This window comes from Danio rerio, chromosome 15 (genome assembly GCF_049306965.1).
Source record: "Danio rerio strain Tuebingen ecotype United States chromosome 15, GRCz12tu, whole genome shotgun sequence".
NCBI lineage: Eukaryota > Metazoa > Chordata > Actinopteri > Cypriniformes > Danionidae > Danio > Danio rerio.
In genome coordinates this window covers 20,216,959-20,289,047 of record NC_133190.1, presented here as the reverse complement: position 1 = coordinate 20,289,047, position 72,089 = coordinate 20,216,959, and the positions used below count along the sequence as shown (strand labels likewise).

At 35.3% G+C, this 72,089-nt stretch overlaps 2 protein-coding genes and 2 long non-coding RNA genes across 23 annotated transcripts in view; 3 read left to right on the top strand and 1 right to left on the bottom strand.

The window, feature by feature from the left end:
• Nucleotides 1-991, bottom strand: part of zgc:113279 — an 8,273-nt gene extending 7,282 nt beyond the window's left edge. The window contains exon 1 of the mRNA NM_001020720.1: nt 692-991. Coding sequence (NP_001018556.1) covers nt 692-863 — 172 coding nt within the window. The 5' untranslated portion in view covers nt 864-991. The remainder of the gene's footprint in view (nt 1-691) is intronic.
• A 1,322-nt stretch (nt 992-2,313) lies between these two features.
• Nucleotides 2,314-6,125, top strand: LOC141377814 (uncharacterized). Its single transcript, XR_012390760.1, has 3 exons — nt 2,314-2,400; nt 4,523-5,811; nt 5,859-6,125. It is a non-coding gene; the product is annotated as an uncharacterized lncRNA (long non-coding RNA).
• Nucleotides 6,126-20,466: 14,341 nt separating this feature from the next.
• On the top strand, nt 20,467-24,094 carry LOC141377813 (uncharacterized). The gene is made up of 4 exons (XR_012390759.1): nt 20,467-20,529; nt 20,885-20,954; nt 21,250-21,365; nt 22,326-24,094. It is a non-coding gene; the product is annotated as an uncharacterized lncRNA (long non-coding RNA).
• A 14,432-nt stretch (nt 24,095-38,526) lies between these two features.
• Nucleotides 38,527-65,093, top strand: pou2af1 (POU class 2 homeobox associating factor 1). Of its 20 annotated transcripts, none has more exons than XR_012390745.1 (7): nt 38,608-38,651; nt 40,411-40,506; nt 51,601-51,710; nt 60,667-60,709; nt 60,786-61,057; nt 61,142-62,225; nt 62,379-65,093. XR_012390745.1 is itself a non-coding variant. In XM_073923522.1 (6 exons), exons 2-6 carry the CDS (start codon nt 40,497-40,499, stop codon nt 61,451-61,453), a joined length of 729 nt encoding a protein of 242 aa, XP_073779623.1. In that variant the 5' UTR covers nt 38,597-38,651; nt 40,411-40,496; the 3' UTR covers nt 61,454-65,093. The 20 variants fall into 20 exon arrangements, 6 of the variants coding, with proteins under 6 accessions (XP_073779624.1, XP_073779623.1, XP_073779625.1 ...); XR_012390748.1 differs by lacking the exon at nt 38,608-38,651 and having other exon boundaries at nt 40,097-40,506; nt 62,379-62,622; nt 63,458-65,093; XR_012390757.1 differs by lacking the exon at nt 40,411-40,506 and having other exon boundaries at nt 38,527-38,651; nt 61,142-62,175; nt 62,336-65,093.
• The last annotated feature ends 6,996 nt before the right edge of the window (nt 65,094-72,089 follow it).

Here is a 72,089-nt window from a genome sequence, read left to right as displayed (position 1 = left end):
CTACGCTATTTACTGTAGTAAAAACTATAAGTATACGACTGTATTTATTTGTTAAAACTGCAGTATGATGGAGCATTTATTAAAGTGTTGTAAAAACTGTAATATATACAGTATACTGCATTTTACTGTAGTATACCCGTGTCTCTGTGACACTTTTTTGTAAACATTTTTTATTCTTATTTATTCGTATGTTTAGGATATTCCAATGTGTAATCAAGAAGTTAAATTACTAGCCTATAAATAATCTTAAGAATAAAATATTCTGTGTTCTTGAAAGTGTAAACTTGATTTACTATACTGTTAAATCGTCATACTGTCTGGCATTATATAATGACTGGCATAAAATAGTCTGAAATTACAATAATATTGTTTATTACAATTAGATAGATAGATAGATAGATAGATAGATAGATAGATAGATAGATAGATAGATAGATAGATAGATAGATAGATAGATAGATAGATAGATAGATAGATAGACAGACAGACAGATAGACAGACAGACAGACAGACAGACATCACAGTAAATTACATAGGACTATACAGTAGTTTATACTATACAGTTTAAGCCAGCCAACTTTCTTTCTCACCAGCTAAGACCACCAACTTTTCCCCAAAGCAGGGAAATCATAATGAATATCTATTATTTTTACTTTTTATGGACAGTGTAATTCAGAAATGTTGTACTAACCTTTTCGGCTGCTGTTCCCTGACAGGTTATGGGTCTGCATGGTTAGATTCGGTCCGTTTGCACGTGTAGAAGGTTCTGTTGTCATCTGCGACCCGTCACACGAATATTCGCGGTGTTCACAGTTTTTAGGAATCAAATTCCACCCTGTACCCTCTGCCTGACTGCTCACCATCCTGTTGTCCTGTTATAAATCTGACTATAAAGTGCAAAGCGTTCAGACTTATGACAACAAACGCAAAATAGTTGTGTAATAAAGGGCTTAGGCTCAGTGCCTGCCAGTCTTCATGCAACAAGTGTGTCATGTGACGACAGCGGCGTGTGTTTTCAGTACCTGACTGGATGAGGCGTGACATGCTAAACACCTGGCGCTGCGTTCAAAACATCATGTAGCGCCCTATGAAGGGCACTTCTTAGTGAATGCAATAATCGTCGCCATATTGAAGTCTAGTTAAAAGAAGTGCTTAAAACAGGCCACTTCCAAGGGTCCTTTGGAATTAGGGATTTTGAAGGACTGGCGGACACTTCGGACCGGTCCTTTGAGCAGGAAATATGAATATGTTTGGTTTGGTGTCACTGCCTTCAGTACGGATAGACTCAACCCTAAACTCTAATCCCTTCAGAGGGACCCTCCGAAAAGATTAGGCAGGGATGAGACTTTCCGACTGGAACCAGCACCATCTCAACTTAACCAGTTTAGCATGTGAAAACAGTGGAGCAAAGCAGTTATGTCAAGAAAGAGCTCATATCCAGTACAATGCTCACTACGCTTGAGTTTCATGATAAATAAAAACTATATAGCCTAAATAAATAAATATTTAAAATATTTTTTTAAGTTCAAATCTTCTTTGAAACAATAAACCAGAGTAACTAACAGAGAAAATAACGCTGCAGGTGCTGATAAACTTGAGCAGACCAAAACGGGCGATTGTTTGTTTCATGCTCTCTCGTGCGCTGCATTGCTAAACTGAGATCATACACTGACATCTACCGGCGACACAAACACAGACACTGTACAAAACGACTCCCTCGATGTTTTATTAGCCTACCTCTGCGATACTATGACAAGTATGTAAAAGGAGCAGTAAAAAATGTAATTTTATGTGACGTAGTATACAGCTAAATTTTATTTTTTATTTGCACATAAATAATTGTTCTGTTTTGCAGCATCACTTCTTATGTTCATCATACTAATAAATAAATAAACAATTCAAGCAAATATATCATCCACATACATTTCACACTTTTTTTAGGCAGTAACTGTACTGGCCATGTGGCCAATCGCATCAAAACTAATATTGTTATTTAAATATGAGGTTATCAGATAATGTTAACAGACCAGATTGTCTTAACCTAAAACTCTGGTCTAATCTACAATTATGTTTTCATTTTTTTCATTAATTCATTCATTCATTCATTCATTCATTCATTCAAAATTTGTATTTTCAGCATCATTCAGCTTTCAGGACTTAAGAGCCACATGATTCTTCAGAAATTATTATAACAATGATTTGCTGCTCTATTATGATCAATTATAATTGGTGCTCAATCATTAACAAAAAGTTCTTATTATCATTTATTATTCATCCATTCATATTCGTTTCGACTAAGTCCCTTTTGTTAACCAGGGGTTGCCACAGCGGAATGAACTGCCAACTTATCCGGCATATGTTTTACACAGCGGATGCCCTTCCAGCCGCAAACCATCACTGGTAAACACCTATACACTCTTGCATACACACACATACGCTACAGCCAATTTAGCTTATTGGTATGCTTTTAAATGTAAGTTAATGTAACTTGGTTTCCACAAATATTATGCTTTACAACAATTTTTAGTCTTGGTAATACATTTTTCTTGAATTAGCCTATTTGAATTGGTTCTAAAGGAGTATATGGGGTGAAATGCAGACAGACAAGCACTTGAGTTTTAATGAAAAAAACCTGTGATATACTTATTTTAGTAAATAAATAGCAAATGGATTCTAGACTGAGATTTTGTTTAAGCTTATCTTAGTTTAACAACATATTTTAACAAAAAGAACTCGGCTCCAGTTCTCATGGTTACTTTTTTTAATATTTTAAATAAAATTGATTGGCCAACTTTAACACAATCGTTGGATTTGTTCATATTTACCTAAAATTGATCTGATTTTACCACTTTTAGAATCGTAACCATAGCTTCAGCATTACTGTTCCACTAGAAATGTATACATTCATTCATTCATTTTCTTTTCAACTTAGTCCCTTTATTAACCTCGAGTCACCACAGCAGACTGAACCACCAACTTATCCAACATATGTTTTACCCAGCAGATGCCCTTCCAGCTGCAACCCATCACTGGGAAACATCCATTAATACTCATTTACACTCATACACTATGAACAATTTAGCCTACCCAATTCACCTATACCTATACACCTATGTGGGGAAAACAGGAGCACCCGGAGGAAACCCACGCGAACGCGGGGAGAACATGCAAACTCCACACTGAATCGCCAACTGACTCAGCCCAGGCTCAAACAAGCAACCTTCTTGCTGTGAGGCGAACGTGCTACTCACTGTGCCACCATACAGCCCTGTTGGATTCATATTAAAGCTAATTTATGTTAGATTTTAAATAAACACAAACACAGTGTAAGCACAGTACATCCAAGCGCAATTTGATTAGTAGTATGCATTGCCAAGCAGTAGACAGCTTTAAAGGTGATATTCCAAGTATTTGTTTTAAATATATTTTTGAACCCCTCAGATTTTTGATTTTTAAATGGTTGCATCTCACCTAAAATTGCCTTATACTAACAGTGTCCTTCAACAGGAAGCTTATTTATTCAGATTTCATGTGATTTATGAATCTCAACTGATACACAAGACAATAAACTGACACTTATGACTGGATTGTAAAGAACCACACTTTGCAAATGGCACATGGCCTTAATAGTGTTATAAATAAAGTTATTTTTTGGCTTTTTTTATTTACTTTATTAATTTGTTCTTTTAAAGCTTTGCAGCATTGTGGTGGTCCATCACCGATATATACATATATATATATATATATATATATATATATATATATATATATATATATATATATATATATATATATATATATATATATATATATATATATATATATATATATATATGGGTCTATTTGAAATCTTAGAATCTCTATTTTCTACTTTACTTTGACATTTATGTTACTGTAGGAAACATATTTACAATTAAATGTATAGACAACCACACAAAAAATGGTATTACAGTAATTTAATTGCAATATCCCCTGCACACTACATGATACAGACTAAAATAAATGTGTCTGCTGACATCATCTATCAAACAAAACTGAGATATACTTAGAATATTCCGATTTGCTTATTAATGATTACAGATGAGAGATCAGCCTTGATCAATCATACCACATGCTCCTCTTAAAATTTCTTTGTGAAACTTCACCTAATTTGCTAGAGCACACAAAACAAAAAAAATATATAGCACCTATTATTTAGGTCAATTTTTTCCTGTTTGTTGACAAGCTGGAAACAAACACACATGACTGCAGGGTGCTGGAGCAAACAGGGCTTGAGTTAACATGTCCAACATTTTCATTTATGAAAATAATATAATCCTTAAAAAAGCAACTATTTTAGTTTTTCTTTTTTTTTTACCTCACAATTTCAAGCACTTTCAACACTTTTTTAAAGGTTTCCTGTAAAATGACTCTAAAATGTAGAGGAATTGAGGTGGAAAACCCCCAAAAGCTTGTCCAGCATTACATGATTATATCTGTGACAACAGAGAGTGTTTCGCAATCATTTCTGTGTCTCTTCCAGCAGAGAGTGCAAATCATTCTTCTGAGCCCTCACATGAGCTCAACACTGCCATTACTGCAGGACGCTGGTGAGCAATAATGGAGGTCTTAAACTCCATTGATGAGCAGCCTGAATATGATTTCTCTTCAGTTCTGTGAAGTAACGGATTAACCCATTCACTCGAGTGCTTCACTGAAGAACACAGAGCTGTAGAAACATTGAGCTCCTTTGTCTGCTGTGAGTTAATGGACCTCACCTAAACCCGGATCCGATCCCCAAAGGAAAAACCTGTTCCTGCTGACTCCCCTTTGGGACCACCTTCCTTTGCTTGCTGGGTCCCAAAAAAAGAAAAGCTCATCATCCCTGAGTAATGCAGCATGTGTACAAAGTTGCTATTGGGGATGCCTGTGCCTGCATTGCCCTCAAAAGTATGACCCATGCCAGCAAAGTCTCTAGAGAGATCTGCTGCACCTGTGCCAGAGGTAATGGGCTTTTCAAATGAAGCACCCATGCCTGGATCCAACCAGATATAATTTTATTGCCCATTCTCAATTAGAAAGCCAAGCAACATCTCTCTGCAATATTGATGCTTTACAACCATATATGCCAACAAAGAACTTTTTAAGAGTGTATCTGCAGTAGAGTCTAAAGTGATTAAAAGCTTTTCAGCATGTCAAAAAGACACATATAACCGTATTGAGCAGTTGGTTACCAACATCGAATAGTTCAGACTGCTGAGCGAATCACTGGTATTACTCTCCTCTCCAAGAACTGTACTCATCCAGAGCAAGCAGAAGGGCTGCCAAAATCACTCGGGACCCCTCACACCCAGCATTCCTCCTCTTTGAACTTTTACCTATTGGTTGGCACTGTGCACAAGAACAACCTGACAGTTTCTTCCCTCAGCCAGTCCATCTCATCAACACCATATAACATTGTGAAGCAAACATCCCTCCTTTTTATACACAGTTTTTATTTATTTAACAACATACTTTACAATTTGTACATACAGCTGCACATTTAACGTTGTATACTGTTGTAATATACACTTGTCAATTTATATATGCATTCACTACTTGAGTCATTATCTCAGTGTGGTATAAGGAAACAGCTCAAACCAGGACCGCAAAGCACTTCAAAGAGTTGTGCGATTAGCTGAGCGCATCTCAGGGTCTACTCTCCCCTCCTTGCAGGACATCTATCTCAAACACTGTAAAAATAGAGCTGTTAAAATCTGTAAGGACTTATATCACCCTGGTAATTACCTATTCACTTTGCTTCCATCTGGTAAGCGTTTCCGTAGCTTGATGGCAAAAACTGAGAGACTTAGGAGGAGCTTCTTTGCCCAGGCCATCAGGCTTCTAAATTCTAACCATCAAGTTATACATCACTTGATTTTACGTTTATATCACTGCATTAGTCATATCTATAAGCTACCTCATATTGCTGCTATTCTCATTGCTTTGTATATTTTTTGCACATTTTTTTTGCACAAATTTTTCTAATTATTATTTAATTTTTGTTTATCTATACTTGCACTGTCTCTGGAGCGGACCTGACCTACATTTTACTGCTGGTCATACTTTGTATTATTATGTATGTGACAAATAAAACTCTTGACTTGACTTGACTTGACTTATCACTATAAAATGCCTTTGATGTCCCACAAGATTGAATCAGTCCCATATGAACATTATGCAAAATAATGAAATTCTAATGTTTTAATATTGTTGGTTAAACCTTTACTCACATGCAGGTAGAATTATATGTGTTTTGAAATATGCTTTTGTCAATTTTTGCCATATTCTTTCATTGAATGGATGTGATTTTGCCATGTCCTACACACTGCTCAGCCAACTTCAGTGAGTCTAAAAAGTAGATAAATTAGATCAAATGAAAAAAGATTTTTAAATATTCGTATTGTCTTCAACAAGTTATTTGATAAAATAATAAGTCATTTTGATCACTTTTATTTTGTTTTCATAATATTATTAATAATTTTGCACGTGTCCTTGAAATTGCTGTCCACCTTGTTGTAATAAGGTAAATGCCCCTTTAAGAAACCCTCTGATGTACTATGGCATCCACATGCCTTTTGCCTTTCTTCAGAGGAGGTTAAAACATCTGCCGTGCACACAGTAACTATCTACACTTATGTTTCCTATTTTTCCTCATATTGTGTTGAAACTAAATGTTGTCAAGCTTAACACATCCACCCTGCCATAGTCAAATATTAACTAATATTAAAAAATTCAGAAATCAAAAATAAAGCTTTTAAACCGTGCACAAAGAGCTTAAATAGGGAAACACTTAGCTTGCTGCAGGTATAACATGTGTTGAATAAATACTTTTTTTTAGCCAAAAATGTCTTTCCTGTCATTGTCCACCCTGTCACAAATCCTTCCTATACAGTGAGGAAATATGCAGTGTTATTTATTTATTTATTTATTTAGTTAGTTAGTATTTTACTGTTAATGAGTTGATGTTTTTATGTTACAACACACACACATACTACACCAGTAGATGCAATACATGACTGGACAAAACAAGCCTTTTGGCAATATCTGTCTCAGTATATTTAAAGTCCATACAAAAGAGCTCATTGACTGTTTGAAATAAAAACACAGCCCTAAATATTTGTATATTTATGTCAACATATGTAATCTAATTATTTACCTTATTCTGAAAAAGACAGTATTGAGAGAGAAGACAAAAAAGTAAGAAAGAAAGAAAGAAAGAAAGAAGCAAATTTAGTTTAATTTGGAGGACAATAATTGTTTATTTTCTGTCTAAATTGCATATTGATAAAATCTAATTGGTAACAGAAGAGGCAGTATGGTGGCTCTGGTTTGCAGTATTAGTGAAAACAGAAGTTGAGTTCTTGAAAACGTTTATATCCCTTTTATATTAAATCGAGCCTCGCCCGGGTCGGTTGGCATTTCTGTGTGGAGTTTGCATGTTCTCCCCGCGTTCGCGTGGTTTCCCTTCGGGTACTCCGGGTTCTCCCCACAAGTCCAAAGAGCGCTGTTACTGTTTGTCTGCTTGCAGTTTATTTATAAAATGTTTCAGGAGCTTTACCAACATTAATTTTCTTACAGTCTTAGGTCTAATAAATACAACTATGTGGTTGAATAAAAAATCTCCAACTTTTTTTTTGTTGTTGTTGAAAATTCTGACATCTCAAAACATGTTCAAAACATATTTATTATCTGTTTTTTATACTCTGTCATTCTGGTGCACTGTAGAAGCTCTGTCACGAAAACAAATTCCTTGTATGTGTGAACATACCTGGCAGTAAAGTTCTTTTTGATTCTGATTCAATTAGCATTTATCCATATTTTTATATTTATCCACCAGGGTCATTCTTGGCAATCGGTAATGTTTCAGTCCCCCATATTTTTTTAAGTAGTTGTAAATTTTAAAAGCATTTTTCGTTGATTTACTTTGTATATTATAATGAATTTTAAAAAATGTACATTAAAAGCATTTTTAGCATAAAAAAATATAAAATTTCTGTCACAAACCAAGCTATTTGTCATGTCCCCGCACACAGTGTTTACATTTTTTTTTTCAGTATTACAACAATTTATTTGTGTTCTTTTCTGGTGATAAATAAAAATTAAATAAAAAATGAATGTTTTTCTAAGTAAACAGGCTTCAAAGATATGTCCCTTAATATAAACTCAATCCTGTCATGCCAGCAATTCTCCACCTATAGCAATTTAGACTCCTCTTATATGACATCACAGACAGAAAGTGACATCATTCAGCTTACTTTAACAGCATGGTGCAAAAGAAGGCAAGAAATATGTTAATTTATTTACATTTTTTTATGTTTATTATAGTTAGGAAGGGTACAGTCAAGCTGAACAATTCAACCCTATTACGTAAAACAATGTTTTTTTTCTTCTTCCAAACAATATAACATATTCTTGTTTAATTGCTGCCATGTGGGCCTTCTCTTTTAAACCACACGAGGAGCAGAGGTCATTTTGCTTTGAAAACTCAACCCCATCAGACTCAAATCTGTTACACTTGTCATTGTTTTGGGGTTGTAAACTTGTAACAGGATTGAGATATTCACCTAATTCATCAAAAATTTTAATTAAAAAACATTTCTGTAAATATATACTTATTATAACTTTTTTTGTCACTGATAGAATGTTTGAAACAGTGTTTTCACTCAAACTTTCATGCAATTTTATGTCACACATGGCGCCTGTATCAGCAGCAGTTTTAATGTTGAATGTGTCACGGGTTTCATCATGAGTTAATGAAAAGCTAATAAAATCAGAACATGTAAAGTAAAAAAAAAAAAAAAAAAACTAAATTATGTAATAGTTAATTAGTTTATTTCACTGTCATGCGACAATTACCCAACTTTAAAGAGGGGGTCATTAAGGGTATAATTCATATTAATTTAGAGATGAAGAGAGTTAAGCTATCAAAAGGTTTAGGAATCCCTGGTTGAATCCCCTGGTGGTCTTCTGTTGCTGTAGCCCATCCCCCTCAAGGTTGGAAGTGTGTGTTCAGAGATGCTCTTCTGCATACCTCAGTTGTAACGAGTGGTTATTTGAGTTACTGTTGCCTTTCTATCAGCTCAAACCAGTCTGGCCATTCTCTGACCTCTGGCATCAACAAGGCATTTGCGCCCACAGAACTGCCACTCACTATATAATTTTGTCCCCTAGAGATTGTTGTGCATGAAAATCCCAGTATGTCAGCAGTTTCTGAAATTCTGAGACCAGCCCATCTGTCTATATAATTTTATTTTTCATTCATTCATTCATTTTCTTGTCGGCTTAGTCCCTTTATTAATCGGGGGTCACCACAGAGGAATGAACCGCCAACTTATCCAGCACATTTTTATGCAGCGGATGCCCTTCCAGCCGCAACCCATCTCTGGGAAAATTATTATTAATATTATTATTATTATTAAGAATTTTTTGTAACAATTTCATTAAGAAGAACTTTTCCTGCTGAAGTTTTTATTTATGTTCCAGGAAATAATGCTTTGGACATGATTTACCCGATGTTGCTTCTGTTTACTGTAGCTTCTGTTCAGAAATATATTTGGTAACAGGCCTTTATCAGCATTTTTAAATGTTACTAACGGTCCAGTTTCCTGTAGCAGTTTACTTTTTAGAATTTTGACTGTAGTTTGATTTAATGAAGTTTAATTTGATCTCATTGGGATTAATGCCTTTGCTAAGTGTTTTACTAAAGTCTTAAATGTAATTTCAAATAAATTAAAACAAATAAAAATTGAAATTAAGTTTATTTTTTTAATTGTTACGATCTTCAACCCCGCCACTGTATTCTCAACCTTGTAAAATTAATATTTTTTGGAAAAATAAAATAAGGAAAACAATTAATTATAGAAAAATTCTTGCTGAGTACCAACCACCATGTTTAGGCCTAACATTGTAAATATGTGATTTGGGTAAGACATCGAAATTTAAATCTTTTTTAGAGAAATTAAGAGACCACAGAATACATTCATTGCATAATTGTAACTTAAATCACATATAAATCTAAAACTTATCATTTTTTTTATTTTAGCCGTTAAACAGATTTGAGGGACATATGAGCAATAGGTAAATGTTGGTTTTATCGCAAAAGCTTTGTAAAATACTATTATTAACAGCTCAGTTTTGTCTGTTACAGGGTTGATAATAATGGGAATAAAACAGAAAATAATATAAAGGCTTTAATGCCTGATGAAGGAAAATATATTTTTTTTGAGAGTTTAAATTTCGCCTAATTATGTAGATTATTTAAAAATATAATCAATACACTTTCAAAAATGAGTTTGCTCAAGCTGAAATATTGGCAGGAATGACCCACCAGCTTGATATGATGGTTTTTGTTTCATTTTATATAATGAATGTTTTAAATTGTTCAAAAGGTAAGATTTTTCGTACATTTGACTATGTTTTACATACTAATTTAAAATGGTGCACGTTGTGTTTGCAGTGCTAGTAGAAGACGCATTAATTAAATGCAGTTAGAATGTTACGCTGTATCAACACTAGAGAGCAGTGCTGCACCGCAGGCGCCTCTGAAAACCAGCGTCTCAAGGACACGTAATTCCACATACACCATGTTTCTAATAATTTCGATTTTAAATAAAACAAGATCTAGATTGTTATATATATTGGGATGTAAATATAATTGTGTTGATAGTACTTATGTAAGCTCCACATTTGCTTTTCATTTAATGTCATTAGGCGATTGCAAACAGAACTTGATATCGATTCCTTATAACGTTAATTCTATACAATCTTTATGGGCATACATTCAAAACCGTAACATAAAAGTTGCCATTTTAGGTTAATTCTGCATTTTCAATGTTAAATTTGCTTGTAGAGTTCATTTAAATTGACCTTAGATTTTTGTATTGTATGACAGCAATAGCGCATCAGGTCAACAAATCAATGCGTTGCATTAATCTGGTTTTGGGCTTTGCTTTCTATCACCATACCACTGAATCTAATCTCTCATCTATACACAACTTTCCTAATATATCCAGTAACACATGATTTAAACCCTGATATCCTTTTGCCATGCGGGACAGGTGGCCTTTTTATTCCTCTATTTATTGTCAAAAGTTACCTAGAAGGATAAGAGTCTGAGAAAACAGTTTTAACAGTCGTGTATCTGTATCTATTTCTGTATGCACACTCAAAAAAAAAAAAAAAAAATATATATATATATATATATATATATATATATATATATATATATATATATATATATATATATATATATATATATATTTTTTTTTTTTTTTACTTGTTTAAGCTACTTAATTAAAATGAGCTGAAACAACACAATTTTTTAGATTTAATTGAGACAACTTAATTTTTATGTTCAATCCACATACATTTGTTAAAAGTGTTACGTTAACTTAATCGATTTGTGTTGGGACAAGATGAATGAATTGTGTGGAACCCTGCATTTTTTTACAGTGCAGCATTCCTGACGGAAAAGTGACGTTGGTGCTGCGATTAATCTTGCATACATTGTTAGCATGCAGCACAAGCCCACACTTGCTACAGTCTAACTAGACAATATTGTGCCATAACTTGACCTTAATTTGACAAACTGTCATTTAGAGAGGCATGAACTCGTGTCATGCAACCAGAGTCACCTATAATAAACACATTATGAAAAGGATTACAATTCAAAATGTAAACTTAAGGACCACAGAGATAGAGACACAAATTGCCTGACTGCAACTTTAATATTCTGAGTGGGCCTTCTTGGACATTCCTCCAATACTAGGCTATTTTTTCTTTGCATGCAGTATCTTTATTTAATTATCATTTGGAATAAGGGGGGAAATAAAACTCCAGACAGTTAAGTAAATGTCAAGGGAGTTCCGGGACGATGATTTGGTAGTTCCTTGGAAGAACTGGACCGCTCCCTTTACTGAAAGCTGTTGTTTAACTAAGATAAGCTTTAAAAAATCCCTGGCAAGAAAACAATTGCTGTTTATTCACAAAAGAGGAAGTATGGCATAGTTTGGGTCCATTAAAAACTGAGACTGCAGAGTTTATGCAGGCTATTTCTGAAATCATTAGCTGTTCAATAGCATAGTATGTGTTAATACTTAATCAGAGTGATGCATAGTTCTAAGGATTTACTACAGTTAGTCTTACATTAATATGACAACTTTAGTCGAAGTTTAAATATAGATTGAGCTTGTGTTGACTTAAAGAAAGTGAGCGATCTGAAGACTGCATTACCACTCCTGCAGTTTATCAGCTCAACACTGTCTTATCATGTACAAATAAATATCCACTTATCTGCACGTGCATCTGTTTCACCAGGAGCAGGTGCAGAGATATCAAGAAAGAGCAAGTTTTACAACATATCTTCTATTTCCATGTAACTGGGATGAAAGATTTTAGAAAATAAATATGGGTCCATATTAGGTGGCTTTACCTGCTATTGAATGTACTGTGCAGTTCAATGCACTTATGGATAAATGCTCATGCTGCATTGTAAAACACTTTTGTGTGCTAAATCCTTACGGTTTAGGACAGCTTTAGTGTTAGTGACAGGCTTCAGTGTCTGTTAAGTGTTAAGGACAGGTTTAATGGTGTTGGTTAAGAGGCCTAGACATGTTTAGCGGTATATAGCTGAGTTTAACACATGGTTAAAATCAGAGACAGCCTAAGTTGCAAGTGTAAATGTAAGGCTTGTTTTATGGTATGGGTGTAGGCTTAAAGTATGCATGAAATTAGATTTTTGCAATGATTATTTTGCTAAAGCACATTGTTTGCCTTAAGGTAAGTTAATTCACTGAACAAAAAAAAAAACTCTTTGCCTTGGTAATCTTTAATCAAAATCTGACCACTTGCTTTTGCTCTGAAACAGCAGTCCTTGACATCAGTTTAATGGCTTGGGTGAAATATGCTTAGCCATTCCCTTCTAACCATTCATTTGCTGCAAGTGTAAGATGAGAGGAGGAGCAACAAAAACAAAACCCCGCCCCTACTCAATATTCTGTTTCAGTTGAAAATACGTTATTATACTGAGATAAAGGTCTGGAGCAACTTCTGGTTATCAGGTGGAGACAATTTTAGTGGTTTACTAAGGTTTAAGGATTTACTAAGGTTTAAGGGTTAGTCAGGGGAAAGGACAAATTTAGTAGTATAACAAGATTGGTTCTGTACAACATGAACATGTATAGGTTTATATAGTAAAGTTGAAGTTTAGTAGTGGTATGGGTTGATTAGGGCAGTGGGGTTTTTTTTTGCCTGGGACCCCCTTTTCCCCTGTAAAATATTGTAAGTCCCCCCTCCACATTTAATGATATCATCGCTCATATAAGTTTGCAGTAGGTATGACAAAAAAAGGTTGTTTTCAAACAAACAGTATGTTTATAACTTTATCTAGATATGTTTGTGCACAAATGATAGCCTAATGTAAAATAAAGTATAAATGCTAAACATCAGTAGACCATTTGTGTTGAGTACACCTTACGGTATTGGGGAGTCATCTGCAAATGTCTTATTAATTTGGACAGCCTCATGCATTCGTTAACAAGAACTTTGTCGCAGATTTTGCACTGTGACTGGGTCAGGGACTTTTTGTTTCGAGAAAAGGGAATAAAACCATAGTTCAGGTAACTATCTTGGTATTTCCTGCATTTCGTGTTTTCACTAATGCTAGTGCTGTGACCCGAAATGTTTGGAGCTTCCTATCTTGGGTCCAGTATGCTTGGATCATTACTAATAGCTGCTGAAGGCGAATCAGAGACTTTTTTTGTGGAGGACGAGTTACAAATTTGTCCATTTTTTGGTCAGCCAGACCATCAAATGAATTAAGGCAACATGATCGTTCTCCTAATTGTCCACTGCTAAAAACTTGTTTAAATTTGATGTGACCCCCCACAGAGCTTGCTGAGGCCCCTTTGTGGGCCGGGACCCCCCTTTTGGGAACCACTTGGTTAGGGGGTACAGGTCAAATTATTTAAAGGTGTAATGGTACCAGTAAGCTTCATGCTTGGTTAACATAAAGAACTATTGCTGCATCTTAGTCTAATTTTTTTATTACCTTCCCTTGCTGTCTTCCATTCAACTCATGACAAGTACTGATTAAACCACACAAGTGTCCACTACTGACCGAACATTTGCAATGGGTTTAAATAGAATGCTCAAAGCAATTGGAAGCTACTACACATGAATGTAAGACAAAGTCACAATCGTATTGCAGTGGCACATAAGTGCCTGGAGTGTACACAGGGATGTGCTGTATGTATGATACATGTATTTCAAATATGTATTTTGTAAATAGTATTTTGTTATTTGTATTTGATAGGGTTTCTGAAAATGGCTTAATAGTTTGTATCAAAGTAATTTAGTGTCTTGTATTTTTGTATTTTTAAAATACTGTACAATACTTTGTAAGAACTCTACATAATGCAGTTGACGCAGTGGCACAGTAGGTAGTGCTGTCGCCTCACAGCAAGAAGGTCGCTTGTTCGAGCCTCGGTTGGGTCATTTGGCGTTTCTGTGTGGAGTTTGCATGTTCTCTCTGCGTTCATGTGGGTTTCCTCTGGGTGCTCCGGTTTTCCCCACCGTCCAAAGACATGCGGTATAGGTGAATTGGGGAGGCTAAATTGTCAGTAGTGTATGAGTGTGAATGAATGTGTATGGATGTTTCCTAGAGATGGGTTGCAGCTGGAAGGGCATCCGCTGCGTAAAACATATGCTGGATAAGTTGGCGGTTCATTCTGCTGTGGTTACCCCAGATTAATAAAGGGACAATGAAAATGAATGAATGAATGAAGTCTACATGATGACATCATAAAAAATTGGCCTTTGATTGGTGCTTTCTCAGTTATTTGCCAAGGCTTGAGATCAGACTAGAAAACTGAGTAATATTGAAGAAGTTGATCAATGCTTGGAGTATGGATGGAAATGATGCAACATAAAAAAGTAATAGACAAATAGCTGGTGTAAATTTGGGAGCAAGTCAAAATAAGACAGGAAAATAGGACAAACAACATTAAAGACCTAAAGTGGCGATACCTACAAAACTTCATTGGGTATTTCAAATGCCAGTAGCTGATCTGCAAGTGCGCTTTATAGTTAATTACAAACTTTGACATAATCAGTATGAGACAAAAATATTTAATAATACTGCAGTCTACAGACTGGTCAAAAATTCCCAACTCAAAAACAGATAGCAATTTTTTGAGATATGGTGTTTTCTATTGTGTATTGAAGAGTATAATTGCACACAAAAAAAGGTCAATTTATGGAATTGGCTAAAACTATAAAACTGGACATTGCAGTAGTTTTTAGAAATTGTGATTTTTTTTCATTGAGTATTAAAGATTTCAAATTGCAAAAATGCTGAAACACAAGACTTTTAAGAGATGGTGGCAATTTTCACAATCAAGAGACATATTCATAACTCATTATCTGCATTAAATGGTTTTTAAAGTGATTAAATAGATTATCTTCAAGACAGGATGTTCTGTATGAAATTTGTACAAAATCTATACTAAAATCAGAAAAACAGATTACATTTTTTATGAATACATTCTCATGTACAGTAGAGGTGAATGAGGTGCAGAGAAGCTGACTTAAACTTGCTCAGAGAAAAGCTGTTGTTATCAATCATTGTTCACTTCACTAAGTGAGTTTAATGGTGAAGGGATTGATCAAACATGCCCATTGATTAAAGATTTGCGAAGAAATGTCATGCTCCCTTGTAAAAGTATTTTGTAGTATTTTCAAAATACAAAATACAGTATTTTATTTTGATACATTTTTTGGCTGCAGTGTTTTGTAGTTTTTTGATACACTTAAAATTGAGCTATTTGGTATTTTATTTTAAAATACATTTCAATGCATTTTGCCCACCTCTGAGTGTATATTGAGCAGACTCACTCCCTCAGCCAAATCGTGGGGTCAAGGGTCTGTCCATGTCCACTTGACAAAGTGAAAGCACTTCAAATTGGGGTTGGGGATTCCCCCAAGGGGAAGTGCTTAGGGAAATTTTGGAATGTGTCTAAAGGTGGAGTGGAACGTAGCCATAAGAGTAATGGGTAAGGGTTAGTTAAGTGTATGGTCAGGTTTAATATTATGGGTAGTTTAGGAATCTTTCACATTATGCTAAATGGTTTGATTTAGTATTATGGCTATGTTTAAGGTCAGGTTAAATGGTATGGGGGAGTTTAAAGGGTTGTTAAGGTTAAGGACAAGTTAAGTCTTATGGTGAAGTTTAAAAGTTTGTTAAGGTTAAATATTAAATTATGCAAGAAGATTTCAGTGATGATTAAGGTTAGCAACAAGTACAGTGATATGATTCAGTTGAAGTCAGAATTAAGAGAGAGAATATTTTTTCAACATTTCTAAACATAATAGTTTGAATAACTCATTTATAATAACTGATTTATTTTATCTTTGCCATGATGACAGTAAATAATATTTGACTAGATATTTTTCAAGACACTTCTGTACAGCTTAAAGTGACATTTAAAGGCTTAACTAGGCTAATTAGGTTAACTAGGCAGGTTAGGGTAATTAGGCAAGTTATTGTATAACAGTGTGTGGCGAGGGGGCGTGGCCGAGAGCCGTGGGAATGGAATGAGGCCGCGTGTAAGTGGATGCACCTGTGGTGCGCACCGGTCTCGAATTCCACGGAAGGAGCTCTGGACTATAAGAGGAGGAACGATGGCAGAGGAAGCCGAGAGAGGACCAGGCCCGGGCATATTGTTTTACTTTTGTTTTCAGTTTTGACCTTAAATCCGTTTGTTTTGGTTTAGATGGCAGTCTCCGTGAGGAGCTGCCGTTCATATTATAAATAAATATTTTAAAAACTGAAAACAAAAGTAAAACAATATGCCCGGGCCCGGTCCTCTCTCGGCTTCCTCTGCCATCGTTCCTCCTCTTATGGTCCAGAGCTCCTTCCGTGGGATTCGAGACTGGTGCGCACCACAGGTGCATCAACTTACACGCGGCCTCATTCTGTTCCCACGGCTCTCGGCCACGACCCCTCGCCACATAGTGGTTTGATCTGTAGACTATCAAATAAAAATTTTACTTAAAGGGGCTAATAATTTTGACCTAAATTGAGTTTTAAAACATTAAAAACTGCTTGTAGTCTAGCCGAAGTTAAAACAAATAAGACTTTCTCCAGAAGAAAAATATTATTAGACATACTGTGAAAATGTCCTTGCTCTGTTAAACATCATTTGGGAAATAGTTTTTAAAATTTTAAAGAAGTCAAACGGGGGCTAATAATTCTGACTTCAACTGTATGTAAGTGGTAAAGTGTAAACAGTGTCAATACAGATATGTAGAAATTCTTTACAGCTATAAGTACATGCAATTATTTGTCAAGTGCAATGTTAATACATATGAGCAATTCCAGTGTTATGGATGTGACATTTGCAGTAAAATCTCAAAACATGTATTGACAGAGAAAGTATATATTAGTATATATATATATATTTAAACTATTAACCACAGAATTATGAGAGAAGAAAAATATCAATTTGTAAACATTTTTTATATTTTAAATGAGGAAAATAAACATGAGTTACGGATGTGACCAAACTGCCACTTGTGTGACTTTGGTAAATCAAATATAATTGTTTGAAAACACTGACAGAGACATTTTTGAGTATTTTTAAAGCATTGTAAAATACAAGCCTACACAAAAAACACAGAAAAAGTTTTGCTATTTTGGCAAAAAACTTTTTTTTTCGTGGCAAGGTTGACATTTGCATGGAATTGCTCATACATATCTACAGAACAACTGCATTGCATCACATTATTTAACATTACATGCTACTGAAAAGTAGTTCAGGAGGCTAAATAAAAACAGATAAATAGACAATAAAAGTGCATCTAATTCCTGTTTCATGAGGGAAGGTTTACCGAAGCTTTCTTATGTTATTAATGTTAACATGATCATTTTGCACAACTTAAATTTAAAATGCTCATTAAAGATACAATAAAAATGAATCCAGTTTAGATTTGAAATTAAACCTAATTAGGGAATACTTTAGGAATGAAAGATTTAGAAAAAAGGACTAAAGAATATATATAAGTTGCCAGTAAGGTTAGCTTAACTCATAAATTAAAATGAATATATATTTTTACAAAAAAAAAAAAAAAAAAAAACTCAGCCAAATTACTACAACATTATAACTAAAAAAAGCATATAACAATAAAAAAAATAAAAATAATTCAAACTATTAAAAACTACATAGTTGCTCAGTGATCCTAAAGTAATATATTACAAACATGAACAATTTCTAATGTGCATGTGAAGTGTCCAGTAGGGGTGCTCATTGTCTTCATTCATTTACATGAGATGATGCTCTGTACTTAAACATTTCTAAAAACATGGAGAGAGAATAACTAGAGCTGCTCATAACAGCAGATCTGGCTTTGGCAGGCTTAGACGTTTGTTCTGCTCTATTAAATGATCTATTGATTATTAACAAGCTGACACAGTCACATGGTCTCCAAGATAATAACTTTCTGCACACTATTACGTAATTTCACTGAAACTACATAATAGGGCTTATACATTAAATGTGGGTCATCTCTCATTTATGGGAAATCTGAAAAAAATTCTGCACAATATTAAGAAAACCCATGCATTTTGGAAATAGAAAGGAAAAATACAAAATATGTTATTCAATATATATAGTTAATAAATTTGTCAAATAAAACAAAATTGTAAATGTATTTAATGCCAAATCATCATCAACAGTCATTTCAGTGTCCATCTCTGCCTGATTTCAGAGCTCCAATACTAAGGAAATGACCTAACAGTAGTAAATTATCTAGATTAAATCAGAAACACATAAAGTGCCCACCAGTGATTGACGAAGCTTTATTAGCAATAAAAGCGTAATTTGCATAAGGTCCATTGAAGATCCAGAGGTCAGAGATGTCAAACCATGTCGTTTCTAAGATGTTTATCCAGATCTTTGAAACAGTGGGGCAGGGAGGAAACACTGCCTATAGTGTTATTCTAGTTATCAACACTAACTTGCACTTTCACGACTAAATGGTTCCACAAAGAAGAACATTTTTATTGCACAAAAGTTCCTTAAAGAGATAATTCACCCAAAACTGGAAATTCTGTCATCCTTTACTTGTTTCAGACCTGTTTGACTTTCTTCTCCTGAACACATGATATTGTGAACCACTGACTTTCATAGTATTTAAGGGGGATTTTAAGAAAGTTCTGCATTTAACAATAATCTTTTGTAACCATTGTTTGTAAAGAGGTTTCAAAGCTGTAACTTAATAAAAGGTCCTATACAATCTTAAAAGGAATGTTTCAAATGTGTTTTTTGCATGATGCCAAAGAAACATTTTTGCATCCTCAAAAAAAAAAAATGTTCAGCAAAGGTTATTAACTGTAAAAATCATTTACGTGACTTCACTTTTTCCTCATTTTTTTTTTTGTTACAGCCTTTTCCAAAATGGATTAAGTTAATTTATTTCCCTAAAATTCTACAAACAATATCCCATAATGACAATACGAAAAAAGATATTTGTGAAAGAATTTGTAAAATTGTACATAACATGTGCATAAGTATTATAAGTATTTGCCATGAAGCTCTGGTACACTTTGTTTTCACTAATCATTCTTGAAATGTTTCAGCAGCTTAATTGGAGTTCACCTGTGGTAAATTCAGTTAATTGGACATAATTGGAAAAGGCATACACCTGACTATATAAGGTCCCAGGGTTGACAGTGCATGTGAAAGTACAAAACATGAAGACAAAGGAAGGCACAAGGTTGGGGAAGGTTACAGAAAAATTTCTGCTGCTCTGAAAGCTCAAATGAGCACAGTGGCCCCCGTCATCCATAAGTGAAAGATGTTTGGGACCACCAGGACTCTTCCTAAAGCTGGCCGGCCATCTAAGCTGAGTGATCGGGGAGAAAGGCCTAAGTCAGGAAGGTGATCAATAACCCGATGGTCACTCTGTCTGAGCTTCATCGTTCTTCTGTGGAGAGAGGACAACCACAAAAGGACAACCATCTGTGCAGCAATCCACCAATCAGGCCTGTTTTGGCCATGGAAGCCACTTCGAACCTGGAATTTGCCAAAAGGCATCTGAACCCAGCCGGCACACGACCGACCTTCAACGTTGAAATATGGTTGAAATAAGGTCAGATGTGTTTTGAACGTTGAAATAATGTTGATAGAACGTTTAATGTTGAACGGTTGAAAAACAGCCTGCATATGACAAGGCTTCAACGTTGAAATGTGGTTGAAAATACGTCAGTTGTTGCTTTAATGTTGAAACAATGTTGAATGATAAATGGTTGAAAAAAGTTACAGAAATCCTTGTACAAATCAACGTTGACATTTTTTTATCATGGTCTGTATGTTGAATTAACGTCATGGCTTCACCCAATATTCAACATGTTTGGTTACCATGGTATCGGAGGACTCGGCGCACGCGGCCACGCGCAGCGCTTCACTTCACTTAATTACGAACACCTGACCTGCAGTGCAGCAGAATTCAGAGGTAAGCGTGTTTTTAGATGCTTTAATGTTTTATTTACCCCCCGATTTTGTTTTACACACATCTTAAATGTGACTTGGTGTAGTGTTTCGAATTTTGAAGCATTTAAAACTTTCCAGTTTGTTTTTAGTCTTGTTTGCGCTCCGGTGACGCAGCTAACCTCGAGGTAATGTCACATGTTTAACGTTAGTCTAAATGAGCGTTTTTATGGCAAATTCAAAGCGATAAACTCCAAACGCAGTTTAAAGTTACTGAGCAACGTTATAAAACAATATCCATTTTATACGCTGTATTATTAGTGTTATTATTACAAAGTGAACTGCTGTCGTTTCACTGTTGTTGTTGTTTTTGCTTTTAGACATGTAACGTTAACTTACTCCAGAGACGCACTAACTTGCACAGCATTGAATGGAAAAGGCTTTGTCCATGTAAGTTTACTTTACCTTTAACTAAGCTATCTGTTAAATCTTCTTAGTGCTTTGGTTAACCAAAAGCATGGTGATATTCTCTTTCTAATATGTTTGTTTATTGATTGTTAGGCTATGTTGTGATATTATATTGTTATATTGATATTATTATTGTGAAATCATGTTGTGATGTTATACTATGTGACAGTGTTGGGGAACAAATATGTATTTAGTGAGAAATTAATGCTTAAATTACACTTTGTATAGTAGCAGATAAAAGGTGTAATGGGTTTTAACTTTCTGAGTTTTCTGGAAGGTCCAGTTGAGGGGCATCAAGAACACGCAGATAGCCTCCCTGGACAGACTGCAGTTCTGCTACTCCATGCCAAGGCTTTTGTATGGATGTCTTGACTACTACTGTGTTCTCTAAAGGTATTACTGGAGCAAAACAACAGCACCTGTTACAGTGAAATTTGTATTCAAAAAAATAGTGATACATGTGTAGCAGGTCCAGTACATGTGATGTCATTGAGAAGTTGTTTTTATTAAATGTCATTAAAACAAATAAATAAACATGCTATTTAAATAAATCTAAATATTAAAAACTTGAGGATTAAGATGACAAATGAAATGCATCATCTGTCTTGCGAAAAGGGTCTACTTAAGAATTCTGGTGTTTTCCAACTGAAAGGGATCGTTCACCCAAGAATGAAAATTTACTCACATTTTACTCCCCAAATGGTTTAAAACCATTGAGTTTATTTTGTTTAACACAAAAGAGGCTATTCTGAAAAAAAAAAAACTAAAAACCTGTAAACATTGACCTCCATAGTAGAGAAAAATACTATAGAAGTCAATGGTTAAATAGATTTGCAGCTTTCTTCAAAATATCTTCTTTTGTGTTCAATGTGGTCAGTAAATGATGACAGAATACAAATTTTGAACTATCCCTTTACTTCTCTGTCCTACATGCAGACTTTTGCAGAAGTGCTACTCCTTCTAGAGTTTTTCTCAACCATGTCTAAAAAGCTTTAAACAGCTTTTACAGTACATGTAATGGTTTACAACAACTTGTAATTATTAGATGTGTTGAATGTTTCATGATTCTTTACTGCAGCCTTGGTTAAAAAAAAAAAGAAGCAATTTTTTCGAGAATCTGAAATTTGAATTCTGGAAATGTTGGCACCAGTAGTGGCGAAGGGCTTCCTGACGTCATCACACCTAATTCTTCACTTCTCTTAGTTAGGAATATTCAGATGGATGAGTCAAAATTATTGAGTGTGGCGATATTATAGGACAAATTTGGATTCAATAAAAAATAAATATTTGAATTTCACTTTGTATAATAGCAGATACCAACTTAGTTGTAACCTCATATTTCATTTATTGCAGGTTTTCTGGAAGCTCCATTTGAGGGCATCAAGGACATACTGATGGCCTAAACCAGTGTCAGCCTTGACAGACAGACAGACATCTATTGCAGTTCTGCTACACAAGACCAAACTCTCTGCTTTTGTATGGATGTCTGACTAGTACGGTGTTCTCTAAAGGTATAACTGGAGCAAAACAATAGCATCCGTTACAGTGAAATTTGTGTTCATAAAAGATAGTGATATGTGTAACAGGTCCAGTACATTTGTCATAAAGGTTAAATCACAGTAAGTACTGTAAAAATAACTTGTTTGCCTTTGCCACAACAGGTCATGGTGTGTGCTTACTGCTCGTAGTAAACACACATGCTGATCTGATGCGGGAGAGATATACGCAAACACATTTGTATTTACTGTTTTGTTTTGCCTCACTAAAGTGTTGTTGGAGCTTGGTATGTTCACAGTTGAAATCACTGAAGTCACATGGAACGTTTTGACAATGTGTTTTGTGCCTTATCTTGACAATGACCATCTTGGGACCATTGCTGTCTGTAGAGGATGAGGAGCATTTAATCAAAAATATTTTAGTTTGTGTTCTGAAGATTAACAGGTCTCTGGGATGACACAAGTAATTAATAACAGAACCTATATGAACAGTTAATGTGACATGTAATAGTGAAATAGTGGTCCTACATTCACAAATGTGAGCCATTATTATAAGACCCATGTGAACATGCAATTTTTATGATACTAATAATAATGGAATAACAAATTGCTTTTACTGTTGTGTTTGTGAGAGAGAATCAAACCATATATTCTACACATTTTCTTGATGATTTACTGAAATATTTGTCTATGTTCCACTGTCACAGGTGCTCAGTTTTGCTGCAGTAATGCTAAACACAATAGATGTACTTTATACAAAAAAAAAAAACTACTAAATATTTAGCATGCAGACCTGCAAAGTGAAGGAGTAATGTCAGGTTTAGATTATAGCATGAGTTTTCACTATTGTGAAAGTGAAGCCATTCATTCACAATGAATTGGAATAGCAAACCTCATTATTGATTTTGTAGGAAACTCACCTGGTGTTTGAGAAATAAATATGTATTTAACTGCTAGACTGATATAGATGTTTTAGTGTTTTACACTTGATTCTTTGTCCCCAGTGCCATCTTTTACCTCAAGTGTTTCTCTCAACCTATAAAACCTCAAACAGATGTAATGTATTTCACTTGTGATTCTTAGTTGTGAGTGATGTTTTTTATTTTATTTTTTTACTGCAGCCACTTTAAAAATGGGTATTTTGTAAACAGAATTGAAGCGTAGTTTAGTTACTTAGTTTAATTTAGTTAGTATCTGTCTTTCTGAAGACAGTAACACTTTACAATAAGGTTGTATTAGTAAGTGTTAATGTATTTACTAACATGAACAAAGAGCAATGAAGCATCTTTCATATAAAGAAAGTACAGTTCATGTCAGCTCAGTGCATTATGTTAACAAGCACACATTTTGATTTTAATAGCATCGGGACATATTTCAATTAATTAAATGATTAATAAATGCTGTACAAGTATTTGTTCTTTGTTCATGTTAGTAAACATTAACTTTAATTCATGAAACCTAATTAAAAAGTGACTTTAATTGTATGCCTTTTTTCTGTATTTGAGTGTACAGCATGTATAGTAACCTGCATGGTTTTAATGAACTATGTATGCTGTAAATGTTGCTGTATATTTAGAATAATTGAAATAATGAGGTGTGTATTAAATAAATTGATACACAGACTAAGTTGTGTATTTGTGTCGTGTATTTTTTATTAGTAAAAATTTGTTTGCTATATTTATGGACTTTGCGTTGTATGTAGTTTCTATTTAACTTACGTTGAAATGTATGACGGTGAAACAACGTCACGGTATCAACGTTGATCCAATTTGCAAAATCGAAAGGTAATTCAACCTTCATTCAACGTCTACAAAACGACCACAATTCACCCATGAAGAAGGTAAGAGTGAAACAACGTTGTGATTTCAACGGTGAATCACCGGTGGTGGTCCGACGGTGAAACAACGTCACTATATAAACGTTGATCCAATTTGCAAAATCGAAAGGTAATTCAACGTTGATCCAACCATAGACCTGACGTTGATTCAACGTTGAATCACCGTTGAAATGCCGGCTGGGAAGGACTCTCAGATCATAAGAAGCAAAATTCTCTGGTCTGTTGGGACTAAACTTGAACTCTTTGGAGTAAATGGCAGGCGTTATGTTTGGAGAAAACCAGGCACCACTCATCTCCAGGCTAATACCATGTGTACAGTGATGCATGGTGGTGGCAGCATCATACTGCGGGGAGGATTTTCAGCAGCAACTGGAAGACTAGTCAGGACAGAGGGAAAGATTAATGCAGCAATGTACTGAGACATCCTGAATGAAAACCTGCTTCAGAGTGCTCTTGACCTCAGACTGGAGCGACGGTTTGTCTTCGAGTACAATGACCCAAGCTTGTGGCATCATATTCAAAAAGACTCGAGGCTGTAATTGCTGCCAAAGGTGCATCAACAAAGTATTGAGCAAAGGCTGTGATTAGGTACATGTGATTTTCAGGGTTTTTTATTTTTAATAAATTTGCAACAATTTAAAAAACATATTGTCATTATGGAGTATTGTGTGTAGAATTGAGGAAATAAATGAATTTAATATATTTTGAAATAAGGCTTTAACAGAAAAATGTAGAAAAAGTAAAGCACTACAAATACGTTTCTGATGCTCTGTGTAGAACAATAAATATTGACAAAAAATATATTTCAAATCACAGAGAACAAACGACAAATGGGGGAGTTGGAGAGATGATAAACAATAGAAATAAATAAAACAAAACAATCTGTTCTATTGGCCCAATTTCTACCCTAACTATCCAAACAGAAAAACATATCAATATTGAAAAGAAAATCTTCACGTCTCTGGCCTTACCCACACTATGATAACAAAAAACCAAAAGTACAGCAAGTGGAGCTCGTCCCTAACCTAGTTATGAGATGTAACTTAGTATTCATAAAATAAATAGCACTATATGAAGATAATTGACCAACAATAAAAATAAATCACTCTCACTCTTTTTAACACATTTCTAAACATAATATATTTAATATAAACTCATTTCTAATAACTGATTTATTTTATCTTTGCCATGATGACAGTAAATAATATTTATATTATTAGAAGTTTTTCTAATAATTTCTAAACCTAGACTTTACTAGGTTAATTAGGTAAACTAGGCAGGTTAGGGTAATTAGGCACAGTATGGTATAATGATGTTCTGTAGTCAAAAAGTATAGCTTAAAGGGACTAATAATTTTGACCTTAAATGGTTTTTAAAAACAAAAAAAAAAAAAACAGCTTTTATTCTAGCCAAAATAAAACAAATAAGATACTATCAGACATACTGTGAAAATTACTTGCTCTGTTAAACATCATTTAGGAAATATTTAAAAAGTAATAAAAATATTTTAAGGGTGGCTAATAATTTTGTAAAAAAAATCTGTATTTATAGTACAACTAAGTAAAAAGTAAAACTTGTCAGTAAAAGTCAGTAAAAGAATTGATAAAATGACCCCTTATATTATAACATCAGACTGAAAATTACATTTTTTTTTTCAATTCAAAAATAGTGTTTAAAAAAAAAGAGATTTTTATGTTGTCTTTTTGTCAACTATATGCCATTTTTGAAACAGGATGCACTAATAGTAATTCTTAATCAACAATTTCTCCATATCAGCATTTAAACATAACCAGATCGATCCAGTTTCATGATAGCTCGAGGTGTTATACCCTGACATGTTGCAACCAAATGTGGTTAAAAAACCTGCCCAACCATAATACTGAGGTGTCAGGTGACGTCCCGTTCACAGCACAGTTAGCGTTTCATTATTGCCACTCAATTAGACCTTCAAAACACTATTTATTGTATTGGAATGTGTGGAGCAGCCAGTTATTGTCTTTTAGGGCCTTGCTGTTGTATGTCAGGGAAGCTTATCATCGGATTCATTCAAGACAACTGGAATTTATACCGTCCACCCCAGGCTGTGTCTTCATCCTTTTGTTCACTCGTTCGCTAGTCCACAGCCCTCACGACACTGTAAATCTACAGTGTGGCTTTGAGGCTGCAGACGTACGACTTGACCTTGTAAAAGACTTTTGGTTGTTATTGTATTGCGCATTAAGTTCTTAAGGATGCTTTTGTTAAATATCTATTTAGTTGCAGCTCACACTTGAGCCCTGCAGCTCCAGAATGTGCATCTACATGCCCCTTTGTTTTGCAATATCAACAATACTCCGGGTAATCAATGGCTCGATTTTTTGTTTCTTTACAACAGGTCATGCCCGTACTTGAGTTCAGCTGAGTTCAGTATACACACGAGATGCATTTGTCAATGCACGGGGATTAGTTTAGGGTCTCCTGGCCATGCGCACGTGATCTGTCTGTTTCTTCATGTACCTGCTGGGTTTGTTGATAGACTTGTGCTGGTTTGTTTGTTCAGCAGGCCCTGTCCTGCTCTGGCACTCTGAGAACTGGCATGTACACACAGGCTGTAACCTTGCCTGGCACACAGGCTAACATTTCACTCTGGCCTGCAGGCGAAACCAAAAACTTACTTTTTGGGGCTGAAAAATGCAGATGTTTGCATTGCGGATGTCTTGTTTTTCCTCAAAGGGGATGAGATCCGTTGTTTTGTTGTTGCTTCATAAGAGGACACAAATGCTGACAGCAGACACATGAACAATTAGAAAATTACATTGCTGTTTGTAGTGTTGAGGAAAGTCATTAAATGCACCCCAAAAGTAACTAATTGTGTCACTTGGTTACTTCTTATGGAAATTTTTAAGTTATATTACATTTTATTTAATTTTGTGTTGCTTCTCCTTACCTGACTGAGGTTTGATCTCTTTCTGAACTTGCAGGTGATTTTTCACCTTTTTTTATAGAGAAACTTTGCATTTAACATACACCTTCATTTACCACACAAAAAAAAAATGTAGAATAAAATTATATTTTGAGAACTTTCTGAGCCTAGAGCTATACATGGTGTATTCATTCATTCATTCATTCATTCATTCATTCATTCATTCATTCATTCATTCATTCATTCATTCATTCATTCATTTTCTTTTCGGCTTAGTCCCATTATTAATCAGGGGTTCCCACAGCAGAATGATCCTCCAACTTTTCCAGCAAATCTTTACGCAGCGGATGCCCTTCCCGCTGCAACCCAACACTGGTAAAACCCCATACACACACATACACACATACAAAATGGACAATTTAGCTTATCCAATTCACCTATAGGGCATGTCTTTGGATTCGTGGGGGAAACCGGAGCACCCGGAGGAAACCCACACGAACACAGGGAGAACTTGCAAACTCCACACAGAAATGTCAACTAACCCAGCCGAGGCTCGAACCGGCGACCTTCTTGTAAACGTGCTACCCACTGCGCCACTGTGCAGCCTATACATGATGTATAAAGATTAATAAAAGCGTGTAAGGTAATGTGTTTGCTACTTTTTTATGTTTTGTGTTGTTAGTTAAAGGGGTGGTGCACTGGTTTGAAACTTTAGTTGATGAGTAATGTAGCTGTGTGAACATAAACAACATCTCTAAATGTAATATACTCAAAATTTAATGCAAAGGGAAAAATTTGCTTTTACAGAGTTAGCAAAGCCTACAGCGAGCGAAGTTTGGAGATAACAAAAAAATCCGTCTGGGTTTGTGAGATCACAGGAGCTTCCAATTGCGCACATTCACCACGTGCTCACACACCGCAGCAACAGGGTGTGGCCAGAGGTACTGTAACGTTATAGCAGAGAAAGCTAAAATGGCGTCTAAACGCTGCTATTTCAACAGAGCTTCTTCTGTTTTTGTATTTGGACTTCCAAAGGACACAACACAAAGAAACGTGCTTACAGTTTAATTTGAATTATTTTCCAGAGGATTATAAAAATATGTAGCTTGCATTTGACAAAGGAGAACTTCCAGAATTTTTCCCAGTTCAGTGCTGGATTCGGTTAAAACTCCTCCAACCGACGAAGCTGTAGATTGTGATCCACAACCTGTAAGTACTTTTATTTGTTAAAATTGATCTATTGCATGCACAGTTTCTAGTGTTAACTGTATGTTGTAGCGAGAATGTAAACAAGGATGTAAACAGAAAATGTGGTTTGGCACTGCTAACAATTTAACTACAAATTCATATTCATCAATCAAACCGCTGTAAACAACCTTAACCTTCAGCAGCACTGTAGTGTCTCTCTATGTGGCAGCTTTTCGTGCATTCTACATCTCAAATAACCAACTCGCAAAAGATATAAAAAGGTTTTTACACAAGCTTATACCAAATATACGTGAAAGACTCTTGTCAGATTTTATTTTAGAGAGCAGGCGTGAGGTTCAGCTGTGTACTCTTAATTTTTCTGTCTGATATAGGCAGCTAACACTACTAACAGCTACTCTGACTGGACTGTTTACACAGCGCAAAAGCACATGCTTGTAGGGGCGTGACGTGTAGCAGATCCACAAATCACAAAACATTATGTTAGCTGACCAATCCGAGCCTCTTGAGGGCGGGCCTTTCAGAGGAACTAGGAAATATGACATTTTTATTGTCATATTAATTTTTCATGTCGTTTTTATGTTAGCTGAGTAGCTGTATATAATCAAATAAGATGCATAAAAAAATGTGATTTTCTACAAGTGGAGCATGAGCACACAGTGCTTTGCATTTTATAAACAATTAAGCCTTAAAAATACACTGTGGACCCCCCCATTAAGTAAATTCAATGTCCATTGAGATAAAGATTGCAATAAAGCATAAGAGTACTAACATGAATTAATTTCTATTATGACAAAAACAGATTTGAAATGTTTAACAACAAAATGAACAGTAAGAAGATAAACAACATCCCCAAATAAAAAGAAATATTTGAGCTTTATACATTGAGTAAATTGCTTCACGTTGCCTTAACAAATGTGTAAATTGTTTCCCAAAAGAGAAAAAATCGTACTATATTACAAAACGTAGTTGCTTCTACAGTATACAGTGGCTGCTTCTGCTCAACAATAAAAGCAATAACCATATTAGTTTCGTCAAATTAATTGTTTTACCCGGAGAACATGAACTGATGTCAACCATTTTTTGTTAAGCTGGAGATGGTGAGAGCAGGTGTAGAGCTTTCTTGCAGTTGTCAAGAGTTTTACTTTTACATAATCTACACTTAACGTCAATCCACTTCTTTTCTTCGATGAGTTCAAAATTACAAGAATCCATTGCAAAAATGTAAGTCTACGGCCTGCTTCTTCTAAGTGAACTAGTCGAACCAGTTTATTAAATTGAGCGGAGTTGTCTTGAAACGGTTTGCATCTTCAGTAAGTACTAACATATCGGATACCCCCTCTGACTCGAAATAAACTAATTTTCTGTGTCATTCAGTTACTAGAACAGTACACTAACTTATCTGCTATGAAAAAGGAGACCTGATGATGACGATGAGTGTGAGCCGACTGTCTGTTCCCTCACAGCACACTCTCTCATTAGGTGCGCTGTGTAAGTTCTGCATTCACACTGATAACTCTAAAAATAATAAGTGCACTTTAAATACCTGGATGATGCACTTTTTTAACCGGTAATAAGAAGTGTGGACTGTTAGACACTTCACACATTCAACAACCGCAGCTTTTCTCAGGTAGTGGAAGAGGCAGAGATATCATGTTGGATAACTTTTTTTATTTTGGATTGTGAAAGCAAAATTCTTCTACAAGAGGAATTATACCGCCTTCTGATGGTGAATGTGGTTACACTCATGGCAGGTATTATTTGTTAGTTTGGTCATTTATTTCACTAATTTGGCAACTGACTCATTAGGGAAAAAGTTTTGAATTTCCGCTTATTACAATTAGTGTTTCATTTGGGACGACACTAAATATATATACTCTTCTGTTGAGCGTGTAAGTACATAAGTGCATAGTTCATACGTGCATAGTGTATAGTGTGCCATTTGGGATGCAGCTATTGAGCTTGTGATTCAACCTTTCATTGATTCATTATTTTTGTCAGCTTTTTCCCTTGATTAATTTGGGGTCGCCACAACATAATTAACTGGAAACTTATCCAGCTCATGTTTTACGCAGTGGATGCCCTTCCAGCTGTAACCTATCACTGGGAAACATCCACACACATACACTATGGACAATTTAGCTTACCCAATTCACCTATAGCACGTTTTTTAGTAAATCAGAGAACCCAAAGGAAACCTATGCAAACTCCACACAGAAATGCTAACTGACTCAGCCGGGGCTCGAACCCCCCTCCACATAGATTCCAAATAAATTTTACTAACAGTGTTAACTGACTGTTAATCTGATTGTAAATGTACACTATTTCAGTATACATAAAAATGTTTAGGACAAAAGCATCTTTCGAAAGCATATTCATGAAATCACTGTCAGAGTTTAGTTGAGCAGCTGACGTGAAATATGTCATCTTTATTTATTTGGTCATTTGTTTTGGTTCTGTGCAGCTGCCTTAAAGGGCTATCATGCAAAATCAACCTTTGGGAGCTGTATGAACAGACATATGTGTAGTATAGTGTGTACACAGCCATAATACAGTAAAAATACACCAATTGCTTTTTCAAACATGTTTAATCAGGATTCAAATCTCAGCAATTTTAAAGCCCGCCACACCGTGATGCAACAGTGTGGCTTTTTGTTGTCCACTCAATACATTGACAGACACCTTATTAACGAGTATTATAATGTCCACAAAACAAAATCTGCAAAGATACAGGGAGTAAAAGATCTGTTCCAACTATCTGTGATCAGCTGCACCCCAAGAAGAAGTATTACAAGATAAAAATGAACCAACTCATCTGCTTTTAAAGGCACAAGCACAAAACAGCTACAGTATCTGTGGAGTGTAATAAAGGAGCTTATGGGTGTTTTGAGCTGAAGACAAGAAGAAAAGAAACCATCTACTGAGATTTTAAAAAATGCAATTTAAATAAATTAACTCAGAAGGTTGAATTTATACAAATTGTATCCAAGTTTGACTTAAGTAAAAACACAGGATTTTTGTAGGTATATTTTTCAAATTAAAGGTAAATAGGCTAATCAAAGGAAATGATTCACCAGGAACAAAAAAAAAAAAAAGTTGAATAAGCTCTGCATTGATGTATGGTTTAGGACAATATTTGGTTGAGATATGACTATTTGAAAATCTAGGGCTCTTTTTTAAGGATATAGGCACAAGCTCATGGCACAAAAGCATTAAGGGCATGTCCAAATCCACTTTTGCTATTTTGAGGACGGACAAATGCTTTGCGCCACGGCACAGGGTATCGCTTATTCCCTTCATGCGTAATTGATGTGTTTTGAGCATAATGAGCATTAAACTAATCAGAGTCTCATCTCTCATTCCCTTTAAGGGTCAGATACATCGTGCCATAGCACTTTTGCTATTTACATAGTGGACTTTGTAAGTGGAAAAACTTTACTAGCTAGAAAACAGTTAAACAGACTTTCTGCAGTGTGATGATAAAGAACAAGCCTCCTTCATTCTGCTTCGTTACTTTGTCTTTAGTTTAAAAAAATAATATATTTTTTAACATTTTAATCCATTATTTTTTTTAATATGTAAAGATATTTGTGTGTTGCTGTGCATACTGTGTGTATTAAGCAATGTGTACGTGTTTTGGACCTGCATAGGCGCATAACGTGCTCTCTGTGGGACTTTAGACTAGCTTTCAGTTGGTCGATGGCACAGTCTATTTCAGTTCCTCAAAATAGCAATGCACCAACAATGCACCTTAACACACCTTATTTTTATATCAGAACACCCATGAGTCCACAAAGTGGAGCAAATGGATTTGCTTTTTAAACAATGTGGTGCAAAATGTGAAAATTAGGGTTGCGCTCATCTAAAAATAGCAACAAATCGAGCCAAACCCATCTTATTATGGCGGGTATATGATAAGGCCCCTAGAATCTGAGGTTGAAAAAATCTAAATAAAAAAATAACTAATTACAAAATCACCTTTAAAGTTTCCAAATTAATTCCTTTGCGTGCTTATAACTAATCAAAAATTCAGTTTCTTTACATATTTATTAAAGGAAATTTACGAAGTGTCTTCATGAAGGATAAGCTTTATAAATTCATCTAATGATTTTTTTCCCCAATATTTTGACTATCCCCACAAGTCTTTCTTTCTTTTTGTGAACATAATGAATTACGTTTGCCCCTAAACTCTTGCTTTGTGTCAAAACACTATTTTGACAAATATGAGCTGAGGGCTGTATCTCTGGAGTCCAGAGGCAGTGTTATGGCATTTGCCCTGGTGGTTAAACACACATACAGCAAGTGAGTGTATGACAGTGACCCTGCTCCCCTCTGCCCTCATTTTGCTCCGGGTGAAAGATGAGCCAGGATAAGACCCTTTTCATCCTTCATCCACAGGTTTGACACTTCTTTGTTAAACCCAATCCAAAACCTAAGCTAACTGAACTTGTAAATTAGGATGTTCAGGTTGCCTGAAGCAAAGCTGTACTTGTTTTAGAGCTTCCTCTTTTCTTCTGTCACTTAAACATTCAACATAATATAAGCTAGGTATAGTAAAAGGAACAAACACACTTCAGTCAACTCCAAAAATGTATATTTCACCAAAATGTCCAGCCTATATGTACACTAGAGGCAGTAAAATGCATATTTACATGCATATTATACAGTGAGTGGTGGATAAGAAATATTTTTCAACACTGTAAACAATTCTACTATACATTGTGAAAATATTTTTTTTTAACTTGTTTTTTTAAGTTATACAAGATTTAATTTGAATTTGTACAGTAAGTCAGCTTCAACTTAAACAGGTTAGGAAATAAAAAACGGCATAAAAACTGTCGTTTTTTTAACTGTTTCAACTTAAACAGATTTCAACCAAATGCTGTCCAATATGTTTGTTTGAATGAAAAACAATAATTATACATATAATATATACATAATAATATAACAGTTCACAGCATTGATTCCAGCATGAATAAACAATGCAATTACTGTTTTATAAATTAACTGTACTTCAATTTGTTATCTTTTATTTATTAATACTTTTTTTATTGCGCTTAAAAGGTATATGACAATATTTACATACATCTCTTATGCATGCAACCACACATGGTTTAACCAAACATGAACTGATTGGCAACAATCATAAATATTTTATGTGTATTAATATGTTAGTGTGCATGTGTGTGTAGTGCGTGTGTGCGCTTGTGTTTGTATAGTTATGACTCTGATCTTTTTTAATTTAAATTGTTGCGCTGTGCAAATAATGTTGCTCATTATTTTATATTTGTTGAAGCCTACAGTTCAATGTATTCAACCATTAAAATGGTACAGTCAATATGTTTGCCATGGCAAGTGATTGCGTCTTTGCTTGTATACTGTGCTAGTATGTTTGCATTGCGTTCTTTAAAGGCATCCTTGGGCATTAAAACTCGTATGACAAAATTATTTCTCTTAATGAGATAAAAACAGGAAAGATTTATGTCTTCATGTTATACTAATTTTGCACCATAGGGTCACTATTATTTTCATTGAAAGCACACCAAAGCAAATTTCAATTAATTAAATACAAATAAATATATAAACAGCTTTTTCACTTATATTTATGCCAATTATTTTAACCACAACTGTCTGTATGGCAAAAGAAAACATAGTTTGGCCTTAAAAAGGGCATTCTTACATGTGCTTATCATTTTCAAAGATTAGTCACATTTAAGAGACACACAGAACAAAATGGCAAAACTGAAAATTGAGGAAAAATAGATTGATTCATTCATTTTTCTTTAGCTTAGTCTTTTATTTATTAGGAGTTGCCACAGCGGAATGTTCCCTTGCTGCCCGCATCCATTACTGGGAAACACCCATTAACTCTCGCATTCACACACACACACACACTCATATACTGGCCAATTTTGTTTATCCAATTGACCTATACCTAATGTCTTTGGACTGTGGGGGAAACAGGGGCACCCGGAGGAAACTTACATGGACACAAGGAGAACATGCAAACTCCACACAGAAGTGCCAACTGGCCGAGCCAAGACTCGAACCAGTGACCTTCTTGATGTGAGCTTACCACTTAGCCACTGTGCTGCCCAAAAAAATACATATTAAATATATTAACTATGAATATATTACCATAGAAAATCTCTAGGAAAGCAGTCCCTACTACAATTTTTGATTGCCCCTGAGCCAAGCAAGCCTAGTACTGGGCATGTGGTACACTATCACTACCAAAACACAACTGTAAATGAACAATGTAGATATATTGCCAAATTACATGGCTTTTGGTCATTATTTTTAGACTAGAAACACAAAAAAGAGAAGCAACGTATGTCTTCACTGCTTTCCTAGTTATAAGAAGAGAAAAGTACCAGAAGATGCCTTAAGCTTTTAGCAAAGCACAGATTTTGAAAGAGCGCACAGATGGGGATGATGTAAGTGGCATCATCAGCACCATCAGTATAAATGACATGATGGGAACATTCCAATGTTTGTCAGTCACTGAAAGATGAAGTTAAAGAGAGACCTGAGAGCCCTGGCAATTGATCAGTTTCACTGCTGTCAGTAAGTGTATTTTTCTTCTGTTATGATAGATACAGCAATGAAGATGGATGTTGACAAGTTTTGGCATGTTTTTTTGTAGTGTTTCTTCTCTCTGTTCACTCAATATTTTGGAACACTAATACTCTTTGGGTGGAGGGGAAATCAAGTGATGTGTACCATGATGACTGAATGAAAATTATAACTGAAGGCTGCACAATGTGGCATCTAATCAGTGTTTTATTTTAGGAGTTGTTGTGTTGTGGTAAGACTAGCCTCAGGCAGCACCAGTATTTCACCAGGTGAATCATACATAAGACTTTTTGTGAAACCGAAAAAACGTACTTAAGCATACTTGACTGCAGTTTCTAGGTAAAATGAAAGCTAAGGGTAGTATGACACCAACAGCTTTTGTTCATTTTCATTCATTTATTAATTTTCCTTCAGCTTATCCCTTATTTGTCAAGGGTCGCCACAACGGAATGAACAAGCTGCAAACACACACACACACACACACACACACACACACACACACACACACTATGGCAATTTAGTTTCTCCAATTTACCTATACCACTTGTCTTTGGACTGTGGGGAAAACCAGAGCACCCGGAGGAAACCCATGCGAACATGGAAAGAACATGCAAGCTCCACACAGAAATGCCAACTAATATAGCCGGGACTCGAGCCAGCAACATTCTTGCTATGAGACGACAGTGCTAACTGCTGAGCCAATGTGTCTCTGGTACCTAATTACTATTTTATTTGATCAGTTGTTGTATTGTGGTAGGACCAGCCACATACAGCACCAGTATTTCATCAGGTGATTCAATTTGACATCATACACTGCCATACATGAATCAGTTTTGTGAAATCAAAACTCAAACAACATACACTTGACCGCAGTTTCGAGGTCAAATGAAAGCTAAGGGCAGTGTGACACCAGCAGCCTTTGTTCCTTTTCACACTAATGATATTTACAGAGAGATATTGTTGACAAATAAAGAATTGTTTTATGCAATTCTTTTTACTAAATATACACCACAATACTTAACCATCTTTGATTTGTAATAAAATATTTGCCTGACCTATCTGCCACTTGTCAATATGTCTATGCCATATCTCCTTTTGTACTATATTCTTGTGATGCAGAGCACTTGGGTTTGAATATATTGAAGCATGGTTCCACAAAACAGATCTAAAATCAAGATAAAACTATGTGGCTGTGATATGCTTTTGAAAACACTATTGTTGGGTCACTATTTTTTCTCAGAAAACCTTTCTAAAGGTGCTGTTGACTTGAAATGGTCACCAGATGCTGGTAAGAGATCCATATATGCAAAGAAAATAATATTAATTAATCAGTTTACAAATTAAGCAATGAGTAATAAAATTAAATGACACAGGAAAAAAACATTGAACACATGAAGAAAGGGAGGCGTAGAAAGGCAGGGAAAGCCCAGACTGCAGCTGAAATCTCTCAGTAGTTATTCACCAACCCTCCGCCCTTCGTCATTGCAAATAAATAGTAGCTGCTTCAATCCAACATCTACGTTAGCAGGAGGATGAAGATGAAACTAGGGTGGACATTTCAGCAAGACAATAATCCAAAACACAGCCAACGAAACTCTCAAATGCTTTGAGCTGTAGAATGGCGCAGGCAATCACCTGATTTGAATCCAATAGAAAATACAATAAAGATCAGATTTGGTAGATCAGACACACAGAACCATCAAGATTTTTACACTCTGTTGAAGTTTGTGAAAAACTCACATCTGAGCAATTCATGTTGTCTTTAAGTTGCCATCACCAAAAAGTCTTTTATATAAAGTATTAAATAAATTTCAGTATGTTTTGTTTAATTGTTATGTTTGTATTGTTTGTGTTTTTATCAAAATCTGGTTCAATTCCATGTCAACAGCTCCTTTAGAAATGTTATAAAAACATGATGTGTTCAATACTTCACCCCCACTGTGTGTGTCTTTATATATACACAGCTGAAGTCAGAATTTTTAGCCCCCCTGTTTATATTTTCCCCAACTTCATACTTTAATAACTCTTTTCTAATAACTGATTTATTTTATCTTTGCCATGATGACAGTAAATAATATTTTCCCAGATATTTTTAAGACACTTCTATACAGGTTAAAGTGACATTTAAAGCCTTAATTTGGTTAACTAGGCAGATTAGAGAAATTAGGCGTTATTTTGTAATGATAGTTTGTTCTGTAGATGAAAAATCAAAAAAAAAAAAAAAAAAAAAGCTTTAAGGGGCTAATCATTTTGACCTTAAAATGGTTTTTAAAAAATAAAAACAGCTTTTTTTATTCTAGCTGAAATACAACAAATAAAAGGAGACTCTTATCGTGTGATAAAAAATAGCTGGGTCTATTCTACGCAAGCTAATGACTTTCACCTGACCAGTGAGCCGTCTGCCAAAAAGTGCCCTTCTGAATCAAATCAGCAGGATGCCTGACTATAACTGCGGTTCGGCAGTTTCACTTTAACTCATAAACATTTCATTCATACCTACTTGACAAACTGGGGTATTAGACGCAAATAAGGAGTAAGGACTGGTGAAAGTGTTATGGAATTTAATAACGCACGCCAAATGGAAAAAAAAATAAAATATGGTGACAAGTCCTACATGACGCTAATTTTTTTACTTCAATGATGCCACTAATATATGGATACTCAACATGTCTTAATTTCATTTCTGTTTAGTTCAGTTATGACTTTAGTCGGAATAAGGTGATCAAAAATCGCTGTTTGGAGTTCATGTAGGCCTACAGATCAAAATTAATGTTTAACTGAATAAACAGTCAGTAAACACAAGAGCATCTTATTGAACATATTTTATTTCCATCACCAATTATCATAGTAAAACAGTTTCTCAAGCAATTTGTGATGCATTTTATAAACAGGAGATGAGCCCTTGGTCTAATGCGCCACCTGGCTTGAGAAACCCGTGCTCAATGACGTATTATTTGGGTAGCACACATATTCTGAATGCCTTCGACAGTATTCAAATGAGCCATCTGAATCTAGATAATGTAGATTATTCCAAGATTATACTAGATAAAAAAAAAAAATCTATGCCCACCTATAATATATGTGATGTTTGATCATATGTCCCACTTATAATAATTTTTTAAATTCTAAAATTTTGACCAAAATCATAATGATTTTTTTTTTGCACTCATTTGAATTATCAGCAGTAGCAGTGTAACAAATATATATCAACATCATCATCTGACATCATGTCCAGTTTTCAACTAGGAAATACTTTTTAGTGTCATTTAGACAGTGATAATGGTCACAAAATGTCCATAGAGGTGGTTGTAAAGAGATAAACAACACTTGAGGTCAGGTCAAGACCTTATTCCCTTAACTGACGGTTATTGCTAATAAAAATAACTTGACACTTTTGCCCACAGACAAACGCTTCATGCAGTAAAAAGCAAGCAAAAAGATACAAAAAGAAAGGAAGGGAATAGAAAAGAAAAAAAGAAAAAAAAGAAAAGAAAAGAAAAAAGTTTCTCTCGTATCCACCGAGGCCTACTGACAACTGCTTCTTTGCATTGAGAACGTACAGTAGTTTGCATTAGAGAATCCTGTTGTCATTAACCATAAGCATCTCATTCACAATGCATTCTCAATTTGAAGGAAGATCTGTCTTCTCACACAAGGCCAAAGTAAGTATTATTTTTAACTTTGTCTTTTTCCCCTAAATAATAAGCCTTTTCCGGAGGCTGTTTTAAATATGAATGAGTGTATGAGAAAAAAAAAAGAAATCCCACTTGTCAACATGTGCTGCATTGAACTAATTACATGACAGAACTTTACAAGCAGATGTATTTAGTTATTTGTTATAAAAAGCTGTTCCTTGTTTTTGTTGCTGAGCTGTGTGATTGTTTGTGTAATAATTGAGTGAAGTGAGTTGAGAAAAGGAACATGATGAGCTCGAGTGGTCAGTGAAGCTCAAAGTGTGTGCAGGTGTTTCCTTTAAACACTAATAAATCAACTAGCGCCGCAGTTTCAGATGCTTACAGCACTTCTCAGCAGCCTAATTTTAAACTCAGATTTGAACAACAGCATCCTAGAAAGGAACTACATGTACTTACTGTAGCAATGTTTATATAAATTATACATTTACTGTTGTAAATTTCATGAAATTTGTAACTGAGAGTATACCAATAGAGATGCAGTATCAGTTTTTAAAAAGAAAAATCCATTGTTAAAATAAATGTCAGATAAATGAAAAATTATTTAAATCATGTGTCAATAGTCAAATCAATAAGACAAGTACAATTTGTGCTTAGTTATATTTAAAAACTGTTAAATAAACTAAAAAGAGTCTAAAAAGTATCAAATAAAATTGTAAAAGTACACATAAAAAGTCTAACAAAAATACAATCAAAGTAAATGTAGTTTTTAATTGCTTAAGCAATATACAATATTAGCACAAGTAAAAAAATGAACACTAATAAAATATAATGCAAATAAACGAAAAACTAAATAAAATAATAAAAAATAGTGTTAAATTATAAATGTTATAAAATAACATTATAATTATAATTATATATACATATATAATTATAAAAAATGTATGAAAATCAAAATAAATTAATTTAGCATTTAAATAAATAATTAAATTAAATGTAAAAAAATAAAACAAAATTGTTTTTAAAATAATCATTTTAATCATTTAATTTAATAATTATGATTTTATAAGAGATTTTAAATAAAATTAACATAAAACAAAATTAACAAAATCAATGTAATTTATTTGATAAAATGAGTTCATATGAATAAAAATAAATTAATAAAAAATTAAATGAAAATCAAAATGAACCAATTTTGGGTTTAAATAAATAAATAAATGAAATATAACAAAAAAAAATTAAAACAAAATTTTGTTAACAATTAGAATTTTAATAAATTAATTTAATAATTATTATTTTATTAGAGATTTTAAATAAACTAAATATAAATACAATTAACAAAATCAATTTAATGAATTTAATTTAAATAAATGAAATTAAATTAATTAAACATTTTTAGAAAATCTAAATGAATCAATTTGTTGTTTAAATAAATAATTAAATGAAATAAAAATATATGAAAACAACATTTAAATAAAATATAATGAATTCATTAAAAAAAAGAAAAAAATTATATATAAAAAAAAACGTTTTGATGCAATTTGGTCAATTCATTACTGAACATCACAAAAAAAAAAAAAAAAAAAACAGAATCAACCATTTGTTTGCTGCAGACTGTATGAAGAGGTATTGACCACTTAAGACGCTCATGTTTCACTTGATTTTAGAGAATCAACTTGTAACTTTCCAAAAAGTGCCAAGCTGAAACTTAAAATTCTTCTAGTGGTACAAAATTAGTGCGGCTTCTTCCTTTTGCGGTGACATCACTTGAAACTGTTGCTTTTATAAGGCAGCCCACTGAAGCAATTATCAGATGATCTCAGGAAGAAAAAAGAAAAGACTTTTGACCAGATATTAAACATTGTTGCATATCAGATGGGAAAATGTAAGTACAATTTCTAGATAAATAAACTATAGATTTACACATTTGACGTGTATTTTGATGCTGTATGCAAGATTCGTATTTATCGTAGGATAAATAATTAATGTACTGCAAAATGTACTGCAAAAGCTTGATGCATCATTTTTTTTTTTTAATTCAATTCAGAACAGGTGATTTATTCCACATTGATCATTGCAGTTTTGCAAGGCTATCTGTTCTGTAAAGTGACACGATTAATTTGCCTTTTACATTCAGACCGATATTTGCATGTTTGCAAGATGCAATAGTGGTTTATAATACCTCTTTGCCAGCTGTATTATACAGGTACCTCAGTTTTTACATTAAAAGTGTAAAGTAGCTGCTGCCATCAAGACAAGCACAGTAAGACTGAATGACTCTTGAATAGAGGCCTGTTATTTGGCCATTTGACCATAAAACCTCTAAATGATTTTTATTATTATTTTTTTTGTCGTCTGGCTTAAAAACCAATATTCAAAAATAATGAAGTATGATGTTATACTGTGTGATATTTATGAGATTTTATCAGAAACATCAGCTTAAAGCATACAGTTGAAGTCAAAATTAATAGCCCCTTTTGATTTTTTTTTTCTAAATGTTTCCCAAATTATGTTTAACAGGGCAAGATATTTTCACAGTATGTCTGATAATATTTTTTTTCTTCAGGATAAAGTCTTATTTGTTTTATTTTGGCAAGAATAATAGCAGTTTTAATTAAAAAAATAAATAAATAAAATTTCAATAGTCTAGCAAACTATCATTATACAATAACTTGTCTAATTACTCTAACCTGCCTAGTTAACCTTATTAACCTTTAAGCCTTTAAATGTCACTTTAAGCTGTATATAAGTGTCTTGAAAAATATCTAGTCAAATAATATACTGTCATCATGACAAAAAAAATAATTCAGTTATTAAAAATGAGTTATTAAAACTATTATGTCCAAAAAATCTGTTGAAAAAAAATCTGTTGAACAGAATTTGGGTGAACAATAATAATGGGCTAATAATTTTGACTTCAACTGTATATAAGTACACACCTCACAAATCTTTTTAATTCATATTTTTGATTGGAAGCTATACAATATTATATTTGTGCATATACATTAGATTAGTCAGGACTGAAGCCAAATCTGGAGCTTATCTCACAAAAAAAAAAAAACTTATGATAACAGTCTAAAAACCAGAACAGCCATATTTATGTTATATAAAAATATTAAATACAAATTTAAAAAAGAGGAGGAAAAATTGACATTTTGGTTGTAATTTTTTTTGCAATATATTTTTTTATTTAATTGTATTATCTTTCAATTTCTAAATATGTTTGGTGACTAAAATATTTTAATAAATATATACGTTTAATAAATCTATTTTGTTTAAATGCACCAAAATAAATTGCTCATATTTACTGAGAAATAGATAAAAATATTCATTGTCAAAATGGGGTGTACTCAATTATGCTGAACACCGGATAACATTATACCATTAATATGTAATCATAAGTAAAATATTATCAATGATAAGTATTCTACTTAAATAATAATAAGTATAAAATAAAATCATTTCAGGTAACTGGCAAGATATTGTATATTTTTCATTTTTTTATTTAGTTGATGAAGTATTAAATAAAAGTGTATTTTTATGTAATAATAATAATAATAATAATAATAATAATAATTATTATTATTATTATTATTATTATTATTGTTGTTATTGTTTTATTTTTATATTTACTTTATAAATAAATTTACATTTAATTAATTTATATAATAATAATAATTTATTTTATATTCTATTTATTTTACAAATATTTATTTTATTTATTACATTTCAACAACAGCTTAAGAATCATAGTTATAATAAAGTAACACTGGGGATTTAACAGACTACTATTATGTAATGGCGTGAGAATAACATATTTAAAATATAAAAGCAAACATTAATAAAACATAATATTATTAATGAATATTATACTGATATCATTATTTCAGAATATAATATTTAAAAACCCTTTTCCCTAGTAACTACTATAAAATATTTAAAATATAAAAAACATTTACGAGAATAAAACATAATGTTCTTATGTAATATTATACTGATATTATCATTATTTAAATATACTGTTAAAACATAACATTTAAATCTCTTTTCCTGCTATTGCCAAATCAGTACAAGTAGTAGAAAAAATACCAAAATAACACTGATTTTAAAAGATTTCAATTCAAAGCTTAAAGGATAAGATAAATAAAGATTACTGGAGTATGTTGAAGTATTTGAGTATGTTATATTTTTAACATTAAAATGTCATTAATATTCACACTAAACACACTATGTTCAATAAATCATGTCATGCGTGGCATTTCTTTGGACATTCTGCTTGAACTCGTGAGGTCAAGTGCACAGGATTCAAGAGTAAGAGTTATTACTGCTGATAGAACTCTCTGGAAATTTGAGAGCCATTTCAGAAAGCAGGCGGACTGTGGAGTGGCTTAAACTCGATATGCAAAACTGTTGAATTGCCCTCCTTCTGAAAGAAAAGCCTTTACAGCTGCGCAGCTTCCTCTTTCTGGGCTTTTTAAAGCGTGCTGTGCTTGAATTGCACAACTGCACAGGCCTCTTTACAATCATCTTTACATATTAGAGCACGACTTCTCAGTTCTCAGCAAATGCCCAAAACTCTGTTTGATTCTGTTGGAAATGCACCAATTGTATCTGTTCTGTGAGAGCATTTGCTGAAAGGATTGTTTTATTGTTTGCATTGTGACATTAATTAAAGATAAAAGGCCTGACGGGTTGTTTTGTTAGCGTTATAGAGGGTTACAGGTGGTTAGTAGTCGGCCTGTTCTAACAGAGACTGTGAACGTGTGATGAATGATGCAGAACAGGTTCATTACTGATTCATTATTTGGTGATTAAACATTGAGACTTTAGCCTTAAGAAGTAACAGTTGTGCATTAACGGGGTGTGGAGGTGTATGAGACTTTTATACAAACAACGTTCAGAAAAGACTTAAGGCGATATCATATTTTCACATTAAACATCACATTGAAGCATGAGTGACTCACTGAGCGCTTGAATCCTGAGTCATGAATCAGTTCTCCAGGGAGTCGTTCATTAATTGAGCAAATTTTGCTTGATTTGAACAACTGGAGATTTTGTTTTATGTGTGATTTTTAGGCTTCTGTTGGTATCAAATTTTCTTGCAGTGATTTAGCTTGTAATGCGGTATATATGGTATTATTATGGTATTGACACAAGGACCAAAAACAGTTAATTCCTTCATTCATTCATTTTCTTTTCAGCTTAGTCCCTTTATTAATCAGGGGACACTGCAGAATAAACTGTCAACATATCCAGGATATGTTTTAAACAGCACATGCCCTTCCAGCCGCAACACTGGGAAACATCCATACACTCTTGCATTCACACACATACCCTACGGCTAATTTAGTTTCTTCCATTCACCTACTGTATAACACATGTATTTAGACTGTAGAGGAAACCCACACAAGCACAGGGAGAACATGCAAACTTCACACAGAAATGCCAACTGACCTAGCTAGGGCTCGAACCAGCGACCTTCTTACTGTGAGGTGATCGTATTACCCACTGTGCCACCGTGACATCAGAAAAAATTTAGCAAATAATTTAACAGGTATAATAAAAAAATAACTTGGTTTATATTTATATATATATATATATTTGGAACCCCCTGAGAATCAGGTTCTTGATCCAAGGGGTCTACGACGTTCTTCCCAGCCCATCGATCCTGTACATATGGGGCAGAGTAGAGACATGCCTGCTGTTTTCCAAGCCAGGGACAATAGAACATACTTTGAGCAGCTGTTCCAAGGCACTAGGTGAAAGTCGGTATCGATGGAGACACAATCAGGTCCTTAAATCCATTGCTGAGGCAATTAGCAAGGGGATCAAGGACAGTCGATACCGCCAAGTCACGGCCAAGGTCATTCAGTTCATCAATGAAGGACAAAGGCCAGAGAGAACAGCAAAGAGCTGCTCTGCTGGGTTGCTCTCCGCGGCCCGAGACTGGGTGATGACAGTTGATCTTGAGAGGCAGCTAAAGATTCCACCACACATCACCCAGTCTACGTTGAGACCTGAAATAATCTTGGTCTCTGAGGCCACAAAGCAATTAATCCTGCTGGAGCTGACGGTGCCCTGGGAGGAGAGGATGGAGGAGGCTCAGGAGAGAAAGGGGTGAAAATATCAGGAGCTAGTGGAGCAATGTAGGGCGAATGGATGGAGGACCAGGTGCATGCCAGTGGAAGTGGGCAGTAGGGGATTTGCCAGCTACACCCTGAGCAAGGCCTATGGTACACTGGGAATAACAGGCACAAACCGAAGAAGAGCCCTAAGCAACAACGTGGAAGCAGCGGAAAAAGCATCCAGATGGCTCTGGTTGAAGAGGGGGGAACAGTGGGGGCAGTAGCATGCCACTTGGACACAGGCCGGGGTCTGATCAACCTCGGTCGGGTCGCCTGGAGGAGAGTGTCTGTTGCAAGACCAGAAACACCCTGTGAGCCCAGGAAACAACACTGATGATGTGTCCATGGTTGTGCATCAGGAGATGTTTCTGTAACATATATATATATGTATGTATATATATATATATATATATATATATATATATATATATATATATATATATATATATATATATATATATATATATATATATATTTGGACTATGGAGGAATTCGGAGCACACTGGAAAACATGCAAACTCCACAGAAACGGCAACTGGCCCAGCTGAGGGTCAAATAAGCGACCTTCTTGCTGCTTGCTGTGAGGCGACAGTACTAAGCACTGAGCCACCAAATGTTTACAGAACAAACCACTGTTATCCAATAATTTGCATAATAATCTATTAATGTTAGCATAATAACCTAGTTAAGTCTTTAAATTACACTTTAAGTTGAATGATATCTTGCAAAACATGAATAATATTAATTGCAAAATAATAAAAAAGAATTATCCATCTTTAAAAGACCTATCGGGCAGTATACTCGGGCATTCTGTCTAACTGGGGAAACATCAAATTCTCCAAAACTGCTTGCCAAGCTTACCATTGAATTTCATTTTAGGAATTACTAATAATATTGGTAAATCAATAAACAACTTTCTCTTTAGTTTAATTTCTAAACATCCAAATGGCACAAAATTTGCAGAAACTCTTGTCTGGTCCATGCCCCTCCCCTAGAATATTGTCAGTGTCTTGGGATAGATGATTGGCTCCTGTAGACTGGACTTTATTCACCATATTGACTGTTACACTTTTCCCTATTCAAAAAGATATGAGTGACATGTCTTGTGTATAGTCTTTGGTAAAACATATGCTGGATAAGTTGGCGGTGACCCCTGATTAATAAAGAACCGAAGGAAAATGAATGAATCAGTTAAGCAACACTTTAAAACATTTTTATAAAGAATTAATATATTAAGGAATGGTCATTTTGACTTCAGCTGTGCGTTTAGAGTAAATAAAGGTTTCAAACAAAAAATTACAAAATGACAATAAAGTACAATAGGTAACACTTTAGGTAAGTCTCATTAGTAAACATTAGTGAATGGTTTTTAAAATTAACATTGCGAAATATATACACTGTAAAACCCAAAACATTAAGGTATAACTCAAACCATTTGAGGAAACCGATTGCAACAAACCATTTAGGTTTGAAAACGAATCCTAATGAGTACTGTGAACTTAATCCATTTGAGTAAATTAAGCAATTTGAGCACAGTAAAACCCAGTGAATGAAGAGAACTCAAACCAATTGAGTCCTGTAAAACCCAACAAGTTAAGGCAACTTAAACCGTTTGAGGAAACTGATTGCAACAAACCATTTGAATTAAAAACAAATCTACATGAGTACTGTGAACTTACTCCATTTAAGTTCAAGTAATGAGGTATTTAATTAATTCATTACCTTCAACACTGAGTTCAAAACTCTTTTCAAATGAGTAAAGTTAACATTCAGTCATTTTTAAGTAAACTACACTCATATCATTTGATAAAGTTGACTGTTGGTTTTTACAGTGTATGTTACAAATTAATAAAATACAACTGAATATTACTCATCAATAACTTAATCAATTAAATTATTATAAATCATTAACCAAACCCTAATGAACAAACTTAATGAATAAAAAATATCTACAAATCATCAGATTTTTAAAATTATAGGCCAGATTGAAATGTAAAAGGGTTAAAATGTCGAAATGTAAAGTGCCCATAATATCAATATTGTGCATGATACATTATAGCAGAGGATCCCAAACTTTTCAGCCTGCAACCCCCAAACTTACAATGCCAGAGACTCACGACTCCCAATATTTTCTGACGTGGTCATAAATATTTAAACCTTGCACACACAACGGTGCACACATCAGTAATTCATCAGGCCCAAGTCTTTCCATCATTTATTTTTGTTCAGTTGTGGCCTGTATTTATTTTTAATGTACATGAGTGCCGTAAAGGTGTCAGAAACGTTAACCTGCTGCCATAAAATCATCAAATTAAAGCTGTGTCTTTAATATAACATAATCAGTCGCAAAAAATTCAAAAGGCTAATGGCTTTTCATTTTGGATGTTGTTTCCCGACCCCCACATTTGAACCACTGCATTATAGTGAAATATTGAGTTATTGAAAATTAGCACATGTCTAGTGTGTATTTAATGCATGCAGTAGGAGGACAGTTAAGTGGCAATCATACATCACCTAAAAATCCCACCTCCTTTAGCACACAGTCTCAGTGCAGGCAGATGTTTAAGGGGATCCATAACTCACCAAGACCTATCAGCATAATTTATCCAGAACCTGCCTACTCATGTAAAAGGCACTTCTACACTTTGACAAGAAACACTTTATTACTCACACCTTGCTAGTACCGGCTTGGACTCACTTTTGCCTTAATATCTTCATGCCATAGATTAAAAAGGGTTTTGAAACTTGAGGATTCCCACACTGAGCCAAATGTCAAGTTTTCTGACATTTACCTGACTTTTACTGACTAAAAAAGCAGTTTCCTTGGCCAATTCAGCTTATTTTTACCTAAAAGCAACACGGACAATGTAACATAATGTGTAAAGGCTTCCATTAATTTTTAGCCAGACAAAACAGCTTAGTATTGGGGTGATTTTTTTACTTTTTTTATTATTATTTTTTTGAATGTATTGTCATAAACATTTTAACAAACTAATTAGAAGTCTAACACAATTGTGGAAGAGATTACTTAAAAAATCATGTGAATAATTAATAGCAAAAGCAACCAGTTGTTTTGTTGAGCACTATAGCAGAGACAAGACAATGTTATATTTTAGGTAGGTATATGGTCTGATGATTGCAGTTGACTTAAGTGTTTGCTGGTCATCAAGTAGTCACTAAAAATATACACTGCAGCAATAGACAAAATGTGAAACGACACAATAATAAATAAAAACAATTAAAATAAATAAATTAAAAGCACAGTATAGGAAAATTACTGCTGCTGGTTATAAAGAAACTTAGTCAGCAACAATATTCAGGGAAACTACAAATTTTAAACAATGTTCATTTGGCACTAGTGTGCACAAAGTGTGCTAAGAAAGAAAGCTGCTTTTTGAGAGAGGCCTCCCTAGAAAATGATGTAAAAATATTGTGTTTATCATTCTGACAAATATAAGCAGAAATAATTGGCCATGTCCAATTGATTAAATGCATTGTTCGATGATTGTCTTAAATGTAGAAAATGTAAAAAGTATTACAGTAAAGTCCTATTATCTGGACAATATCCATCATGTTTTGGACTTCTGCCTTTACATCCCCATGAAAGTTATTGACATCCCAATCTTAATCTGTATTGCTTAACATGGAGTTGATCTCTTGGCAGCTGTACCTTGCAGGCAAAGGATGTCAACATGACATCATATTGACATTGTACCCCAACGTACACTTTCAAACAAAATCTAAAATCAATCAAATATCAGTGTAATTTAAGGTCGTCATTGGACGTCAAAATAACGTTGTCCTTAGATGCTGGCCAGACATTGAATTTTTGTCACCTGACGTCATGATCTAAAGCTAACCTAATATTGACATCTTCTGATGTTGTATGCCTGCTAGGATAACATCTTAAACTCTTCAGGGAAGACATTTTTAGGATTTGCAAATTCAAAAATGTAATTATCAAATTAAATTTGATTTCTTTATTAAATTGCTAAAAAACTTTAATTAATTCTTAAAGTAAGACCATTTCTGTTCATTGCTGTCGGGCTAATATCGCTGCTGGTTTACACCAAATTGTTTTTTTAAGTGAAAAAGCTGTTGAGATTGTAACACTGTTTTACTATAAATGCCACATTATAAAATTAGCCTTCTTTAAAAAGTGCTTATGCAATTATTTCATTTATTTACCATTATTTTTAATGTTTGTGTGAACTCATGCATATACAGATTTACGATATAGATTTTCATTTTTTAGTTCTTCGTGTCATCTTGTGGCCTTTTAATTTACATCTTTTATATGACAAGAATATTTGACATCTTCAAAAGTAATGTACAAAAGCAGTTCCAGCAGGATAATATACAGTATTACCATTATACAAGTTATTAACTTTAAAATGTTCAATTCAATTCCTGAAACATCCCATTTTTACATGTATGCGAACCATGCCTTCTGGTTATTTACAGTAAATGTATCTTGCAGCAAATGGTCTCTTGTGGTCTTGCTCTGACAATTTTCCAGTAAAGTCATTCCGATTATTTTCCTGATATTTTCTGGTATCACTGTGTGAAAGGGGCTTATGAGTTATATCCCTTCAGAAACTAGTGGAACCCCACTGATACTTCCTTGGAAAGTTCACACAGAGCTTCCTAATATGGAAAGACAAGTGTAAGAATTTGCTTAAGGGTTTAAAATGTCAGTTGTGATGCTGTTAGTTTCAAGACCTACCATCACAACCATATACTGTACATTTACAGCTGAAGGCAAAAAACTGTTTGCCCTCCTGTAAAGTTTACATTATTTTTTAAGTGCTGTTTAATAGAGAGAAATTGTTGTTGTTGCCTTCGTTTTAATTTTTTTTGTTCAACATAATAGTTTTCTTATACCTCATTTCTCATGTCTTTGCCATGATGAGAGTACATAATATTTTACTTCTTATTTTATAACATACAGTCATTGGCCACTTTATTAAGTACATGTTACTAGTACCAGGTTGGACCCACTTTTGCTCTTAAAACTGCCTTAATCCTTCGTGGCATAGATTCAACAAGGTACTGGAAATATTCCTCAGAGATTTTGGTCCATATTGGCATAATAGCATCACAGTTGCTGCAGATTTGTTGGCTGCACATCCATGATGTGAAACTCCTGTTCTACCACATCTCAAAGCTGCTATATTGGATTGAGATCTGGTGACTGTGGAGGCCATTTGAGTACAGTGAACTCATTGTCATGTTCAAGAAACCAGTCTGAGATGATTCACGCTTTATGATAAGGTGCGTTATCCTGCTGAATAAAGCCATCAGAAGATGGGTACACTGGTCATAAAGGGATGGACAAGGTAAACAACAATACTCTGTAGACTGTGGTGTGGACATGATGCTCAATTGGTAATAAGCCACCACCACCACCACCCTGAACTGTTCATACAAGGCAGGATGGATCTATGCTTTCATGTTGTTGATGCCAAATTCTGACCTTGCCATTCAAATGCCGCAGCAGAAATCAAGACTCATCAAACCAGGAAATGTTTTTACCATTGTCTGTTGTCCAATTTTGGTGAGCCTGTGTGAATTGTGGGCTCAGTTTCCTGTTTTTAGCTGACAGAAGTGGCACCCAGTGTGGTCTTCTGCTGCTGTAGCCCATCTGCCTTAAGGTTGGACGTGGACCTTGGTTGTAATAAGTGGTTATTTGAGTTACTGTTTCCTTTCAGCTCAAACTAGTCTAGCCATTCACCTCAGACCTCTGGCATCAACAAGGCATTTGCGCCCACAGAACTGACGCTCACTGAATATTTTCTCTTTTTCGGACAATTCTCTGTAATCCCTAAAGATGGTTGCGCATGAAAATCCCAGTAGATCAGCAGTTTCTGAAATACTCAGACCAACAACCATGCCATGTTTAAAGTCACTTCAACCTTTCTTCCCCATTCTAATGCTCGGTTTGAACTGCAGCAGATTGTCTTGACCATGTCTGAATGCCTAAGCGCATTGACTTGCTGCCTTGTGATTGGCTGATTAGAAATTTGCGTTAATGAGCAGTTGGACAGGTGTACCTAATAAAGTGGCCGGTGAGTCTACTAGTTTTCAGCAAGTACATTTAAAGTCAGTTTAAAGGCTTTTGATTAATTAAGTTAACTAGGCAAATTAAGCACAATAGTGGTTTGTTCTGTAGCCAACTGAAGAAAAAAAATCTAAACCTAATAGATAAACTGTTAAGGAAAAAAATACATTTAATCCTGCCAAACTCAAAGATATAAGAAATATATTTTTTTGGAAGAACAAAATATTATAGAAAATATTGTGGAAAACATTGCTTTGTTAAACATCACTAGTAAAATAACATTAACATAAGTGCTAATAGTTTTGCCTTCAACTGTATATCAACATATAAGAGAAAAATGGTACATTGTGACACAAGAAAATACTATTTAATGCAGTACTTTTGTCAAACTGGCTACATTACTAGAATAGAATAGGAAATGGATTTGTATACTTATTTCTGCTAAAAAGCAGAGTTCACTCAGATTTACCATGTCTTCTCTAATTTTCATTAATGGCCTAGAGTGTGCAAGAAAGCAAGAGTTTGAGCGATTATTCTCTTACGGTAGCTTTGTACTCTAGCTTACACTACACAAAAAAGTCAAAAGATCCTAATAAAAGAGGTATTTGTTGAGTGACTGAAACTTTCAACACTTTCTACCACACCTTGTTTGACTTGGCACAAATGAGAAATCCGTACATGTCTCAAAGGAGCTTTAAAGTGCAAGAGAAGCATTTGTTTTGTACATTTGTCATGAGGCGAGTTGGTATCTGTCACGTGTGTTCATGATGTGTGTGTTTTTTTTTTTGGACAGTAGTGTCAGAGGCACCCACATCCAAGCCGTACCAGGGAGTGAGAGTGAAAGACCCGGTGAAGGAGCTGTTGCGAAGAAAAAGAGGAAATGCTGCCAGATCCACAGCAACAGTAGGAACACATGTGAACCCACACACACTCCAAAAAACACATCATTGATATCAGAAAATAGACCATTAACTGTATCTCACTCATTATTTATTCAAATCTTAGCCTTTTTTATTTTTCAGAATTTCCGTATGTAATGAATTCATTGCATATACTGTCAAAATATCTGCAATTAGCAGATTTTTGTATTTTGTGATTTTTATTTCTGCATTTGGGTGTTTATTGTTTATTTTTCCCCATTTATTCAAGCTTTTGGGTTGCATTATAGGACTTTGATATTTTTTTCAAAACATTTAGCACTGAAAATCTTTAATAGTGATTTTTATTAACACTTTTAATAGTTTAAAGTGGTTTATTGTCTAGGTTGTTTTTGTATATCATCATACAAAAAGTTTGTAATAAACTGCCAGTATATTTTCTGTCATTTCTTTTCTAATTCAATTTATCTTTGCTTCTACAGCACTTTTAAAATGTAGAATGTGTCAAAGCAGCTTAACATAGAAGTTCCAATAAATTGAAACTGGATTATTCCAGTTTAGTTCAGTGTGGTTTAAATTTCACTGCTAAAAGTCCAAACACTAAAGAGCAAATCCAGTGATGCACAACTCCACAAGTCCAAAACCAAACAAGCCAGAGGCGACAGTGGCGAGGAACAAACTTCACTTTTCGAACTATTTACAGACGTATTTCTCTATATATTATTTTTTTATACAATATATTATTTCAAACTACTCAAATAAACGTCACTTTGTTAAACTGTAGAGTTAAATTTTAACACTAAAAGTCAACAGAGCAGAGATCAAGATACCATAATGCAATTCACAAATGTAAATAAACGGAAAGCACTTGTAAATCACTAAATATGGAAACAGATATTTTTTACAGTATAGGTGGTATATCCAAATGTGAGGCTACTTATTAAAGAAAGCATGGGTTTTAATCTTTATATTATGTAGTGTCTCAGTTTGGATTTGCAACATTTTGTGACATGTTTTCTGGAGGCCAAATTTTGGTCTAAAAGTGGCAATAAGACCATCACAAAAGTTTCAATGGTTTCCACTACAAATACAATTAAAAACCATTAGAAAGCATCCAATTCTAACCATCAAAACCTTTATATTTACCTTTATATATGTTTTGGGACATTCCATTGGGATTTATTGGTTTAACATGCCAAAAACCCAACATGAACATAAAATTTTCCATTAAAACTCATACAATTTTCATTGTAAACATTAAAATCAGTGCAAATGATATTATAGCTTCTGTCATATTTTCAGCAGGGAGAGAACTTGAGTGAAAGTATAGATACTCTAATAAAACATTACTCCTGCAAAAGTTCTACCGCAATTAATAATAAGTCAAGTGTGCGACCAAATGAAAAAGAAAAAATATTTTTATTAGATCATATTCTGTATATAAAAAGTAGAAAAACAATATATGTGTATATGTGTGCCGACAAATATATACACAATGTAAAAACTTCATAGAAGAAACATCCAGGCATATTAAGATTTATATCCATTAGAGTTCGTTTTGCCCATGAGTCCATGTCTGAGTCATTTAATTTAATGTATCTACTGATACCGGAAACCGATACGATACTTCTATAATACACATTATATAATATATTATATAATTATTATTGTTTTTTTAATTTCAAAAAATAAATAAAACTTTTGGACTTTAGGGCAACAGAAAATATAAAAATAATAATAATAATACAAAAACAAATAGCTCCTCAATCTATACCCAGTAGGCAATCCCAAGTTTACATGTCTTACAGTTTGCTATGGAAATGTTGCCATCATCAACTTGGACATCCCTAATTTCTATTTTGTGCTCCAGCAATAAGGAGGATGCACAGACATTAAATTGTATTAACATTAAAATGATAGTTTTCAGTCCTGACCCATTTCAATGGTTTCAGACACTTGATTGCTGTTTTACAATTCACAGACTAAATATGATTTGCACTTACAACAAATAACAAGTCTTACGGCTTATTAAGTATAACTGCATTTTTCGAATCAGTTAATAATTAACTGGAGATCAACTTTGATCTTTTTAATTGATAAATCGTTTACTTGAAATTTGTTTTATAAACGGATCATTGCAATCAGATCAGTCCAACATACAAAAGAATTGTTCCGAGTGGTTTGTAAAGCATTTTCTCCACTACAAAATAATAATTTACTTTGCTTCATGTATAAAATGCAATGAGTTTGGATTTAATTTCTTAATTCCTCTTAACTTGGATTTCATTTTTTTTAATTAAAAAATAAAACATTTTTGAACACTAGAAGATCTTTATTTTTTGAGGTATGCTATAAAATATTTCAGATTCTCATTTAACACGCTTCCTTAATTAATTTTTACAATAAAACCAAAATCAAGTGTAGTGTAAACTATGATTTAAAACAATCATTGTTTAAAACAGTCAAAATATGGTCAACCAGTTGGTAGAGCAGGCACTAAAGGGATAATGAAGAAAAAATTTGTCTGAGGAGTGGTCATGAGCAATGGTGTCAGGAATCAAGAGTAATTTTCCATGCTTTTGTTTGACACTTATCTAATTTAATGCTTTAAAAACTGCTATTAGCTCAAAACCGACTTTTAGACACCAGCGAATTATATACTGAGAATAATCTGTGATCAGTTATGAACTATAACTTCCAAGCAATTGAATGATCAAAATAATTACTAGCACCATAGTTTTTTTTGACTCAACCCTCTCTTCAAAATATTTCTTTAATTTTTAAATATATTGTCTGGGTTTGGGTTTATTAGTCACTAGTTTATTAGTCCAGTCAAGTTCGCAATTTTTGATGTTTTATAACATGCTTCTTAAAGCCCATACTTTTGCTCATCCAACATTTCATTTACATTTTTACAGTAAATCCACAATACCTGCTTAATTATGTGTAATAAATGGGTCTAAAAATTAGATTGATGTCACTTAATTGCATTTGTTACAAGAGGTGTGGACTCAAGTTAGTGACTTGCGATTTGACTCGGACCTGTTTTGAAGTCCCAAATTTGAGAAGATTTGGAACTTGCCTGGAGACTTGTCTAACTTGACTAGGGACTAGACTTGAATTGTAAAGATTTAAGATTTTCTTGTGACTTGCAGAATTATTACTTTTTTTACAATGACAAACACAATTCAGGTCACAGCTCTCCAAACACTGACTGTATAACAGACTCCAAGAGAACCCATTACAAAACTTACAATAGGATTGCGAAAGACTGCAAAATCAACGTCAGATTCAATTTTACAAGGCATTACTAAATGCAGAAAGGCAGGCTCTCCAAACTCCAAGGGGATTTTGGCCTTATATAATCCAGGTGTTTTTCCATGACAGTTAAACTATTCCCCCACACAGCCAGAGGGGTTGGGCATATAGGGCCTATGCAAATCCATTTGTTGATCTGCCAAGAGGCTTGCCTACCAACCTTCTATTTTTTTCTTGACAACACATTGAAAGCATAAACATACTCAATGGCCTCTTTCTCACATTAAACTCTCATAGAAAAAGATGATGTGAACTCTGTTAAATGTCTTTACCAGACTCTTTTGTCATTTTCCATCGTAAGGATGCTCTCTAGGCTGATCAGTTATTGCTTCTCCAATGGACCTCCACCATGAACAAGAGCTGGACATGCTCTTATCTTATCTGTTACTTCAGGGCGAGCTATTATCTGTAAAGCAGCCCCTCCATGTGCTTTCTGCCATTTCTTTCATCACCTCTCACTGTAAGGAGATGAGGGTTTTAAAGCAGATCTGCCATTGTTAAGCTGGGGGCCGCAGTAAGAAATGCCTTGATCCAATCTACCAGGTGAAGGTCTTAGACGGAAGAGACAGAAGTCCCAATAATCAGTTTAAGTGGAGTTTAAGTGGAACCACTTGCCCTGACATGTACATAATTTTGCAAAGGGATCGCATTGTGCTACCTTAATTGTTTGGGATTTGTAGTGCAAAAATGATAGGGTAATGTACCGGCAGTTGGTCATTATTATTGGTAAATAAATCCCCAGAGCACAATTGTCTTATGCTGCAAGGGTATATTTGAGTATGAATAGCTAAAAATAGTTATATTCCATAAGTCTAAATGATTGATTTTAATTTTAGGCCAAGTAGAATATAAGAAAAGATGATCTTCCTTAAAGAAATTTGTCATGACTGTGAATATATCAATAGTTTTGCTGAAATATGTATGGCTGGACGACTTTCAATTTTTGAACCCTCAGATTAAATAGTTGTATCTCTGCCAATTATAATCCTTTCACAAAAATCCATAAATCAATGGAAAGTTTATTTATTCAACTTTCAGATTCCCAATATTAACACTTTAAAGTGGGTTTGTGATCCATGGTCACAAATGAACTTACTGGATACAGGTTGACCCATTTATTAGATGTCAGATTACAAGAAATACATGCATACTTGGACACAAAATGACTGATTTGCATCTAAATTTGTTCTGTGTTGAACGAAGGCTAAGGCTTTGTTGTTTCTGGACAATGCTCACTGAGATCTCAAACCCGATTGTAAACAAGGCTTGACATTCTCCTGAGGTTGTCTTTAGTAACTGCAGCCTGAGGGTAGAATACTTGTAATATTTGTCTATGTAAAGTATCAAGAAGTTAATGTGTAATAAAATATATATCAAACAAATGACACAAACACTTTAGATTTTAAACACTGCTTTGGATTTCACTTATAACGCATGTGTCGCATATATCAACTTTCATTCTTAGAGGACAATGAAATATGGTTAAGTAATTTAATTTGCTTGTGACAAATAAGCTCATCTGTAACATCAAGGCCATTTTGGTGGGTGGAGGATAAAGATGATTCCAAGAGCCCACACGCAGGCGGCTGAGCAGAACCTTGATTTTTTTGGTGAATGATTTTGGTATATAAATTGCCTCTTTGCATGCTAATCTAAAATGTAAGAACCCTTCTGTGCCAAGAGTGAGTGTTTATCCCCTTAAGACATTTGCAGGTTGCTCAGAAATGCAGCACTTTACAGACCACTTCTGAACTTTGTTCATCATTAAGAGAGAGAGAGCAATTCTCAAGAGGTGAGATAAGCCAACATCAGGGTTCCCAAAAAAGATATATGGCCATCCAATGACATGTAAAAATATACATTTTCATTTGTTTGTTGTCTATAAAATTTGGTTTCAAAAATTTTATTGTAGGTTGTAATCTTAAGTTTAAGGTGTTTTATTATTATTATTATTATTATTATTATTATTATTATTATTATTATTATTATTATTATTATTATTATTATTATTTTAGAATGTTTCATTTTCAAAGTGGATTGTGAAGTGTTTGAAAGGAATAGGGCATAGTGGTGAAAACTCAAACTCATAGTGATAAAACACAATCAGTCAGTGCTTCTGACAGCTCTAGAGGTGTAGTTCCAACCACAGAAGATTGAGATGCAGCTTGCAAATGCTCTTTGGTTGATGGATTAGGGAAATGCAGAATCGCTGAACTATGTTTACAATGATGGAACTGGCAGTGTTAGTTGACTCATAACAGTTTTGGGAAATGAACCCCTGAAAGATAGCTAACGTTAGTCGCCCAATTAGTCAAAAATGCATATTTTTTTTAGTCCATGATTTGTCTTATGATTCTTTCAAGAGTTCACACTTAGCTGATGATTGATAATCAAGCTTGTTTGGCGTGTTGTGCCGGGAGCGAGCCCTGAGCTTACAGGATCCTTGAGCCCTGGGCTACCTCCTGTTGCAGGGCGAGAGGGGAGTTTGAGCTCAGTTAGATCTCAATGACTCCCCCTCCTGCTTATTGTAGCTAAGTGTCAAATGTGGATGCTAAGAAGGTGTACTCAAAGCTTGGCTAAAAATATTTTGGATTAATTGTTTTGGGTGCTTGTTTTTGTACTTGAGGAGGAAACCGGAGGACCCGGGGAAAACCCACGTGAGCACGGGGAGAATGAGCAAAACTCAGAAAAGTCGCCTGGTTTGGAAGGGAATTAAATCAGGGGCATTCTTGCTGTGAGGCAACAGCGCTAATCACTAGCCACCAAGCCTGTTTGAAAGGAGGGAAAGTATTGGGTTGATAGGGAGAGGGGTTTCTTCAAAACAAAGATATTGAGATGAGAAAAGTCTTGTTATTTATAATGAGTTAAGGATCGTCTGATAGGATCATTAGTCATGAGCTAAAGTTGGAACAGCTGTAAACAATTATAAACATGTGATCCTCTCGAAATTTGTTTATACATAAACTTCACAAAGTAAAAAAATATATATATATTAATTCTCTCAGTTATTCACCCTGATGTTTGTCTGCTGGCTGAAAGTTTTAACAATCAAATTAAAATATGAAAATGATAAAGTTTCACTTATTGCACAACTCAGTCCTTTCAGCACAAACTCTCTGAACTGATGATCAATTCCAACAGCAATGTTGAACTGACTGACCTTGAACTTTGTGCATTTGTCTTTTGTGGTTGACAAGCTATTTTTGGGGGAACTTGAATGAGTCAAAATCACATAATCAATAATATTGTTGAAATCACAAATCACAAGTTTGCAATGAAAAACTTTTAACTGGCAACCCAACTTTACTATTGTCACTGCCTTTGCAGGGCCAACCCTTAGTTAAATCCCCACCTACGATTCAGGTATGGAAACCTTGCAAACTCCACACAGAAACACCAACTGACCCAGCCGAGGCTCGAACCAGCGACATTCTTGCTGTGAGGTGACAGCACTACCTACTGCGCCACTGCGTCACCATTTTAAACTTTTATTTAATCTTTACAATGCAAATTCAATTAGGTCCACTTTATTTGGTAACCAAGCAAAAAATGTTGTAAAGCAAGTCTCTTATATAATATATCTACTAAAAGACAGAAAATATTACTTTACAAACTTTATTGTAAATAATATGAATATTTTCATATTAGTCAGTAATATAAGAAAAAAATATTTAAAAACTGAATAAATATAAGTTTACACACATTTCTTCAAGTAAATTAAACAGAATCAATGATGTGCTAAAAATCTGCCGAAATCTGTGGAATTCTGCATCCACAGATCCTGTGTGGGTCTACTGATGACTTACAAAACAGTATATCACACACAAAACATGCCGTTTTTGTTCACAAACAACCAAGCAGAGGCTGGGCAACCCTACAAAACCTTAATTCATTTAAAATGATCAGAAATCACACAGCTAATAAATCATATCAAATAGCTCAGCTCTGTGCAAAGAAAACCAAGCATCTAGTGTCCTTGTAATGCAGTATCACACACTGGGGGAACAACAAAACAAAAACAAAATTAAAGAAAGAAAAGGAGGTGAAAGAAAAAAACAATTAGTCGACCCCAAAGGTCTTTCCCATCCTTTTAACCAGATTACCAGCTCAATGTGTGGATCAGCTCAAGTGTCACCCAAATCCACTGCTTCAAACAAATCGTCCACCCACACCTATAATTTTCTCTGAAATATATCCACAGCTGATCGCCACATGAATTCACTTTATTATATTTATATTATATTTATATAATTTATATTAAAAATAAAAACAAAACATGTTCATGTTCATATTTTAAAGAAATTAATATTTGCATATTTTAATCATTGTTCTGATAATTGATGACTGATCTGCACATGACCATAATGGGTGAGGCAGTGGCGCAGTAGGTAGTGCTGTTGCCTCACAGCAAGAAGGTCGCTGGGTTGCTGGTTCGAACCTTGGCTCAGTTGGCATTTCTGTGTGGAGTTTGCATGTTCTCCATGCCTTTGCGTGGGTTTCCATTTAGCTGATAATAAATAAAGCATAATTTGCATGCTGTCCTGGTAGAGAGCCCTGAGCGTGTAGCATCCTCGAGCCCAGGGCTCCCTCCCGTTAGAGAGGGGAGTTCGAGCTCAGGTAGGTCTTGAGAACTCCCCTGCTTGTCGCTGTGTAAGGTGTAAACTAAGGTTGTCCTGGGTGATAATTTGGTTTAGTCGATTGCTATGGTGTATGTTTTTGGACGGTGGGAGGAAACCGGGTAACCCAGGGGAAACCCACACGAACATGGGGAGAACATGGAAACTCCGCACATAAACACCAACTGACCTGATAGGAGGTTGGACCAGTGGTGTTCTTGGTGTGAGGCAACAGTGCTAGCCACTTGGCCACCGTGTTGCCCTATCGAAAAAGAAAGGGGTGGGAAGTAAGGGTAGAAGGGGGAAAAGCTTTGAGACGAAGATAACTGGAGTGAAAAACTCTGGTTATTTATAATGCTTCTGTATTCATCTAATAGGGCGGATTACAGAGCTAATGAGGTGCCAGCCATGTTGATCATAAGCATGTGCTCTTCTCGAAATTAGTTTATAAATAAACCACACTTATTTTAATTTCCACTGTCAGAAAAATAGCTAATTTTCCTGTACCATTTTTGGGACCCTTTCACAAGGCTACCTAGCACAAAATTATGGTATCAAAAGGGTGAAACTAGAATCCCTGCTGAATGCTACTGTATGATTTACAGAGAATCATCATTTGAGCATGCTGCTATCCATTGGAAGATGAAGAAGCACCACTTTTTTAAAACAGCTGAAACATAACACCAAAATGAGCTTAATACAGTTTGTGATGCCGCACAACAATGAACCATAAACCAACAGAATCTGCTGTATGTCCTCTATTATGTCTAAACAGAAAGTGTGTGTATATAAAAGAGTTTGAGGGTGTTTTCCAGTTCTTGGTTCACAACTCTTAAGGCATATGGCCAAGTAATTGGTGGTTTATTTCACTGTGGCGATTTCGCAAAAGGAAAGTGGGTGTAATCCAAATAACTAGCCTGTCACAAAATGTCTCTTAATGCAATCTTCTCCCAAAGCACAAATAACTATAATGATAGACAAAATGAATGTGCGTTGTTCGTGTGTTAAACATTCGGTTCACTGAATCTGTCTTCATTTCCATTCTAGGTCATGGTTCCCAGCAACACTTTGCAGTCCTGCACACTTGCTGGTAAGTAGCATACAATTTTTTTCTCTCTCTTTGATCAACACAACATATTTTCCATGCTCTCATTCCTCTCTAATAGGGACTTCCACATTTGCAGAAGTCCCCCAGAGTGGTCTTAATGATTCGGTAGTGGACGTCAGCGGACTCTGCACAGGCTGGATTGCCCAGACCACCAGCACAACTGCTCTCCAGCCTTTGAGCCACTGGACTCCACCAGACTGTCAACACCACGACCCTGCCATTCCATCCCACGCTGACATGTATGTCCAGCCGATCTGTCCTGGTTACACTGTGGTGGGTTCTTCCCCCATGCTGACGTTTGCACACGCACCTCTCTTCACCAACCTTGCGGTGAGCCAAAGACTGACACCAAGCCACAACTTCTGTTTCATTGCCTGAAGATGTTTACTAGACACTTCTCTTGTTCCCTATTAGACGGTGAGCACTTCCAGCTCAGTCCTGCCGCAGGTGGAGGTCCCGGACTCCTCCTTGACCTACATTCCTTGGGCTCAGCCTTTATCCACCATCCCTGGCCCTGTCATGCAGGCCTCTTCAGCTCTGTCAGCCCCTCAGCTCTTTCCAGTGCCCCTGACCTTGCCAGTCCTCTCGCCAGAACCTGAACCTCCACAGGTGGAGCCTCAGCAGGCCCCTGAGGGCACGCTGGCCCTTGAGAAACTGTTGGAAGACAATGAGGTCCACAAAGAAAGCTATATCTGCAATTCCTCGCTGTTTGCTGAGGACATTTAGCATATGTGTACATTAGCACTCTTTTCACGCAGCTTCTAATGACCATTGTAAAATTTCAGACAACAGAGTTGTTTAAATAACCCTTTTTCAATTAAAAAAAGATCATTTTATTTGAGGGCCTGAAAATGCAAGTGAAGTTTATTTATAAACTAATTTCGAAAGGATCCCATGATTATGATTGACCACAGCTGGTCCTGCATTAGCTAATGCATGATTCACCAATCAGATGATTCCTATCTCACTATAAATAACTAGAGTTTCTTAGCTCAGTTTTCTTTGTCTTGAGGAATTCCCCCCTTGCACCCCCACCCCTCCTCCCTTTTCCTTGATAATAATAATAATATATTTTATTTGTAATGCACTTTTATTAGACTCAAAATGATACAAGGCAAAATACTAACAATACAAGGCAAAATATCAACAATAGCAGAAACACCACAACCATAAAAAGATGCAATAAAGCAATAAGAATATGAACCATCGGATATAAAAAAGTTAACAAAAAGGTTATCCTAGAGTAGCACGGTGGCCCACTGGTTAGCACTGTTGCCTCACAGCAAGAATGTCACTTTTTTGCTTTTCCTGAACACTTCCGGGATGTACAAGTGGCTCAAACTCGCTCATTTTGAGGCAGGAACTGGCGGATGTGCAACAACTTTAACTATGAGGTAAACACAAAACAAAACTTTCTATCCGGAGCTCCTTCACGGGACTCCACACTTGTAAACAATCGCTTGCGCCATTTGCGCGGCTCTCGGTCCCGCCCAGACTCGTCAGCACTACCAAGCCGACCAATCACAGAGCTTACGCTACGCGTCGTTGCGACGTGTAGTTACATTTTTTGAGAGGTGCACGTCAGTGACGGCGATGGCCACGGCGAAGGGCTATGCGTCAGCGCCGTAGCATACGTCGACGTTTGACGCAGAAGTATAAATCAGCCTTAAGTGTGAACTCTTGAAACATTATTCATGCGCAGAAATCATGCGCATGCATCATAGGCATTTTTGGTTTAGTTTTTCAGACAAGTGCATCCAGAATTTCATTTGAATTTTTTTATTTTTTTTTGTTTTTAGTAAATTGGTGTCATGCAAATACATACTAAAAGCAGCTCCAAAGTCCTCTAAAAAGCAATGCTCTGGCAAATTGAACATACACTATATATACACAAAGTTTTATAAACAATAAAATAATAACTTGACTTCTAGTTGATGATTTGGTATCAGAAGTGGCTTATATGAAAGGCAAAGGCCTCTTAATTACACTTATTTTACCAAAATAAAATATATGATCATGCCTTGATTTTTAATCATTTAATTAGGACGGTAAGGTCTAACTTTGCTTAGATAAAAGTCTTGTCACTTGACAGAAATAATGTACAGTATAGAATATAAAGTCATGGTGCAGTGGAAAAAGAATGAATATTGTGTATGACTCCCATGAGCTTGGAGGACTGCATCCATACATCTCTGTAATGACTCAAATAACTTATTAATAAAGTCATCTGGAATGGCAAAGAAAGCGGACTCCCAGGGTTCATCAAGATTCTTTGGATTCATCTACAATGCCTTCTCCTTCATCTTACCCCAGACATGCTCAATAATGTTCATTCCTGGGAACTGGGCTGGCCATTCCTGGAGCACTTAGACTTTGCACTTTGCTTTCAGGAACTTTGATGTGGAGGCTGAAGTATGAGGAGCACTTAATTGCTGAAGAATTTGTGATGTACCTCTCCTGTGGTTTGTAATGTAATGGGCAGCACAAATGTCTTGATACCTCAGGCTGTTGATGCCATCCACTCCGCAGATCTCTTGCCAGCCTCATACTGATTGTAACCCCAAAACATGATTTTTCTGTCACAAAATTTCTGAGAATCTTGGGTCCATGCGGGTTTCAATGGGTGTTCTGCAGTATTTGTGATGATTGGGATGCAGTTCCACAGATTATTCATCTTCAAAAAGTCTACCAAAGTCGGCCACTTTTCTAAATGAACAACTAGAAGTCAAGTTATTATTTGTTGCCTGACTTTTGTCAGGTAGTGTATTTTATCTATCTTTTTACAAAGCAATTACACGGCTAATGTGGCACAGGAATGCCTCTGAAGTGACAGTTATCTGTCTTTACACAGACTATTCATTGTTGCTTAGATGTGGCATAAATTCATTTAAACAACTATTTTAACTGGATTTTGTAATACTAAGAATATTTTTTAGAATAGCTTTTTACAGGGTGTCTGCCAAGTCTTAAATGTCTTAAATTTAAAAAAAAAAAAAAAAATTTTAGCCCTTGAAAAGTCTTAAAATCACTTAAATATTGTGTTGTAGGTCTAAAATCATGTTAAACAGGTCTTAATTATCCTGTCCAAGTAAAGCTACCCAATCCCCAAAACTTTTTGTGAAGTTTCACAGAGTAATTTCGAGAGGAGCTCGTGATATAATTGACTGCAGCTGGCCACTAATCTACACCCATTAGCTAGCCAATCAGATTGATCCAAACTCGCTATAAGTGGCCTAGTTAGAACTAATCCCTTATCTTTGTTTTTTCGAAGAACCACCTGATCTCGTGCTCCCCTCACATGCTCTATGGACCAGGCGGGAGCCCTGGGCTCAACTATCTCCGAGCTCAGGGTTCTCTCCCGAGACAGCATGCCAAACCTGCTAACTTGCTGACAGTTGTCAAACAATATCTAAGTGTGAACTCTTGAAATATTTGTTTTTATTGCAAAGAGATACAATTCACAACAGCTGTTAGAGATGTTTACAGCAAATTGTCCTAATTAAATTCCCTAAGCAGGGAAAGAAAACAAAGGCAACACATCTCTTTATATGTTCTTCCATTAATACAAAAAATTTACTGATCTAACTGGGCATTAGAAACAATCCTTAGTGTATAACCCTGTGTAAGTCTAAAATTTCATTCAAAATGGTCTTAAAAGGGTCTCATAAAATTGTAAATTTGACTTAAAGAAACCTGCAGAAACCCTGTTTTTAGCGCTTTTCACCTGAGTAAAGAAACAGCAGCCTTAAGTTGTTTGAAAATGCCTGTTGATACATTCTTTAATATGTCATTATTAACTTACTTAATCAGTTCAGTTGTGTATATAAACTGCAAAGAATATTTTGCAATATTTAGCTGGGATGTATACATGGCCTGTAATATGTCAAATTTACTCAAGAGACAGATGTGGAGTGTTTTACGCAGCATTTTGGCAGCACTTATAAAAAATGAATTCTGGAGAAAATGCCTCTGGGAACAGCTGTAAAATGATGGATTAAAATACATTTAGCCTGATAAGTGCAACTGCATTTTAAAGAGATAGAGAGAGGGGGGTAAAGGTTGTGGAGAATCTTGTAACCTGATTCCATTGGTATAAATGTCAACATTTGTGAAGTGATCTTCCTACTATGCCGTTCATTAAAATGTCAGTTAGACTTGGAGAAATCCCCTTCAAATGTTATCATTTTATCTACCCATGTCCTTAACCTGCAGGCTCAGTTGTCTCACAAGTTAACACCTTCCTTAATGATGTTTAAACAAGGGTCTGCTTTGCACAAACCCTAACATGAAATCTGCTTTTCTAGAGCTTCTGTATATGACATATCCTTGTCAAACGGGTATGGCAATAAAGCAAACGTGCATCTGTGCAAGTGTGTGCGATTTTATCTGTGATCTTGGGGGTTGTGTGTATGGTACAGGGGTATGACTGATGTATTTATATTACTCTTAAACACATTCTTGCCACAAAACGGTTTGCACTAGTAACAATCGCAGTGTTTCGTGAGCATGCAAGAAGACTGCACTGAAGTTCAACAGCATGATTTAACATGTTATCATGCCTAACATGTTTTAGCATACCAAATAGCACATGTAAGTCTGCGAGGTGTATTTTAAAATACACAGCACCTTATCTACAAAGCATCTGCTGTGTAGAAAAGGTTAATAAATGTGTTTTACATACATTCTAAATCTGGGGTCACCAATGTCGGTCCTGGAGGGCCGGTGTCCCTGCAGAGTTTAGCTCCAACTTGCCTCAACACACCTGCCTGGAAGTTTTAGTTATCCCTTGATTAGCATGTTCAGGTGTGTTTGGTTAGGGTTAGCGCTGAACTCGGCAGGACACTAGCCCTCCAGGAACAAGTTTGATGTTCTAAATCGTAAACGTCTCAAATGACATTCATCTGCTAAAAAAGCAATGAAAACATTAACAAAGTGGCATTTCAACAATTTACATATGTATCATGTTGCTAACATCAGCTTAAAAATTTCTTAATTTAAAATGTTTCTTACGCATGTCAACATAACTATCAAGCTAGCTAGCATGGTTTTTGCATATGTTAGCATATGGCTAGCATGTTTAACACATCATTTAAAATATGAATACACTCATAGCCACTTTATTAGGTACACCTGTTCAACTGCTTGTTAATGCAAAATTCTAATTTAGCAATCACATGGCAGCAACTTAATGCATTTATGCATGTAGACATGGTCAAGACGATCTGCTGCAGTTTAAACTGAGCATTAGAATGGGGAAGAAAGGTGATTTAAGTGATTTTGAACGTGGCATGGTTATTGGTGCCAGACGGGCTGATCTGAGTATTTCAGAAACTGCTGATCTACTGGGATTTTTACACACAACCATCTCTAAGGTCTAAAGAGAATGGTCCTAAAAAGAGAAAACATCTACTGAGCGGCAGTTCTGTGGGAGCAAATGCCTTATTGATGCCAGAGGTCAGAGGAGAATGGCCAGAATAGTTCAAGCTGATAGAAAGGCAACAGTAACTCAACCTCTCATTACAACCGAGTTATGCAGAAGAGCATCTGTAAACGCACAACTCATCAAACCTTGAGGCAGATGGGCTACAGCAGCAGGAAACCACACCGAGTGCTTCTCTTGTCAGCTAAGAACAGAAAACTGAGGCTACAATTGGCACAGGCTTTAACAAATTTGGACAATAGAAGATTGCCTGGTCTGATGAGTCTTAATTTATGCTGTTTCATTCAGATGATTAGAATTTGGCGTCAATAACATGAGAGCATGGATTCATCCTGCCTTAAATCAACGGTTCAGGCTGGTGCTGGTGGTGTAATGCTGTGAGGGATATTTTCTTGACACACCTTAGGCCTATTAGTACCAATTGAGCATTGTCAACGCCACAGCCTACCTGAGTATTGCTGCTGACCATGTCCATTACTTTATGATCACAGTGGACCCATCTTCTGATGACTACTTCCAGCAGGATAGCGCGTCATGTCATAAAGTGCGAGTCAACTCAGACTGGTTTCTTGAACATGAGTTTCTGTACTCAAATGGCCCCCACAGTCACCAGAGCTCGATCCAATAGAGCACCTTTGGGATGTGGTGGAACGGGAGATTCACATCATGGATGTGCAGCTAACAAATCTGCAGCAACTGCGTGATGCCATCATCTCAATATGGACCAAAATCTCTGAGGAATATGTCCAGTACCTTGTTGAATCTATGCCATGCCATGCCATGTTCAGAAAGCAAAAGCGGGTCGAACCCGGTACTAGTAAGGTGTACCTAATAAAGTGGCCTTGATTGTATGTTAATGTCAGCATTTCTTTGATAGCATGTTTTAAAGTGTTGCTAGCATGTCCAAACTCATTTAGTTAAGGATTTTGATAGTTCACTAACAGCTAAGAGCTTTTATTTTGTATTGCGTTGATTGAATTGTTTGAAATAGGTCTAGCGAAAGTTAATAGAAAGAGGTAGAGATATCCTTAGACATCCAGATAGAGCTCTACACTTTTATCTTGGATCACGCCACTGTGTGCCTTGTAAATCACATTAAAGACTTAGTAGTTTGACCGTTAGTCAATGTTTGCAGTTACTAGAAAAATGAAGTCAGCTGTCACTGTCAGTAGCTTTTTCTATGTAATTGTAAAAAGATATTAATTCAACGTGAACACTTAATAACAAATATGCTGACAATAAACCGGCTTGCTGTTGGCTCACAAAAACAAAGTAAATAAACCCTTCATAAAGCATTGACAACCATCTATAAAATGAAGAGGACTCATGTGAAGCAATCCAAGCAGCGTGACCACAGATGTGCTCCAGGGGACTCTGTAATTGCTTCAACTGCTGTTTTCCACTTAAACAATAAGGTTAGGACTAGGATAAACAATCTGCACCATGACTGGGCCATAATGTTGGAGATGTACAAGAAGTCTGTTGAGCTTTGGTTGGCAGATAAGACCTCCGCATGATCCTCAGATCTCCCAGGTTGTTAAACGAAGTGTCTGTCTGCTGCAGGTAACACCCGAGGGGACTGTCCTCACAAAGAAAAGTCATAATCACAACGTAACCATGGTCACGCATATGAAGCAGGGTGTTAACTAACCTCAATGTGGTTTAAGCCAAGATATTAGGTCTTGGCTGTCTTAAAAAAAGTCTGGAAACCTCCATAGACATATGGCCAGAAAACCATTAGACATTAATTCATAGCTGCACAACTGATCAAAATGAAATCGAGATCCTAATTTAGCAAAAGCTGTCACTGTCATGCACATCTTGTGTGAACAACATGGTTCTGTAGCTATGTTTCCATCCAAATATGCAAATTCAATTTATGTGCATAGCTGAAATATCGCATATAAGACATGCGAATAAAGCAGTGTCTCCATCCAATGAGTCAAAGAAAACAAAATCGGCACTTCCTGATTAACTGGCGCCAAATATCAAGAGTAAATACTGAATTTGCTGCTGTTGGAGTTGTTGTGTCAATCTTTTCTTCATTTAATAAACGACTTGTGTCTCAGAAGACCATGCTGACACACAGTAAATGTGTGGTGGCGTTTGAAGGTGTGAAAAGCAGAGCACAGATGCTCTTGACTATTCTGGAGGTAATTAATAGTATAATAATACTAATTCTGAAATGGTTAAGGCAATAGCTCTCTGCAACTCTCACATGGTCGCCCACTGAAGCTAAGCAGGGCTGCACCTGGTCAGTAACTGGATGGGAGACCACATGGGAAAGCTAGGTTGCTGCCGGGAGTGGTGTTAGTGAGGCCAGCAGTGGGTGATCAACCTGCGGTCTGTGTGGGTCCTAACGCCCCAGTATAGTGAAGGGGACTCTATACTGCTTAGTGAGTGTCATCTTTCAGATGAGATGTTTAGCTGAGGTCCTAATGCTCTGTGGTCGTTCAAAATCCTAGGATGTCCTTCAAAAAGAGTAGGGGTTTAACCCTGGTATGCTGGCCACATTTGCCCACTGGCCTCTGTCCTAGTCATCCCCATATCATAATTGGCTTTATCACTCTTTCTTCCCTTCACCAATCAGCTGGTGTGTGGTGGGCGGTCTGGCGCAATGTGGCTGCCGTCACGTCATCCAGGTGGATGCTGCACACTGGTGGTGGATGAGGAAATTCCCGCCAAGGTGTAAAGTACTTTGAGAGTCCAGAAAAGCACTATATAAATAAAAGGAATTACTAATAATTATTCTTATTGTGTTAGAATGACCAAAACAACATTTCAGGGGCCTCATGTATTAATGCTGTGTACGCACAAAAACTTTGCATACGCCAGATTTCACACTCACGTTTGGATTTACCAACCATAAAATGAAAGTGAGAATGTGCGTTGGTTCACGCCAACTACATGTCTGGAGTACGTGCATTTCTTTTGTGTGTTTGTTTTATTTCCATTGGCGACTCCTAGAGGCAGTTAAATTGCACACTACAAAGCATCTTTGAGCTGTGCAATGTCAACAGTTATGGGACGAGATCATCCGCATGTCTAGCAGGTATATAAGGTTTCCATACCATACAGTTGACCAGCCAAACATTAAAGCTCAATTTGCAGCGATCGCCGGTTTTCCCAATGTAATTGGAACGATAGATTGCATGCACATTGCTATAAAGGCGCCATCTGAAGATGAATTTGCTTTACAAGCTACGCCACTCACGCTGCTGTTTGCCCCTCTCTTTAGTTATGTTGTCTCTGTCAATCAAACTGTGATGGACGGGAATCACTCAACTAGCTCATTCCAATGAGGTGTGCTATTTGCACCAAGCCTAAATAGACTCTACAAAATTTTACACCTTTACATCGGACCATTTCTTTTTTAATTCACTCAATTCACACAAGTGCAAAGTTCAGACCCCACAGCGTTAACCGCGTCAGCTAGACTCTCCCACTCTATTTTTTTTTCTTTTGTTATTAATTTTGGAGGACAAACTTGAAAATAAAATGGGTTTTCTCCAGTGATAGGAGTGCCTCCAATTCACATTCTGTTCAAAATTTCTCTTCTTGCTTGCTTTTGCCATTGCTTTTTTGTTTGGTTTTGCCAAAGTAAAGTCATACCATAGTTATTAGGGGGAGAAGGCAGGGAGGGGTTTTGCACTCGTGCACTTGCGCTCAGTTTCACGTTAATTTGGATGTACAAAGGAAATATGCGTGGGATTCCGCCTAAGCAGTGTTTCACACATCTGATTTTTTACTGTGTACGTACATTTATAGCTTACACAATGCTGAGTATGAAATCAGCGCAAGTCATCGTACATGAGGCCCCAGATGTTTTACAATGTGCTCAGCATGCTGGTTTATCTATTCACACACACATTTTATCATCACATGATCTCTTATAACAATTTCACATGAACTTTTTTTTAATACGCATACTGGAATTTGTTTGGTAAAATTTTCCATCATAGTTTATGCGCATCTCATTGAATAAAAAGTTTATCCTACTCAGTTATGTGCATGTTTTTTTATGCTCATTTTCTAAATTTATGAGCATTTTGGCATTTCCATCAACCAATTTTTTTTGTGCATAACCAAAATGTGTATAAAAATAGGTGGATGAAATGTAGCTAGTGACCAGCAGTAAATTTCCTCTAAGAGCCAGAGTGTGAAAACTGCAAATTTGCCACAAAGAAGAGAGAAGAGAATTTAACTGCTTTACTGATTTAATGTGATTAATAATCACACAGCTACAGAATCATCTGACAGAATGGTTTATTTCAAACACTAAACTGAAGGTATGAGAGTAAAAAGATTATTATTAATTGAGGTATTTACATGTACTTTTAGATTTAGAAGAAATACAAATCTGCAGATCACTGAGAAGCAACACAAACTGCTGTCGAATCACAGCAAGTCTCATTGATTTCAGGATCATGACAAAGGTGTATCTTTGTTCTTGATATTGGTGAGGACCTATGAATGCTGAAAATCACTTTACATTAATACTTTTGATGTATTTGAGTCCATTCTCAATATAATTCAATAAAATAACTTAAGGAATAATGTAATGTTAAAAGAATGTTTAGTAGCTGGCCAAGAGAAAACTTTCAATTATTTTAGCCATAGTGCAGCATGTCTCATTCATCTGTTTGAATGTAGATAGAGCACAGGTTGCAGCGTTTCTAACAAATAGTTTCAACTAAAATTTAACATTCAACATTAAAATTTAGCTTCAGACCATATTATTCAGACTATATCAGCCTGCTATAACACTAGACTGTGCATCAAAGTAGGAAAAAACACTAGCATTACCGTTTTTTCATTCATTCATTCTTTTATTTTCTTTCGGCTTAGTCCTTAACTTATCAGGGGTCACAACAGCGGAATGAACCACCAACTAGTTCATGTTTTATGCAACGGATGTCCTTCCAGCCACAATATAGTACTGGGAAACACCTATACACACTCACATTCACATACATACACACACACACACACACACACAAAGACACACACACACACACACACACACACACACACGCACACACACACTCACACACTATGGCCAATTTTGTTTACTTAATTCACTTAGAGCGCATGTCTTTGGACTGTGGGGCAAAGGGAGCACCCGGAGAAAACCCATACAAGGAGAACATGCAAACTCCACACAGAAATGCTAACTGGCCCAGCTTCTAATTAGTTTGCCTAAATGTTTATGACAATACAAAACTGAAGCACCCTGAGGAAACCTACACAAACACAAGGATAAGACTTCTATTTAGTTTACCTAAATGTTGGTCGCTATATCAAACCGGAGCACCTAGAGGAAACCCACGCAAACACAAGGAGAACATGCAAACTTCACATAGAAATGCCAACTGAGTGATTTGAGTCATTGGTACAGCTAATTACAAAACAGACTTTATTGACAAAATGCACATTGAAATTGCCTGATTAATCATACAGCCCTACACTAGGGAGAAATTGATCAATTTTTAACTTTAGCAGGAATGCAACACTAAACTGTTTGTTTAAATGTGGCGCAAAAAAAAGCTGTAAAAGCTGTATTGTTAAAAAGTGTGTTCTTTTGTTCTCCAGAGTTACGTAACATGAGTTTCTGGCCTCCAACACAAGAATGTAAATGAGTGGATGCATCCATGCTTATGTATTCGTGTGAACAGGGCAGTGGCTTTGCATACAACATCCACTCTCCATTTCCGTTGACCCAGTTTATTACTATAGTGACCAAAGACCTTGACCAAACATTAATGCAATGTTTCAACCTTGTTCTCAGTACACATTTTGGATGTCTCCCTTATGTGACCCATCAGTTTCAGGTTTTGGAGCCTATTCTCATGTTCTGATGAGTTGATTCAGATGTGTTTGATTAAGAAAAGACTGAAAATGTGTAGTGCTAGTGTGCCTTGG

What these genes read in the sequence shown, in the direction of transcription:
- pou2af1 (XM_009291580.5), top strand. An exon ending in CTGCCAGATCCACAGCAACA is followed by an intron (nt 51,711 to 60,666) that starts GTAGGAACACAT and finishes TTTCCATTCTAG; the next exon opens with GTCATGGTTCCCAGCAACAC. An exon ending in CTCTCTTCACCAACCTTGCG is followed by an intron (nt 61,058 to 61,141) that starts GTGAGCCAAAGA and finishes GTTCCCTATTAG; the next exon opens with ACGGTGAGCACTTCCAGCTC.